At 39.7% G+C, this 72,089-nt stretch overlaps 1 protein-coding gene across 4 annotated transcripts; it reads left to right on the top strand.

The window, feature by feature from the left end:
- The first annotated feature begins 23,653 nt into the window (after positions 1 to 23,653).
- On the top strand, positions 23,654 to 47,341 carry N4BP2L2 (NEDD4 binding protein 2 like 2). Of its 4 annotated transcripts, XM_037037235.1 has the most exons (6): positions 23,655 to 23,856; positions 25,123 to 26,369; positions 32,783 to 32,907; positions 41,003 to 41,091; positions 41,457 to 41,533; positions 44,583 to 47,341. In XM_037037235.1, the coding sequence occupies exons 2-6, from the start codon at positions 25,123 to 25,125 to the stop codon at positions 44,782 to 44,784; spliced, it is 1,740 nt and encodes a 579-aa protein (XP_036893130.1). In that variant the 5' UTR covers positions 23,655 to 23,856; the 3' UTR covers positions 44,785 to 47,341. The 4 variants fall into 4 exon arrangements, with proteins under 4 accessions (XP_036893131.1, XP_036893132.1, XP_036893130.1 ...); XM_037037236.1 differs by lacking the exon at positions 41,457 to 41,533 and having other exon boundaries at positions 23,654 to 23,856; positions 44,583 to 44,672; XM_037037237.1 differs by lacking the exons at positions 41,003 to 41,091; positions 41,457 to 41,533 and having other exon boundaries at positions 23,654 to 23,856.
- Positions 47,342 to 72,089: the final 24,748 nt, after the last annotated feature.

The raw sequence follows: 72,089 nt of genomic DNA, 5'->3' as shown, positions 1-72,089 counted from the left end.
TGCCTAGGGTCCTTGGTACCAGCGGGGCAAAAATGGCCAGCAGGACAGAGGTCACCAAAGGGGAGCCCCTCCTGGAGAAAGAGGGGCCTGTCAAGGCTTAAAAGTCTAGAGCAAGGGGTTCTCTTCACTGGTTTCCTCCCAACATGCCCTGATCCCCTCCCTGAGGAAGCCTGCCTGGCTCAGCATGGCCACCCCTGCTCACTAAAGTGCACTGATCTGCACTTACAACTCCCTTTGGGAACAGTTCTGGGAATTTAACTTTTCAGAAAAATAAAACAAATGTTAATGTTAAGTAGCCAAAACAATCCCAACACTCTGTCTATTTGCCAAAAGTACTGATATACAGCTTCAATTGTAATAAGATACATTTGCTGTCTATCTATCTATCTACCTATCTATCTATCTATCATCTATCTTTTTATCCACCCATCCATCCATAACCTATCATCCATCCTTATATCATCTATCTATTCATCCATCCACCTATAAATATGTACATATCCATCTGTAATATGTAGATATTTACACCTACCATAACCTATGTACCTATCATCTACCTTCTCTCCTATCTCTCTGTCATCTCTTGATAATCTATGTATCAGTACAGTGTATGCATATCTATTTGTCATTAACAGTTACCTAGTATCCCACTGGGTCAACATGACATATTTTCTGCCTAGATATTTTTCTATTATTGGGCCTTTGTGGTGTTTTGTGTTTGTTTTGTTTTTGTTCTGCTATTAAAATTTGTGGTGTTTTGGCCCTGGCTGGTGTAGCTCAGTGGATTGAGCCTGCCAACCAGACGATCACGGTTCGATTCCCAGTCAGGGCACATGCCTGGGTTGCAGGCCGGTTCCCTGCAGGCCAACTCCCAGCAGGGGACGCACAAAAGGCAACCATACATTGATGTTTCCCTCTCTCCTTCCCCTCTAAAGATAAATAAATAAATAAATAAAATCTTTTTTAAAAAAGCTTAACTTTAAAAAAAATTTGTGATGTTTTGAACATCTTTACATAAGTGACTTTTTTCCAAATTTGGAATTATTGGGTCAAAGAGCTTGAACTACCTAAGGCTCCTGCCACAGACGGCACAATGAGAACAGACTCTCACCCTGCAGTGCCTTCTCAGGGCTTTGGCAGTTGTGTTTACTCTTGATGGCAATTAGATGAATGGTGTAACAAAAATGACTTTGCGTCATGTGTCCTTAATTGTCTTCCCAGCTGCACCTTTTCCTAACTGATAAATTGCATTTAGTCCCTTTCCAGTGGAAGCTGGAAAGTGACATTAGACACTGGCCCTTTCTTTACTTGTTCATGCTTTTATTGGTCATGTTTAAGGTTGAGGTTCTACTGGCTCCGTCTCTTCAGTATAGCTCAGAACATCTTTGCTGGGAGTTCTCCGTCACCCCACTAGGCAGTAGTCCCACAGAGCAGACTCTGGGCCTTGGCACTGCTATGTTCCCCTGACCTGGCCCAGGCTTCTGCGCTCAGGCCAGCCTTGCCTCTGGGAGGCTCCGTGGGACCTACACTCACTGGGGAGGAGGTGTTAGAACCAGGCCCACAGTGATATCCAGCGCGGCACAGTCCCTGGGGCTTGGGCAGGCCTTCTCTGCCACAGAAGGTCCCAGGGCGGCACAGCTGGCAGTCCTCCACACGGGCAGCCCCTGGGACCTCTCGAAAAGTTCCCTGGACAGAAAGAAGCACATTGTCAAGGTCAAAGTCCTAGAGGCCAGAGTAGAGACTTGTCAGGAGGGGAACACAGCAGAGTCCCTCTACCCTCACCCTAAACAGACAGGCTGGGGAGAAGGAGATAGATGACTTGCTCAAGAGCTGAGACTCCAAGAAGTGTGAGTGGGTTTACTTGACAGGCCCAAAGCATTTGACTATAGAACACCCACCCAATAAGGAATGTTGAAACTAGAACTCATTCATAGCAGATTTTGACAGTAGGTAGGGAGAGAGCATTGAGGCCTCTAGGTCACCCAGAGAGGTGTGTGTATCTTGGGGAGAGGAAGCCATGGCTGGGGAATGGGGGAATGTGGAGAGAGGGGCTTCTGGAGGTTGGAAAAAAAGGCTGCACTCTAGCCTTGCCCCCACCTGGAGCTCCCTCTGAGCCTAGGTTCCATGGCTCTCCTCTTTTCCTTTCCCCTACTTCCCTCCCATCTCTGTAAGCCTGGGATACTTTATTCCTTGTGGCTTTCTGGTCTAGCACCACTATTGGAAACCAGCTGCAGGGAAGTGAGTAGTCCAGACCCCATCTGAGAGGGGTGGGAGGTGCAGGCCTGGCGTGTGGCCATGTCCTCATGAAGAGATCTCATCCATCCCAACCACCAGCAAGGGACTGATGCCCAGAGCTTTCCTTTGCAAAAGTGGAATATGTCAAAAGGCCCAAGAGAGCTTCTCACCACAGGACAGGGGATGGACGACAGACCCTGGGCTGGGCAGTAGTGCCCAGGGGGACATGCTGTGAGTCCAGCCAGCTTTGTCTGGTTGCAGAGATTTCTTCTGGGGCACTCCTGGCACCAGAGATGGCCAGGACCCTGGAAAGAAGGTTGATGGTAAGTTTGGTGTCTTTCCATACCCCTAACATTTGGGTGGGCCTGGTGCACAGCAAGCACTCAGGAAATGTGTTAAATGGAATTGAGAAAGCTGCTGGCCAGGCCCAGGCTCTGTATGTACCTCCGTTCCTCCTTAGAAAGGGCCAAGCACATGAGGGGCTCAGACAGGGCCTAGGCCAGTGCGACCAGGGTGTTCTCTAGGCCTCTGGCTTGGTCCACAGATTGTCAAAACCTGGAGGAAGGGGCTCTCCACCCCATGACTTTAGGGTCCTCGCACTTCTGGGCCCTCTGAGGAATGAAGTCTGCTCTGAGAACACTTACTGAGAAGCTGCCCGAGGCACATGGCTGCAGAATGGTGGTACCCAGTTCAGAGCAGTGGTGACCAGCAGGGCACAGCACACAATTCACACCCAGTCTTGCACTTGGACTCTGGTGGGAGGTCCCCCTGAAAAAGAAGCAGAGAGATCTGAGGGTGTGGGTACCTACAGCCTTCCAAGGGAGGAGCTGGGACAGCCACATGGAGCCACGATTGCTCCCAGCTTCCTCACAGGGTTCAAGAGCCAGTCTCAGCCAGGCAGCAGACCCCTGGGGCAGGTTGAGGATGTGGCTGGTGTGGCCAAATGTGAGCTACAGTGGGCAGTGCATTAAGGGAGATTTCAAACGCAGTCATCCTCCAATCCACACGGGTCCTCCCAGGAAAGGCCTCCCTTGAGCTGTCACCACTCATTTTCCACTGCTCATTTGTTTTCCTCCATGTCTTCAGCAGTGGTGATTCCTAGACACATTTCCCCTCTGTAATTAGCTGTAAGTGAAATAATCTAGCTGCCTTTGAACTTCCTGTGCAGATCCTGACTTTTCTAGCTAAGCAGAAGACACAGGGCTCCCACAACTAGGGGCCCAAGGGTACTGCTGTACCCCGTGTCTACATCTTTACAGTCAGCCTGTTAGCCTTTAGATAAGCACCTAATTAGGAAAGTCATTCTTCCCACAGAGTTCAGAACTGAACTGCCCAACAAAAGCTGGTAGTAGGGTGTGGTGTTGCCTTCTCGCCCTCTAAGCTCCAGGCCGGGCATGGCACAGTGGCAGCACCATCTGGGCAGAGTGGCCTATGAGGGGAAGCCTCCTGATGCTTCTTGCCAGGATGTGGGCTTCATCTTGGAGAGCCTTGAAGGCTGAGACAGGGTGAGTTGGAAGCTCAGCATCAGGGCTCCCAATGAGGGGGCCTGAACTAACAAGCATGTAGCTGGACTCTACCTAGGACCATGGAGAAGCATGGTGGGACAGGGCAGGGAGAGAAGGTCAGGGCACCAAAGGTTTGGGTCTCTGTTTCTCAAAAAAAAAAAAAGCTGGTTTTTCTGCTTGGAGGCTTCTTTCTCCTCTTCATGCCTGACTGAGAGAATCCTGGTACCTTCTGGGCCCATTTCTCATATATACTCAGAAAATATGTTTTCTGACTACAATGGAGTTAAAATAGAAATCAGTAACACAGTTAGAAAAGCCCCTAAAGTTTTGGAAATTAAACAACAGACTTCTAAACAAACCATGGTCAAAAAACATCAAAAAGGAAATTACAAAACCATTCAGCTTGAACAATACTAAAAACCTGACATCATTAAATTAGTAATGATATAACTAAAGAATGCATAAATTCAAATTTATAGGCTTAAATGCTTATAAATATTAAATACTGATTGATATTAGTAAATAAAAAAGGTATTAAATTTATGATCTGTTTCCACTTTAGGAAGCTAGAAAAAGAAGATAAAATTAAAACCAAAATAAGTAAAAAGAAAGGTTATAATACTACCAGGAATCAATGATATAAAAAATAGACATGGAAAATCAGAGGCACAAGATCCAATATGACAGGGGAGTAGGTGGAAGCTGCACAAACCTCCTCCCAGGACCAAACTGAAATTACAACTAAACTGTACAGAAATCATCCTGAATAACCAACTGAACACCAGCCAGAGAGAAGCCTTATAACCAAGGACAGACAGAAGAAACCACTTCATCACGAGACTGGTAAGAAGTGTGGAGGATGGGCCAGAGGACTGGCTAGGCTCCTAAAGGGTGGCAGCTGAAGTTACAGAGGGATATTTCAGCAGCTTAGGGCTCCCCCTGACAAGTGTAGGGTCTAACTCCCAAGTTGGGCTCCCCAGCCTATAGAACCAGAGCTGGGAAAGGAACCCAGAAAACACTCAGCTGTGAAAAACAGCAGAGTTTTTGTTCAGCAAGGAAAAATGGCTGGAGACACAGAGAAGGTCTTAAAGGGCCATGAACAAAATTCTGTTTGCAGCCACTTAACCTGGACTGTGGAAGAGAAAGGGCAGAAAGGACTAGAGACATGTGAGGAGAGACATGTGAGGCTGGTGGCTGTGGGGAGAGAACTGAAGGAACAGTTTCCAGGATCCCTGTGCTGAGTCATTTCCCATACTGCAGGAGCCATCTCCCTCAGGCAGAACACTCCTCTCCAAATGGCATCAACCTGAGGTGAAACAATAGCCCCACACACAGGAATGCTTACTCTGGCCCACCCTTTAGAGCTTAAGCCATGCTGCTGAGTGCAGCCAAAAGTTATCTCTGGGGACTCTGAGACTTAGTTGATCTTCCCCTGGGTCCAGTTCTGGTAAAAGCCAGCCTTGGTGCACAGCCTGTTTTTTTCTGCACACAAACAGGCTCAGCAGAGGGAGGCACAAGCTGTGGATCACAGATAGCTCCAAACAGGTTGCCCAGGGCCAGTCACAGGGAATATCTGACATGGGCCTGCACCAGAGTCTTTGAAGATCTACCTAATACATAGAAACAAGCACAAAGAGGCAGCCAAAATGGGAAGACAAAGAAACATAGCCCCAAATTAAAGAACAAGAGAATTCTCTAGGAGACAACTAGATGAAACAGAAGCAAGCAATCTATCAGATAAAGAGTTTAAAGTAATGATTATAAGGATACTCAACAGCATGAAGAAAGGCATAGAAACAATAAAAAAGGACCAATGGGAAATAAAGAATATAATATCTGCAATAAATAATACACTGGAAGGATTAAACAGTAGGTGAGACAAAACAGAGGACTGAATCTGATTTGGAAGACAAGGTGAAAAAAAAACATCCAAGCAGAGCAGCAAAAAGAAAAAAATTAAAAAGAATGAGGAGAGCTTAAGAAATCTTTGGGACAACATGAAGTGTAACAACATCGGCATCATGGGAATACCAGAAGGAGAAGAGAGTGAGCAAGGGATCAAGAACCTATCTGAAGAAATAATGACAGAAAATTTCCCTAGTCTGGTGAAAGAAAAAGACACACAAGCGCAGGAAGTGCAAAGAGTACCAAACATGGTGGGCCTAAAGAGGCCTATACCAAGACACATCATAATTAAAATGGCAAGGCTTAAAGACAAGGAAAGAATCCTAAAATCTGCAAGATAAAAGCAGGTAGTTACCTACAAGGCAGCTCCAATTAGACTCTCATCTGATTTCTGAACAGAAATATTTCAGGCTAGAAGGGATTGGCATGAAATATTCAAGTTGATGGAAAGCAAGGACCTACAACTAAGGATTTTACCCAGCAAGGCTATCATTTAAAATTGAAGGAGAAATTGTTTTCCAGTTGAGAAAATGCTGAAGGAATATGTTAATACCAAACCAGCACTGCAACAAATGTTAAAGGGCTTGCTTTAAGAAGAAGAAGAAGAAAAAGAAAAAGAGAGAAAAACAGTTTAAAAATAAAATGGCTACAAATACTTATCCGTTAATAATCACCTTAAATGTAACTGGATTAAATGCCTCAACTAAAAGACATAGGGTAGCTGAATGAGTAAGGAATGGGAACCATATATATGCTGTCTCCAAGGACCCACCTCAAATAGAAAGATATACCTAAAAGTGAAGGGATGGAAAAAGATATTTCATGCAAATGGAAGAGGAAAAAAGCTGGGTGGTAACATTTATATGTGACAAAATAGACTTTAAAACCAAGGCTATAGTAAGAGACAAAGAAGGACACTATATACTGATAAAGGGGACAATCCAACAAGAGGATATAACCCTAGTAAACATGTACGCACCCCAAACAGGTGCACCTAAATGTGTAAAGAAAATCTGGATGGACATAAAAGGAAGAAGTAAAACTGTCTTTATTTGCAAATGACATGACACTATACCTAGCAAACCCTAAAGATTCCATCAAGATACTACTCAAACTGATAAGCAAATTCAATTAAGTAGCAGGATACAAAATTAATATCCAGAAACCAGTTGTATATTTATATGCCAATAACAAATGAACAGAAAGGGAAAATAAGAAAACAATCCCATTCAAAATTGCTTCAAAAATAATAAAATACCTAGTGATAAATCTAACAAAGATGTAAAAGACCTGTACTCAGAAAATTATATGACACTGAAAAAAGAAATTGAAGATAAAAATAAGTGGAAGCATATACCTTGATCATGGATAGGAAGAATTAACATCATTAAAATGTCCATACTACCCATAGAAATCTACAAATTCAATGTAATTCCTATCAAAAATACCAAAAATGTATTTTACAGTACCAGAACAAATATTCCAAAAACTTATGTGGAACCACAAAAGACCCCAAAGCAATAGCAACCTTGAGAAAGAAGACTAAGTTGGAGGAGTCATGCTACCTAATATCAAACTATACTATAAGATTATAGTAATCACAACAGTATGGTACTGGCATAAAAACAGATACACAGATCAATGGAACAGAATAAGGAGCCCAGAAATAAACCAACACCTTTATAGTTAATTAATATTTGACAGAGGAAGCAGGCACATACAATGCATTAAAGATATTCAGTAAGTAGTGTTGGGAAGACTGGACATACATGTGCAGAAAAATAAAACTAGACCACTTTCTTACACCACACACAAGAACATTAAAAATAAATTAAAGAGCCCTGGCTGGTGTAGCTCAGTGGATTGAGCACAGGCCTGCAAATCAAAGGGTCACAGGTTCAATTTCCAGTCAGGGTACATGCCTGGGTTTTGAGCCAGGTCCCCAGTGGGGAGCATGCAAGAGGCAACCATACACTGATGTTTGTCTCCCTCTTTCCTTCCCCTTTCTCTAAAAAAATAAAAATAATAAAAATAGATTAAAGACTTAAATATTAGACCCAAAGCCATAAAAATCCTAGAAGAAAACATAAGCAGTAAAATCTGGGACATTGCTTGTGGGAATATCTTATCTGATATATTCCCCCAGGCAAGGGAAACAAAAGAAAAAATAAACAAATAGGACTACATCAAATTAAAAAGTTTTTACATAGAAAAGGAGACCAGGAGAACATCAACAACATAAAAAGACAACCTGTGGAATGAGAAACCATATTCACCAATACATCTGATATAAGGTTAATACCCAAAGTTTCTTTTTAAAAAAACTTACAAACTCAACACAAAAACAAAAAATCTAATTTAAAAATGGGCAAAGGCCCTGAATAGATACTTCTCCAGAGAGGACATACAGATGGCTAATAGACATATAAATACATATAAATACATATAAAAGATGCTGAATGTCACAAATCATTAAAGAAATGCAAATTAAAACCATAGTGAGATATCACCTCACACCTGTCTGAATGGCTATTATCAATAAATCAACAAACAACGAATGCTGGTGAAGACGTGGAGAAAAGGGAGTCCTTTTGTACTGTTAGTGGGAATGCAGACTGGTGCAACCACAGTGGAAATCAGTATGGAGATACCTCAAAAATTAAAAATGGATCTTCCTTTTAACCCAGAAATCCCACTTCTGCGACTATATCTGAGGAAACCCAAAACACTAATTTGAAATAACCTAAGTACCCCCATGTTCACTGCAGTGTTATTTCCAATCATCAAGATATGGAAGCAGCCCAATTGTCCAAGACTGGGTAAAACAACTATAGGACATTTACAGAATGGAATACTACCTGGCCATACAAAAGAAGAAAGTTTTACCCCTTACAACAGTATAAATGTGGAATCTAACAACCAAAATGAACTAACATGGAAAACAGAGACAGATTCATAAACAGCAGAAGATAGCTAAGGGGTAGGGGATTGCAGTGGGTGGAGGGATCGAGCAAAATGGCAAGAAAACTCATGGACTTGGACAACAGTGTGGTGATTTCAGGGAGCAGGGGGGTAAAATGGATTAAATGATAATGGGGAAAATGCAATAAAACATTTTAAATCAATAAACTCAAAAGCTAGCTCTAACTAGATTGATTGAAAAAAAGAACACAAAATACCAACATCAGGAATGAAAAAGAGGTCACTATAGAAGAGACACTGAAAGGATGGTAAGAGAATAGTATGAACAACTCTATGACATAAATTTTACAACTTAAATGAAATGGCCAAATTTCTTGAAAGAGATAAATTACTAAACTCTCACAAGGAGAAAGAAAAAACATAAATAGCCTATGTTTATTAGGGAAATTGAATTTATAATGAAATACATTCCCACATAGGACACTCTAGGTGCTAAGACTTTACTGAGTTCTACACAGAACTTAAGAAATAACTCACACCAAACAAAGTAGAGGCACAGGGAGTACTCTGCAACTAATTCGATGAGACCAGTACTACTTTTATATCAAAACCAGACAAAGAAACCAGAAAGCAAGACTAATATCTCTCATGAACATGATGCAAAAAGTCTTAAAAATATTAGCAAATCAAATTTAATGATATGCAGAAAGGAGAAAATATCACAACAATGTAGAGTTTATCTCAGCAATGCAAGGTTGATTGAACATTAAAAATAATGATATTTATCATTCTATCAGAACAAAGGAGAAAAACCATATGCTCATTTCAATCAATGCAGGAAAATAGGATAAAATTAAATACCCATCCATGATAACAACTCTCAGAAAACTAAAAATAAAAGTGAACTTCTTCAATCTGATTAAAGGCATCTATAAAAAAACTAGAGCTAGAGCTAACATCATACATAAAGACTGAATGCTTTCCCCTAAGATTTAGAACAAAGCAAGAATGTCCAATGCTATTCAAAATAGTATTTGAGTTAATAGTGTAATTAGGCAAGAAAAGTAATAAAGTTGTATGGGTTGCAAAGATAAGAGCTATAAAGTCTTTATTCACAGATAAGATGATTGTGTGAAGAGAAAATCCTAAGAAATCTATACTCATGCAAAAAGCCATTATAACAGACAAATGAAGCAGGTAAGAGTAAAGGATACAAAATCAATAGAAAAAGTCAATACTGACCAGGGTCTTGAAGAGATCTCTGTATACTCATGTTCAGAACAGCATTATTCACATTAACCAAGAGGTGAATGCAACCCAAGTGTCCATTGTTGCGTGAATGCATAAACAAAATGTGGTCTGCATGTATGATGAAATATTATTCAGTTTTCAAAAGAAGGGAAATTCTGACATATGTTATAGCATGGATGGACCTTGAGGACATCATACTAAGTGAAATCAGCTAGTCACAAAGGGATAAGACCTGTATGATTCCACTTTCATGAGGTACTAAGGGCAATCAAGTTCACAGAGACAGAAAGCAGAGCGGTGGCTTCCAGGGGATGGGGGTACCAGACACGGGGAGGTATTTTTCTTAATGCACATAAAGCTTCAGCTTTGCAAGATTAAAAGAGCTATGAAGATGAAGGGTTGTGATGGTTAACAACATTATGAATATATTGAATATAATTGAACTGTAACTTAAAAATTATTCAAATGGTAACTTTTATGTTACATGTATTTTACCACAACCAAAACAAATGGAAAAAATCAGTATTAGATACAGCCCTGACCGGTGTGGCTCAGTTGCTTGGAGCATTATCCTGTAGCAGAAAAGTTCTGGGTTTGATTCCCAGTCAGAGCACATACCTAGATTTCAGGTTTGATCCCTAGTCTGGACATATATGGGAGGCAACCAATTGATGCTTCTCTCTTATATCTGTTTCTCTCTCTACCTTCCTCCCCCTTTCTCTCTAAAAAAGCAATGAAAAAATGTTTTCAGGTAATGATTTAAAAAATCAATACTAGACACAAACAATTAGAAATTGAAGTAAAAAATATAATTCCACTTAAAGTAGCACTTGAAAACATGAACTACTTGGGGTAAATTTAACAAAATATGTCCAGGTCCTGTACATTAAGTTTTACAGTTCTTAGTAAGAACTACAAGGAGCAGGATGGGTACTTGAACCATCTTCTGACACTTATACTCCTCACTGCTGGGCATATTCCCCTCCTTTTGCAATGTTTTGCTTATTTTATTCACCCTACCATCCTGTGGTTGTGTGTTTGGGACCAGAAGTAGGTAAACTTTGCTCCTCAGAGCCACCTGGGTTTCTGGGTGAGTACAGGTGAATCCAAGCATCATGGACCCAAGCACCCTGTTCCACCACCCTGTGCCTGTCCTTCCCAATGTCATTAGGGTCCCCAACTGACTCTTACCTACCTGTGGGGCAGGGCTGGCAGCCAAGGCTTCTGTCTGTGGAGTAGCCTAAAGGGCAGAAGGCACAGCCCATGCACTGCAAGCTTGGCTCCTGTCCGGGCAGGTACAGCTGAAGAAGACAGGAAAAGACCAGGTGAGCTGGGCAGGTAGATTGTGACTAACATCTGTACCTGGACACTGCTGAGAGTTGGGATCTCAGCTCAGGTGCTTACTTACTTAGAAAAGTGTAGATGCCCTAACCTCTGTCTCTCTGATTTCATCTGTAAAAGAAAATCTCTGGCAACATTGTCTCCAAGTGTCACGGTGAGAAGGAAATAATCTTTGTGATCTAGAAAACTTCGAGATTCAGAGAGGTTGTTCTCCTCTCTTCCGCTAAATCTTGGTGGCACTATGATCTATAGCTGTGGCTACAGCACAACTCTAAAAGATGGCAGGGTCCTGGGAAGCAGAACACTTCCTGACCCAGTCCTCTCTACCCAGCACAGCACACAGTAGGTTCCTGGTGACACATAGTGGTGCTGTGGCTGTTTGCTCCACAGCTCCATGGCTTAATTTTATTGATTATGTTATTACAGTTGTCTCATTTTTTTTCCTTATCTTTATTCCCCTCTACCCTACAACCCTACCCCCACCAGCATACCCACCCTGTCTTAGCTCATGTCCATGGATCATACATATAAGTTCTTTGGCTTCTCCATTTCCTATACTGTTCTTAACCTCCCCCTGTCTATTTTGTACCCACTAATTGTGCTATGTATTCCCTGTACCCTTTCCCCTATTCTCCTCCTCCCCCTCCCCACTGATAACCCTCCATGTGATCTACATTTCTTTGATTCTGTTCCTGTTCTAGCTGATTGCTTACTTGTTTTTTAGGTTCAGTTGTTGATAGTTCTGAATTTTTTGTCATTTCACTGTTCATGATTTTAATCTTCTTCTTTTTCTTAGATAAGTCCCTTTAACATTTCATATAATAAGAGCTTGGTGATGATGAACTCCTCTAACTTGACCTTATCTGGGAAGCAATTTCTCTGCCCTTCCATTCTAAATGATAGCTTTGATGGATAGAGTAATCTTGGATGGAGGTCCTTGCCTTTCATGACTTGGAATACTTCTTTCCACCCTCCTCTTGCCTGCAAGGTTTGTTTTAAGAAATTGGCTGATAGCCTTATGGGAACTCCTTTGTAGGTTACTGTCTCCTTTTCTCTTGCTGCTTTTAAGATTCTCTCCTGGACTTCCGGCCAAGATGGAGGCATAGGTGGAAACACTGTGCCTCCTCCCACAACTAAATGTGTTGTGGAAGGAGGCACAACTTTCTAAAGCTTAACTTTCTAAAGCTAAGTTTTAGAAACAAAAACGCAACCAAAACAGTGAAAATTGAACTGTACGGAAGTCCGACAACAACGAACCACTCTGCCAGACCGGTAAGAGGGGCAGAATCAGTGGCGGAGCTGGGTTGGGCAGGATAGATCATTCTGTCCACCCGACCCAGGAGCGGAGGTGGAGGCGGTTGGTGGATCCGCGATAGGCGGACCAAGTGAGGGCACAGGGCTGCTGGCTGACTGCGGTCACACATTTGCGCTCAGATAAACCAAGCAAAGGAGCAAACAGTGAGACAAACCGCTCAGGCCAGGGCCCCAGCGATGGGAATTAGAGCCTGAAAGCACCAACTGGAAAGACTTTTGCAGGGTCAAGGGGCTGGGAGAGGATCCCAGGCTCACAGAGAGTTCACTGGAGAGACTCACAGGGTCCTGGCAGTACACGGGCTCACACACCCGAGAACCAGCACCAGAGAAGCCCAATCTGCTTGTGGGAAGCCACAGAGGGGACAGAAATCTGAGAGAGAGCGGAGCAAAGTGCCATTTTTTTCCCCTCTCTGACCCCGCCCCGACATACAGCATCACAACCTAGCAACTGGGTCGCCTGCCCCTGGTGAACACCTAAGGCTCCACCCCTCATACATAACAGATGCGAACAGACCAAACATTATGACTCAAGAACAGCTCAAAGCCCCAGAGCCTATAATTCTAAGTGACCGAGAAATAACCAACCTTTCAGTTGCACAGTTCAAAACAATGGTGGTCAGGATGCTCACAGAATTGGTTGATTTTAGCCACAAATTAGAGGAACATGTGAAGGCTAAACTGATTGAAATGAAGGGAAATGCACAGAAACCAATAGTGATGGGAAGGAAATTGGGACTCTAATCAATTGAGTGGACCAGAAGGAAGAAAAAAATGACCAAACAGAAGAGAAGGAAGAAACAAGAATTCAAAAAAATGAGGAGAGGCTTAGGAACCTCCAGGACATCTTTAGACGTTCCAACATCCAAATTATAGGGGTAACAGAAGGGGGAGAGGAACAGCCATGAGTGGAAAATTTATTTGAACAAATAATAAAGGAGAACGTCCCCAATCTGGCAAAGGAAATAGACTTCCAGGAAATCCAGGAAGCTCAGAGAGTCCCAAAGAAGTTGGACCCAAGAAGGAACACACCAAGGCACATCATAATTACATTAGCCAAGATGAAAATGAAGGAGAGAATTCTAGAAGCAGCAAGAGATAAGGGGACAGTCACCTACAAAGGAGTACCCATCAGACTGTCAGCGGACTTCTGTAAAGAGACTTTACAGGCAAGAAGGGGCTGGAAAGAACTATTCCAAGCCATGAAATCCAAAGACCTACATCCAAGATTGCTCTATCCAGCAAAGCTTTCATTTAGAATGGAAGGACAGATAAAGTGCTTCTCAGAGAAGGTCAAGTTCAAGGAGTTCATCATCACCAAGCCCTTATTATATGAAATGTTAAAGGGGCTTATCTAAGAAAAAGAAGGTAAAAATATGAACAGTGAAAAAAACAGCAAACTCACAGTTATTAACAACCACACCTAAAACAAAAGCAAACTAAGAGGACAGCTAGATCAGTAGCAGAACCATAGAGATGGAGATCACCTGGAGGGTTAGCAACAGGGGAGTGGGAGGAGGAGAAGGGGGGAGAAGATACAGAGAATAAGTAGCATAGGTGGTCGGTAGAAAATAGACAGGGGGGAGGGCAGGAATACTATGGGAAATACAGAATCTAAAGAACTTGAGACACAAATTATAAACTAAAGGGGGGAATGGTGGGGGAGGAGTGTGCAGAGTAGAGGGGAGTGAAGGGGGGAATGGGACAAGTGTAATGGCATAATCAGTAAAATATATTTCAAAACCAAAAAACAACAGCAACAAAAAAGATTCTCTTCTTATCTTTAATCTTGGGTAATGTAATTATGACATGCCTTGGTCTGTGCTTCCTTGGGTCCAACTTCTTTGGGAGTGTGTGAGCTTGCTGGACTTCCTGGAAGTCTATTTCCTCTGCCAGATTGGGGAAGTTCTCCTACATTTAAAAATTTTTTTTATTTATTTCACTTTGTGACAGAAGGGAAGTGAGAAAGAGGGAACGAAACATCAATGTGTGGTTGTCTCTCATGCACCACCTACTGGGGTACACCCACAACCCAGGCATGTGCCCTGACTGGGAATATAACCAGTGACCCTGTGACCAGCACTCAGTTCACTGAGCCAGACCAGCCAGGACTATTTTTTCAAATAAATTTTTGATTTCTTGCTCTTCCTCTTCTCCTTCTGGCACCCCTATGATTTGGATGTTGGAATTTTTAAAGTTGTCCAGGAGGTTCTTAGGCCTCTCGTAATTTTTCTGAATTCTTATTTCTTCATTCTGTTCTGCTTGAATGTTTACTTCTTCCTTTCGTTCCAAATCATTGATTTGAGTCCTGGTTTCCTTCCCTTCACTGTGGGTTTCCTATATATTTTTCTTTATTTAACTTTGCATAGCCTTCACTTTTTCCTCTATTTTGTGGCCATACTCAACCATGTCTGTGAGCATTGTGATTGCCAGTGTTTTGAACCCTGAATCTGATGTTGGTTATCTCTTCATTACTTAGTTATATTTTTGAATATTTGATCTGTTCTTTCATTTGGGCCATATTTTTTGTCTTGATGCACCTGTTACATTTTAAGAGGCAGAACCTTATGTATTTGCCAGGGTGGGGCAACCCACATCACTGTGTTGTGGCACTGTATGTGGAGGAGGGGTCTGAGAGGGAACAATGGTGCTTTTTCGGCTCCCCACTAGCTTTCAATCACTTCCCCTACTTCCCATAAGTAAATTGGGCCCTTCTGGTGCCGATTTCCAGTTGTGTGGGCTTGTGTATGTTCTAGGACCCTGTGGGTCTCCCCAATAAAGTCTCCTATGAGGCTGAGAGTTTCTCCTGCTGCCACAATTCCCATAAGTTTTTACAGCTAGAGGTTTTGAGGCTTTGTTTTACCATGCTGAGACCCTGGGTTGCACAGTCTGTCTCCCTCCCCAGTTGTTCCTCCTGATTTATTCACATGTAAATGTGGGACTGCCCAGTCCTCCAGCTGCACAACCTCCCCACCCCAGCTGCCCATTGCCAACCCTCCTACTGGTCTGAATGAATGTTTCTTCTTTAACTCCTTGGTTGTTGGACTTCCACACAGTTTGATTTTCTGGCAGTTCTGGTCATTTTTTGTTTTTGAATTTGTTGTTGTCCTTCTTTTGGCTATACGAGAAGGAAAATACCTATGCCTTCATAGGTATTTGGCCAGGAGTTCATCTGTGACTTCTATCTTAACTGCCTGTCAAGTGGGAACAGTGGCTCAGAACCTCCCAACATATCAGGTGCATCATTTTATATGATGCCCACAGCAGCCTAGAGGTGAGTTACACTTGTTTCCAGGCTTAGCCGGCTACACAAGTCCCTGGGTGCAGGGTCAGAGGTTGGTGGAGGAATTTTTTTCCACCTATTTCAGCAAGGATGAGGCTTGTTCCTGACCCTGAGAGATTTAGCCTCCTCTGGAGATTTCCTGATAAACTTCATAACACCCCCCACAGGAATGGTGGAGAAAAGGTTCGGTCCTCCCCTGTGGTCATCTGGCAATCTTTGCTGTCTGTGAGACTGATACAGGGTGCAGCCAAAGGGGGGTGCCCAGGAAAGATTTGGAATGGTGTCCAGAACTCAAAGTGTACAGGAATATTGGAGGAAATATTAAGATATCCTCACCCCACCCCCAAGGTGTGAGTTGGGGGAAGGGACACATAGACCAGGAACATGCAGGGCTGTTTTGTAAAGCCACAGCCCTGCAGCTAATCCATGGCCTGGTCATTTAACATATCTATAGCCTTTGGCGGGTCACTTGGATGTGTTAAATGGCTATGACCATGCTTGGAGCTAGGGGAATGAAGTCACTTCCCCCCAAGATATGACTGGGGGGCAGATCCCCTGAGTTACAGCGCCTGCGTGGGGGCTTGGAGGAGATTGGCTCTAGGACATGGGACCATACCTGCCCAGACTAACAATGGCAGCCCAGTAAACTTATAATAATACAGAAATACTGGCAGGTGTAACTGATCGTGGGAGGAGTCGGAAATAGGGGTACAGAGGAAGATGGGCACTGGGGGATTTAAACCCAGACACGGCAGCCATTAGGGAGAGAGACACGAGGTTTCAGCAGAGTGAGGACCTTCTGTAGCCATTAGGAGAGAGAGAGCCACACGGGTCTCAGCAGGGTGCAGACCCCCTCTTGGCCAGGTGAGGGGGAGAGCCACGCAGCTTTGCCAGAATGGAGATCCCTGCGGCCAGGTGAAGAAGAAAGACGCGCTTTGGGTGGAGTGCAGCTTTGGTAGAAGAGGCCCACACGGCTTTGGCGTGCTCCCTTTGGCTGAGTGGCCTGGAAACCAGGAGAGATTTTGACTAGGACTTGGTACAAAGAACTCTTGCCAGTGAAAGGTGCCACATGACTTTGGATTAATTGGAGATCCTGCCTGGACAGGCAGGCGACACAGCTCACGTGCCAGCGACCTGAAAAACGGACGTGTGCTCTTTTCCTGATTTACGGTACCCGGAGTTGGGACAGTGGGAGAAGGGAGCGCTGTGTGTGTGTGTGTGTAGGTGTATACCCTTAAAGACTTTAATATTTTAAGGAAGGCATTAGGCCTGAATAGCATTAAATAAACATTTTGTTTCCTTTTCACAAATCTCTGGCATTGAGAGATGTGTTTCCAATTGGCGGCGGACAGAAGAGCCCTATAGATATTAGTGTATCGTCCTTGGGAGGGGCCCCTGTTTTCTGTAGCAGTTTTTGGCATCCCTCGGTGGGCCAAGTATTGCCCCCCCTCGGACCCCTTGTTCGGAAACAAGACCTGGGAACATATTGCAGGGTCCAGTGGGGCCTAGCTGCAGAGCTGTCCTGATACCCAAGTGGCTGCACATGCCAAAGGAAGCTGAACAATTGAGGGCAATCCCTAGGTGCCAGGGAGGCTGCCCAGTCAGGACAGCTGAACCTCAGTGGCAGCAGAGATAGCTCAGAGGCCTTTCACATTTGTCCTGGGAAGCCCTCAGCCTACACCCAACATTGCCCTTCCAGGCCTTTCCCCTTCTCTTCCCAGGGTGCAGGGGTGTCTTCTCCTCACTAAAAGCCTGTGGGGCACTGCAGGCAGTTTCCAGCCACACAGTGCTGGCCTGGCATGCAGGTAATATGGCACAGAATGGAGCAGCAGGGCCCACTGCAGAGAGACAGGGTGGTTGTCCCTGCAGAGCACAACAAAGAAGAGGGTGGGGTGGGCATGAGAATGTTCCCCTGCAGTCTCTAGAAAGACTTCCTGAGCTGGGCCTTCTAGGTATGTGGGCCTTCTTGTGCAATGATGTCACTTCAGCAAAAGCCTACAGTTACTGACAAACTCATGACAAACTGTCATTACAAATGGATCTTCACTGAAAACTGTGGGTGCAGCAGCTGGCACTGAGGATGATGGCTTTTCTGGACACAGCCAATATGAGACATGGAAAGAGGAAAAGCACAAAAATTCTGTACTGGGCTGTGGGTTGCTGAGAGTCCCATCCCAACCTCACTGACCACAGAAATCTGATCCTGTGAAGAAGCCTCATGACTCTGGTTACTCTCACCTCCTAGAATTTCCAGGGACTCAGAGTGCCCTGCCATCAGCAGCATAGAACAGTAGGGCTGACATTTCATCTGGTCAGCCCTCTCGTTTTACATGTGGGGAAAGAAGCTGGGACTCGAGGAAGTTGCAAGACTGACCATGACGAAGACTGGGGAAAACTGGCGTACGCTGGGGCATGCGTGGCAGGCTTGGGTCCCACTTGCAGTTCCAGAGGTTCCTCTCTGTGCTTGCAACCCCACCTTCCCCCACCAAGAAAACTCAGCTGGGCTGAAGACCCAAGGAAGAACTGTGAGAGTTTTACCTCAAAACTGCTCAGCAAATCCTTATGGGGACTCCAAGAGACTCCAGTGGGGAAGCCACTGGTCTTGGGGACAAACAGACCTGGTTCAGAAGCCAGCTCTTCCACCCACTACCAGTTAGCAATATCTCTATACCTCAGTTTTACCATGTCTTATTGGGACATGAGACCTGCCTCAGAGAATTTTGGACAATAAATGAAAAAGTTTTGATGTATGTGATTTATATACTAAATAAATAAGTATATATTTTTAAATGTTATATATAAGAATTACATTTTAAATAAATATATAAAAGATATAGGAATATATATACCTTTTACCTGATACAGCCAACTACAAGTATAGGTTTTACATGAGGCTCAGAGAGGCAGACAATTCACCAAGAAAACTAATAGTCATTAGGGCCTACAGAACCACTGGGCTGCATGTGAATCCAGGGACAGAGAGAAGATGCAAAGTAAAAGGACGAGGGGACCAGAGAGGGAATGTGAGTCCTGAGAATCCGGTAGGGGAAGGCTGTGCAAAAAATGGCCTCACTTGGGTGGCAGAGAGAGTGGGGGTCCAAAGACAAGGGAAGCACAAAAAACCACTAGAGGGAGGCCAGGGGTGCCCACTCCCTCCTACCTTTCCCTCGGGGCACTGCCCCAACAGTGATGAAGGCCATTGACTGGGTTCATACCAGGACCTGTTACTGACGACATGCTCTTGGACAAGTCATTGACCCTCTCTGAGCCCCAGTGTTCTTATATGAAAAACAAGTGGTACTTGTATATGTGCAGGGTTGATGAAAGATCTAAAAAGTAGAGGCCAGGGGTCCCAGCACACAGCATGCATCCCAATGTCATGGCCGCTATTTCACCAATCTTGTTGTTGACTCACCTGCAATGAGGGCGGCCAGAAGAGGGGTGAGGGTCACCAAGTGCCCAGGCTGCAGCATGCTGCAGCATTGAACAGGAACACCTGGGCCAGAGAATGTGCTGAAGCCTTGTCCTGCCCAAGCTGGAGCTGGTAACACACGCTGCTGTAACCAGACCCTTTGCAGCTGCTTGGGCCACCCCCACCAACGTCCCCTGGGAAATACAGACTCCCTGAAACCATCAGGTGAAGACAGGTGGGACATGCCCTTTGTCCAGCTCTCCCACACTGCCCTTCCAGGTGGCAGTGAGAAGAGCCAGATTTCCATGCTCTGATGCCCTCGTCAGACTTACCAGCTCTGTGATACTGGAATGTATTCTTCTTCTGTCTCACTTTCCATCTGTAAAACGGGGGTGACAAGAGTACCTATCCCCCGGGGATGCAGTAGGGCTAAGGAGACTCAAGGCATCCTCAGAGCGGTGCCTGTATTTGTTGAGCATTAACTGTTCTCTGGCAGTATACAAGGGGCAGAGAAGTGTGAATGCTGACTCATGTTCCCAGGGCTCCTATTAAAGGCTATGGATGGGTGCTGTCCTGCAAACCAAAAGATTGCAGTTTAATTCCTGGTCAAGGCACATGCTCGGGTTGTGGGTTTGACCCCTGCTCAAGGAACGTATGATGAGAGGCAACTGATCCATGTTACTCTCTCACATCAATGTTTCTCTCCCTCTCTTTCTCTCTCCCTTCCCCTTTCTCTAAAAATAAATAAATAAAACATTTAAAAAAATAAATCAATCTAGAGGGGGGAATGTGGGTGTGAGGGGGTGCACAGGGCAGAGGGGAATAAAGGAGGGAAATGGTCAACTGTAATAGCATAATCAATAAAATATATTTAAAAAATAAAGATAAATAAAGGCTATGGGACTAGCCCACAGGAAGCTATCACAAACACAATTATTATAAACCAGTTAGCATCATGTGACCTCACCATGAGCCAGGTTTCATTCACTTTTCTCAGGAACCCTGCCAGTCAGTGGAATCTTTATGGCTGCGGTGGGAACAGTGACTTGCTGGAGGCAGCCCACTCCAGAAACATGTGCTGCACAGTGCTTTCCTTCCAAGGAGTGCAGTATGGAAAGCAAGGAAAGAGTAACTTTACAGTGGAACAGCGAACAGTTCAGCAGGTGATCAAGTTCACTATAAACAATGATAAATTATGTTGGTAGTATTTACTCTTGCAGTGATGACATGAAAATGACTTTATCCCTGTGGTTTTCCTCTCAAAAACCCATAACCCCAGTCTATTCATGAGAAAAGCATCTGATAAATTCTAATAGGATGGCATTCTACAAGATACCTGACCAGTTTTCCTCAAAACTGTCAAGGTCATCAAAAACAAGTAGAGTCTGAGAAACTGTAACAGCCAAGAAGCGCCTAAGGAGAAATGATGACTACCTGTAATTTGGGATCCTGGACCAGAAAGGACATTAGATAAAAACTAAGGAAATCTTAGGGACTGTAGTCCACATTAACAACTAATATTTGTTCATCAATTATAACAATGTATCATAATGTAAGAGGTTTGTAGTGTGTGTGTGTTGGTGGGTTACATGGGAATTCTCTGTATTATCTGCTCAATTTTTTTGTGAATCTAAGGCTGTCTTTAAAAGTCTAAAATAGATACAGATGGACAGCAATGTATCTTGCTGAATAGGAAGATATTGTAACTTCCTGAATAGGAAAAATACACAAATTTATACTGATAGTAAAGAAACAAATAAGGAAGAGTCGTTTTTAAATATTTCACTTATTTATTTTTAGAGAGAGGGGAAGGGAGGGAGAGAGGGAGAGAAACATCAATGTGTGGGTATGTCCCATGTGCCCCCCTACTGGGGACCTGGCCTGCAAACCAGGCATGTGCCCTGACTGGGAATCGAACCTGCAACCGTTTGGTTCACAGGCCAGCACTCAATTCACTGAGCCTCACCAGTCAGGGCCAGGAAGAGTCTTTTATTTATAGCAGCATCAGGACTAATAAATGTGAAGGGCTTGAATGAGTTAGAAAAAAATCAACATTTTGTAACCAACCTGGTAAATATTGGTTGCAGCAAGAATCATCTACGGAGGCTGAAGGACCAAGATAAATGCTTGGTCTCAAAATAACCCCTCTCAGAGTGCTCATTAGTTCCAAGGAGGAACATACACAGTGGAGAAAGTGGATAACACCTTGGTCAGGTGATAAAGATTAATATCACATTATAGTGGACAGATATCCTGTGCCTCCAGATGTAATATCCTGAGGACACACTTCATTTATGTGGCTGTTTTGAGGGAGGATGCATAACTTGAATCTAATTAGGAGGAAATACATGCTGATGTGGGAATTTGTATTTGAGGAAGATTCTTTGTAAGAGAATGCATTGCTTTGCTGAGCTCTCTTAGTCATAGGGCTGTTAAATAATCAAATGCAAACATTCCATACTGTGATTTTAAGTATTACATTTATAAATTAAAATGCTACATCAACAAAGATTTATTTAACTATGAAGAGATTAGCAGTTTCCCTGGCAGGGACAAGAAAGAATGTGGAGAGGAAACGGGTCTAGGGAGAGGGGACCTTAAGCTGAGCATTGCCCGTTGTTCTTTTCGTACTTTTTTCCTTTAAAAAAAAATTACGATTGAGCGCGGGCCTTTGAACCAGACAATTGCGGTTCCATTCCCAGTCGGCACATGCCTGGGTTGCAGGCCAGTTCCCGGCAGGGGCCAGTTCCCAGCAGGGGATGCACAAGAAGCAACCATACATTGATGTTTCTCTTCCTCTCTCCTTCCCTTCCCCTCTAAAGATAAACAAATAAAATATTTTTTAAAAATTATGTATTTTTATTAGTTGACTTTAGACGGGAGGGGGGAAGGGGGAGCGAGATAGATAGATAGATAGATAGATTTGTTGCTCATCTTATTTGCGCATTAATTGGTTGATTCTTGTGTGTGCCCTGACCAGGGATGAGACAGGACAATAAGAAACTAGCAAAATTCCTCGGCAAATGGAACAGGGAAACTAAGACAGTTAAACAAAAATGGCCAGATGCAACACCACCCTAAAGATAACATCAAGGCCTCAGTTTTATTTCAGCTCCAGGCCCAGAAAAGCAACAAAACCAGGTGGGCAACGCTAGGATCAGCTTCAATGACTAACACCCCCTGGCCCTGGCCAATCAGTAGAGACCACAACCCTGAAAGGCCACAGTGGAAAACTGATGTTTATTCTGCTGAAACCTTCCCGTGGCACCTCCCCTAAGATTCCCCCCGAGAGAGAGGTAAAAGCATCAAGACAAATGATCCAGGGCATGCGCTCTTCCTCTGGAAGCAGCCAGCTCCATTCCCTTTCTTTCTCTTCCCCCACTTCTTTTCACACAGGCATGTGTCTCCTAAAGTCTAAGGCAATGGGCAATGGGCAGCTGGCAGTATGTCTCAGGCTAATCCCCTGAACCTGTCCCATAGACCCCCTTTTCTCCAACTTTCCAGTGAGCTAAGGCAGCCCAGCCTAAGTTCTCTTGTTGCTTCTTCTATGCTAAGCTCTTTCTTGTTTTAACTGTCCTCAGGTTTTCTAATAAATGTATCCTCATTGTCACCGGGACTGTGAGGTGACTGCCACATGAAGTCAAGAACCCACACACTACAGGCCGGCCCTAGGCAGACCCACTCAGGGCCAGGCCAAGCCTGGCCTCCAGTCTGGTAACACTAGAACCTGCAACCTTGGCTTATCTGAGTGATCTTCTGACTAAATAAGCTACCCTCTGCCTGGACCGTATTTATTTCTAATTTAACCAACATTTACCCACCCCTTATTTCTACTAGGCACTGTTCTAAGCGGCTTTTACATACTGAATTTTTAATGGAAAAGCTGTCTGACAATAAAATAAAATAAACAATAAAATGAAATAAAATGTAGATTTAAAAACGCTCAGCAACTGGTCTTTATCTCCTAAAACAAAACACAGATATGACACGATTTTCTCATAAGCATTTTTTAATCTGTTAAGGCTCTGCTGCAGCGATCCTGTCCTTCGGTGGAAGAACGCGACCCTACAATTATTGAGGGTTTTTTTTTTTTTGCTTGCTTATTTGTTTTGTAAAAATGTGGGCAGCCCTACTTTGCAATTATCACCCGTTAACTTCCATTTGAAAAACCTAATTCTTTATTAAAACGCCTTAAAACCTTAGAAGCACTGAAAACCGTTTTGGGGATGTAGGCATTCACATTCTCCTTTCCTTTACGGGTGAACCCCACAAAACGACAGTGTCTTTTTTTTTTTTTCTCGCCAAAATTGGAGGTTCTAAGCAACTTTCCCACGCCACTTCCAGGAAGCAACTCCGGGTTAAGTTTGTCGTCAAATCTACGCGTCTGTGACGCAGTGGATTCTGGGAGACCAGTCGCCGTCTGCAGAGACCTGCAGACAAGTATGACACCAGACTTCAATTCCCACAATGCCCAGAGAAAGTCCGCGATTTTTTCCGGGTTACAATGAAATGGCCGCCATCTTGCGCGCTGAGGTGTGGCTTGTTGCTGGGGTCCTTAGGACTGGCCTTTCGGTTTCTCCAAGTCTCTTGTTTTGGGGTTGTGTTTCCTCGTTTCAGCGTCTCAGGGGACCGTATCTCTCCATAATACGATTTTATTGAGAAGTAAAGGTCAATGCGGAGCTGCGAATAAGGTAAGTAGACACCTCTTTTCAAGTGTGCGTGTGTCGGGAGGAGTGGTGGTGACGTTTTCGATTTTTTCCTTCTTCCGTCTGCGACGTGTATACTTGCCAGCACTTGGTCGTACCTTTCTGATACCTATAAATGAATTCTTGGCAGAACCCAAACCTGTTTCCATTGAAACAGGAAGCGATAATTCACTTTTGCCCTGGCCGCCCACTTCGGAGGCTGTGGGTCGCAGGTTTTGCGCACACTGCGCTCGGCTGCCTCACCCCGCCCCGCCCCGCCCCCTGTTTTCTTGGGACTTCTCTGACGTTTCGATTGTGGAAACGAGAAGCCGAGAGGTGGCAGAGTTGAAGCTGTTTCCTGGAGTTCGGCATTCTTTACAATTTTGTCTTCCTTGACCCTCTGACCTATCGATACCGTTCTGTTTGCTTTTTTGCCCTTTCCTTTTTTTTCGTGTTGGAGCAGTACCAGGGAGCGGACAGAACGAAGGTGACTAACCAAAGCAAGTTTTCGGATTGTATTCTTGAGCGCCCCTTAGAAATGTCTAGGGAAGCAGAGTTTAATCTTTAAGATTGACCAACCATCTAGAAGAGAGGAGCGCTCTGAACTGGGGGAGTTGCCAGAAGTTCTTCTCTAAACAAATGACACATTTGCGTCATTTCTAGTGCAGCTGAAGTACTTTTTTTCTTTAAATGAATGCAGTACACCTGTTTGGAAACCACTTTTACACTGCTAGCAGGAATGGAGCCCACAAAGACTGGCATTTCCGTTAACCTGGCGTTTGATAGCTCCGGAAATGTGTTTGTCTGAGTTTGGGGAGCCGGGTTCATTAACTCCTGAGTACATAGTGGTTTTAAATAGAAGACGTTTGTTTATGAAGCAGTTTATTGCAGCCAGTTTGGATTTGTGCAGATTATTCTCCTTGGTACACTGTTGTGTATCTATAGCATATTATTGATTCAGTTTTCCAAACTTAATAAGCTTTTTAAGTTCTCTAAGTTTAAAAATGAATCAATTAGATTAAAGGTGAGGTGTATCTTTAAAGAAAATGTATTCGGTGAGACCTCTCAAGTTATTACAGTATAACAAAAATAGTAAGTGGCTATAAAATTACTGTTTTGTATTTTACTAAGATTTCCCCAAATCTTTGCATTTTGGGAAAATGTTACTGTTTACTGTCACAAATTTAAATGTCTTTCTATTGTTCCTGAGAAACTTTTGTTTAGACTTTTAAAAATATTGGCTATTAAATGTGTGATTTATGTGCTCCTCAGATGCCTTATGGTGAAATTGAAGCTAAATCCTTGGGACATGGGGAAGACCTAACAAGTGAACCATGCTACAAAAAACTGAAGTCAACTGAAGAGTCTTTTATTTTTCCCCGTCATGGTATTTCTAATTTTCACAGAGTACAAGAGAAAACTGGAAATGATTGGGTCCCTGTGACCATTATTGATTTCAGAGGATGTAGTTCTCAGGAAGACAAAACCCAAAGTACAGATATGCTGAAACCAGTGCATGATAAGATGCTTAGTAATAGACCAACTGTTACTGAGTCTATTAATTCACAAGTTTTACAGGCCACAAGTCCTCCGTTGGTACCCACAGATGATGAGATATACAGCACAAGTAAAGCATTTATAGGACCCATTTACAAACCCCCTGAGAAAAAGAAATGTAATGAAAGGAGGAAGCAGGTAGACAATATCAAGGGTATAGATGGTGAAGGAGGACAAGGTGAGAAACAAAAATTTAACTGGAAAAAATCAGAGATTGATAATGAATTATTCCAGTTTTACAAAGAAATTGAAGAGCTTGAAAATGAAAAAAATGATTCAGAAGACAGTTGTAAGGAACCCAGACTCTCTGAGGAACAATTTATTTCGTATGATCAGGGACATAATGATCTGATGAAATGCGCAGAAGAAAAGAAAAGAGATCTTAGTAGTGCTCTTCAGTTGCATTGTGGTTATCAACAGGACGTGGGGAATGAGCCAGGCAGATATCCTTGTCATGGACAAGTAATACCTACATTTTGTGACGGGTCCTTTACTTCCTTCAGGCATGAATGGCAATCAGTGCATTCTTTTATAATACCCAGATGTCCTCCTTTTCCCAGCTCTAACTATCATTTAAATATTCAAAGATTCAGTGTTCCACCAAGTCCACCATCAAATATTTTCCATGCCCAAGATGGCTCTCAGATTCAAAAAGGTTATGTGAATAACTGTCATGGTAATTGGAATTCTTTGACTTTTGATCAGAACAATGAATATACTGACTTTAGTGAAAATATCAGAAGTGATCATCCCTTTGGAAACGGCTATACTGTACGAGATGCATATGTGAGTAGTGGTTGCTGTGAACCTAGTGAAGGATGCTGGAAAGATCCTATAGACAAACATAATAGCCCAAACAGGTTTATGAACCAGCAGTTTCAAGAGGAGAAGTTAGGTAAATTGCAGAAGTTACTTATTCTTTTAAGAGGCTTGCCTGGTTCTGGGAAAACAACGTTATCTCGGTAAGTAAAGGATACCAGGTGAACACTTGGTAATTCATTACTTTAAAATCACAAGTGATAGTAGTAGTCAATGACAACTGCTTTCCTGTTTCTAGTAGAAAATGTTGTGTTCTGAGAGTAGTACCTGATGTTTTCTGATAGAGGAAGGGCAAATTGGTATCTGTATTAGGAATTTGCTTAGGCCTTTAAATAGATACACTGTATAATTATGACAATGGTGAAAGCAAATGCTATTTGAAAACTGCCCTGGCCTTCAGTTTTTAAGTCAGAAATTTAGGAAGAGTTGGGCTTTGACTTAGTTATTTCACTTTTTAAAATGTGACAATGGACACATTTTATTGTCTAATGAGTAATATGTGAGAAGCAAATGAAATAACCCAAGGAAAAGAATTTGAGCGTGTTTTAAGCGCTTTACCCTGTTTATACCATTGACTGGCAGAGGGAACCCTTTTTTGGTTTCTTTAAGGAGTTTTAGGTGAGCAATATACAGGGGTGGGTGAAGTTAAGTTTACAGTTGTTCATATGTAAAGTAATGCAGTAAATAATAACTCAAGAATAAATTGCTTTGTGTAACTGTAAACCTACTTTTGCCCACTCTTGTATGAATTATAAAGGAGTTAGAGCTTGTGATGTTTTATCTAAGACAAAATACATCAAATTCATGTTTCTGTTTACATTTTTTAAAAAGAATATCATGTACTTAAGTACATTTGTACAGTTGTGGAAAATAGCACAAAGAAGGACACACAAATTCTTTGCTGTTTATGTAGGATGATTGAAGGATAAGGAGAAAAGGAAAATTTATATGGTATCTTTGGGTGAGAATAAAAAATTCCAAGAAACCATTTCGTAAATGTTTTATATTTACTTGTAAGACAACGTAAACAATCTAACAAAAGTTTCTTTAAAAGCAAGAAATGAGACAAAGATTTATGATACAGACATTTCAAGTAGAATGTAAGCTGTGATCATTTTACATTAAGTTTAGGTCTTTGCATTTTGATTCCTCTCACTTCAGTGAAGATTTTGTAAAGATAAAATTTTCAGCTCTTTAAAGGATAGAAATTAAGATGAAGTCTCAAACCTGGGCAATCTTCTAGATTTAGAATATAATATCAGAAAAGTATTAGTTGAAATTTGGAAATTTGTTCAAGGGATCTTGCTAGGGACAGCTGACTAAATTTTAGAATAAAGGAAAAAAGATTAGGTTTGGGACAACATTGGGGTATGTTGAAACTGAAGGTGAATAAGCTAGTGATAATTCAATATAATTTCAGGGAGATAGCTATAGTGTGAGATGATAGAAGTGATGGTATGTGATATATTTCTTTATTTGAGGTATTAGGTGTATGTTATAAGAATAGAAGCTATGGTAGCAATTACCATTTGTATCACAGTTTACAAGAGTACTTCCACATATATAAAATCTTGTGATACAGGTTGTATTCTTTTCATTTTATAGAAGCTGAAGAATTTAAATTCAATTTATTCTCTTTATAATAAGAGAATAATAAGTTTAAGGGACTTGGAGAGTTTCCTAAAACTGGAAAAAAGAACAAACTAGGGATATAAATGAGTGTGTTTCTTCCCTGCTCCTTCACTTGAGTATCTAATGCATGAGTAGCCATGTGTGTGACTCCTGACTTGGAGGAGCTTGGTTAAAGAAGCAGGAGTATCACTGTAGGTCAACAGTGTTTGAATGAAGTAGGTTTCTTTGGGATTCGATATAAAGCCACATACTCTCTGGTAAGGATGTCTTCACATAGGAGTTAGCTTTCAAAATGAGCGTTGAAGAAAGAAAGGAGCAAAGATTTGGTAGATCAGAGTTGAGCTAATATGGGGTACTAAATTAAAAGTATTGTTTCGTATTGATATGTGGTAATAAGGGGGTTAGAAAGTTCAAATTCCTTGGGGTATTATTCAAGCCCCCTTCTTCCTTTAGTCTTTACCCATCTGTCCATTTTTATGTCTGTCTGCATTTGGACTGGTACCTCCCTTCCACTGCAGGAGACATAATACTTGTCCATTCTTTGTTCTCAGGACTTTGCTTATTCAGAGATTCTCTTAAATGCCTCCACTTTTCAAGGTTTTGGCTTGTATCAGCCCTCAGTAACTCCTCAGTAACCCTTTTGAACTCAGTATTTGCCTTTCTCCTTCTTTGCCTTTAGCATAAGCTGCACAATTCCTTACCTTTGTATTTGTTGAAAATTGACCTAGGACACTTGGTTAAAGTGGCTGAGACTTAGTTATTTATTTACAGCTTGACTAATACATTTTAATAAAATCAGTCTCATTAAATTCTAACACAAGTACAGACTTAAAATATTTATGAGTAAGCTAGTGCAAAATAGTATGTACAACCTTTGTAGATATGATAAAGTGCAAACTGACGGCACTTTGATGAAAGGTTCATTTGAGGCAATTTCAACAATATTCTAGAGGTAGAATTTTTGTCACCATTACAATTGGCAACAGCCAAACAGAATCCTTTGATTCAGTGGATAGACACGGCCATTTAGGGATCAGGCATTGAGTATCATTCCCAGGAGTGTGGGCTATAGATTTTTGTTAGCTTCTTATACTCTGTTCATGCAAAGAGGTTGATTCTAAAATATTTTCGTTAACCAACATTTTTAATACTCTACTGACTTCACCAGTGAGAGAGAGTAAATTCTTATAAACAAGCCACTGATTTAATTATATTAGCAAAATGTCTAATATTGATAAGAGATTAAAAGGATAGGAGAAGCACTTGTCAGAGAGGAGGGAAGATGTTACACTGCTGAAGATGAAAGACAGGACTGTGATCCAAGATATGTAAGGTGGCCTTTAGAAACTGGAAAGGGCAAGGAAATTTTCTCCATTAGGGCCTCCAGGAGAAATGCCAGCCTGCCACACTTTTATTTTAGCCCAGTGAAACTGATTTTGGATGTCTGACCTTTGGAACTATAAGATAATCTGTGTTGTTTTAAGGCACTAAGTATGTGGTGATTTGTTATAGCAGTGTGGGAAACTACAACAGTTTATCATAATTTAAAGAGAGATGGGAACAGATTTTTCTCCCTTTCTCCTTTTGGGGGGATCTTCATTTAAACTCCAGAGAAAAGATTTACCTTTCCCTATGTAGGTCTCTATTCTTCATTTACAGAGTGTGCAGAATAAAGTGCCCACATAAAGGGGTTTGGGGCTAGAGGTAAGCAAGGCCACGCAGTACATAATGAGGTAAAGGGTTCATGAAGTGTCAGATTTGGGGGGGAAAATCACTTGTATTTTAAATGCACGTGGTTGTATTTACGAAGATAATGTACAGTTCTTAGAAATTTCAGAAATAAACCATGAAAATTAGCTATCATAGTAGGCCATTTTGGGGAATAGGGTTCCCAAAGCAGGATTTTCCTTAAGTGAAAAAGTATAAGCATATAGTGTATTAGTTACCTTGTGGCTGGGTAATGAATTACCCTAAAAGTGAGCTGTTAAAAGCAACAAACATTGCCTCACAGTTTCTGAAAAGACAGGAATCTGGGTGCCTCTGGTTAAAAGTTTCTTTTTATTATTATTATTATTTTTATTATTTTTTAAAATTTTAATTGTTCAAGTACAGTTTTCTGCCTTTTTTACTAAAGATGTTGTCTAGGGCTGTGTTCTGGTCTGAAGGCTTGTATTGGGAGAGGATCTGCTTGGAAGGTCTCTTGTGAGGTTATTGACAAGACTCAGTAGTAAACTTTTGGACTGAGGGGCTCACTTCCTTGCTGGCAGCAGGCTGGGTACTCCCTCAGTTCTTTGTTACTTGAACCTCTTTCCATTCGTAGTTTGATGAGAGAAAGTGAGCTAGCCCTAAGCCTAAGAGCTAGCCCTAAGTCTCAGCGAGGTAACCCCCAGCCTAAGACAGAAAGCTACTTTTTAAAGTAACCTAATCTCAGAAGCAACATTTCATTATCTCTTCCATTCTGTTAGAAGCTCTAGTCACTGACTGAAAACCCACACCCAAGGAGGGCATTATACAGGGGTACCAGGAGTCAGGGATCATTGTGGACCAAATGGTTTTGGCTCTCCCATCACTGTTTATTTAACTCTAGTGCCCTGATTTCTGAATTATTTTCTTTTCTGATTTGTTTAATGTCAAATTACCAAGGTGGTTGTGAGAATTAAATACGATCATAAATACTTACAAAATGTTCGGCACATAGTAGATTTTCAAAAAGAGCAGTTTGAAAATATGCAAACCCAGTGGCCATTGGGCGCACATCTGATTTTTTTACTAGATACTTGATTTTTTAGAGTTCTAAATTTTGACATTCTGAGCATCTATTTTAGTGTCTGACTTACAAGAATTCTGACAGGGCCCTGGCTGTGTGGCTCAATTGGTTGGAGCATTGTTCCCATGCACCAAATGGGTTGCAGTTTCTGTTCCCAGTTAGGGCACATACCTAGGTCAGAGTAAGCACAGGAGGCAACAGGGTGATGATGTGTGTCTGTCTATCTGTCTCTCTCTTTCCCCCATTCCCCGCTCCCTCTTCCTCTCTCCCTCCTCCCCCGCCCCTTCCTCTCTCTAAAATCAATAAACATATCCTCTGGAGAAGGTAAAAAAAAAGAATTCTGGTGGAATCTATAAGAATGTTGAAAAAAAATACTAACATTCTTAAAATATTTTTTGTTCAAGTGGTTAATATGACATCAGATATATTCAGATTGATACAGGCATTTTAAATATAAATCCCCCAAATAAACCTTCATAATTTGAGATAATTCAGAGAATTTTCAAAGGATGCATAAGCAGTCTATGCCGTCTGGGAAGAAAAAGTCTCTCTAAGCTAAAATTATTTGTTATAATTATGATTTATAGATTTAAAATGTTCTTTATAAAGATTTATTCATGTTTGATGTTGACTTGGTCTAATGATACAAGTTAATTTACTGTTCACCCCCCCTTTTTTTAATTTGGGAGAGTTTAAAACATTTCTTGAACACAAAAGCCACTTTATTCTTGTAGTATGGTGTAATTAATATCTGAAAAGTCATCTGCTAATCGAGTAATAGAAATTAATCTGGGAGAGATGGTGTCAGTCTTCTAGCACTGTTAAATATTAGGTATTGTATTGTATGGTTTCTCAAAATCTTTTTAGAAGATTGAATTCTGGTTTGGAATGCTAATATTGTAGCATTTTATATTCTAGGCTATCTGTATAAGCAAATAAGATGCCAAATACATTATATGGAAATATTTTGGGAAATTATGGCTGCTTAAAAAGCATACAAAACCAACTTCCCAAACAAATTTAAACCATTTATTTTCATTTGGTTTGTTTGAAGTAATTTTAACTGTAATTCTGAGTGAAAATATTTAAAAAATTTTATTTCAGTGTATGCAATTCTATTTTTATTATAAATATACACGATTTTATTATACACTGAGAACAGGAGAGAAATATGTTTATCATAATAGCTGAAATCCTTTTGTTACTTTTTAATTAGGACGTACATATTCTTGAAACATCCCAAGATAATATTCTTTTACTTTCAATCCCTTCTACCACCTTCTGCTCCCCTCCATCTCTCACAAAATTATAGAACCATATCCAGTTGCCTAGTGATTTAGGGAGAGAATAGAAATAACAAAACACTTTTGTTATTGTTGGATGCAAATCATTCTTTTACCTTTGTTTTCCCTTTCTTAGCATACCCAGTCTTTTTCATGAGTCACTACTTATGGGAATTCTCTGACACTAGAATGCTTATTCATCTCACTGCTTAGGCATTTAAGATGATCATATTTTGAGAACAAATCTTGATTGCCATTGACTTTTTCCAAGAGTGTGCTCTTTATTTAGTGTTGTTATTTCATTTAGTAATTTAATCTCTCAAAAATCTAAAGTTTAAGTATACTGTGGAGGATCACAGGTTGATTCACAACCTTAAGCCTCAGGCTGTTTCTGACTCCTACTTGCTGGTTTTATGTTTGTGCTTCATGGAAATGGGTTTATCAAAGCTGTCTTGGATTAAATACAGTCTTCCCACAGATGAATTGCTTGCTTAGTCTTATTTGCCTTTTAGGTTACCTGCTACATTAAATTTAGGCAATTTTGAACACTCAATACACATTCACCTAAGTTAAAATATGGACAAGTGGTTGACATAATTTTGTGATTGGTTGAAAGACTGTTTTTGAAGTTTTAATATAAGTGTCGCTTTAAAAAAGTTTTTGATACTGGCTATGTAACTATGTAGATTTAAGTGTAAATTGAATTTGAGATTTGAAAACTTAAAAATTTTAAGATTCAACTCCTCTCCTATTCTGTTTGCAGTATACTTACAGGTATATACCCAAAATTCATAATAAACTTTGCTGTGTGGCTTATTTCCAATGGCTATAGATTTTACAAATGGCATTTTTTAATGATTTTTTTTATTAACAGAATTCTGCTTGGTCAGAGTCGTGATGGCATTGTGTTCAGCACTGATGACTATTTTCACCATCAAGATGGGTACAGGTATAATGTTAATCAGCTTGGTGATGCCCATGACTGGAACCAGAACAGAGGTTTGTTTGGGGCCAAGACTCCCGGTATAAAATATTTGAGTAGGAGTCAGAGGACCTGGGTTTTTATTCTCAACTTGACTTTTATCAGCTGAATGACTTTCACAGACTGAACAGCTTTGAGACCCAACTTTTTCACCTATTAGAAACAGTGATACTTGCAAGGTCGTTGTGAAAATCAGAGAATTTAGGTAGAATATTTTGTAGTGTACCAATACAACCTGGTAAAGTAGAGGGGTGGGATATTTTCGTAGGCTTTATATCCCGAATAAATTCAAAGAACTCTGATGCTATAGTTATGCATTCCCAAAAGTTATTTTTCTAAGAGTAATGCTAATGTTTTCTAAGACTCAGTATAATGCTTTGTGGATATTAAAAGTTTTCTTTATTGATACTACTCTGAAAACTCGATTAATACATTTTTTAGAGACACATTAGTCACTTTCTTTGCACCTTGGAATAGTGGGTCTTAATCTTGGCTGCACATTTGAATTGCTTGGCACCTTTTTCGAAAACCTGTGTCTGAGTCAGCCTCAGAGATTCTGATTTAGTTGGTGTGGAGTGGATCTAAGCATTGGTATTTTTTTTAAGTTATTCAGATATTCACATGTTGCAGTCAGATTGAAAACTTTATCTACAACTATGTAAGTAAATGCAGATAGTATAAGTGAATTTCTTTTTCAATAGATGAAGAATGCACTATGATTCAACAAATTGATTTATTAAATAAAAATTTAAACCTAGAGTTGAGAGATTACAATGAATTCTATATACCCATCACTTAGAATTGTCAGTTACCAAGAGTTTGCTATATTGGCTTTATTCTTTCTGTTTTCACTACTTTCCTTTTCTAATTACTGAAGTATTTTAAAACAATTCTAGACATTATACTATAGGCATTTCAAATTAACCACCTTCTTACTTAGTATGTTCTTTAACTATAGTGCCATCATCACACCTAAAAAAAAAATTCCTTGACGTCATGTAATACTGTCTGTAATCAAATTTCCCCAATCATTTTAACTATTTGTATACAATTGTTTTGTTTGAATCAGGATCCAAACAAGGGCCTTACAGTACATTTGGTTTTATGTTTAATTATTTACTTGTTGCAATTTCCCCTCTTTCACCCTTATAGCATTAAATTGTTGAAGAAACTTAGTTGTTTTTCCTGTAGAATATCCCATATCCTGTAATTCTCTATTTGCTTTGTTGTATGAACATCAGAAATGTCCAAACCTGTTAAGAATTTTCATGAGTTTATTTAAGCGAAACAGACTGCAATTACTGGAAAGTAAAATCCCAACAAATTGAGAAAATGCTCCGGAAAATGGTAGTTTTACCCCTTATTTTACATAAGAACCAAAGGGGAAGAGGGTTACATGAAATTCATTGGTAATAGGTTAGGGAGGTAGGAGAAAGCAAAGGAAGAAGATAAGACATCTGAGATTAGATAAAAAGTAAATTCCATAGGTACTTTTTTTTTACATTGATGGGATAGATAGTTAACAATTAATATTTACAGTAGGTAAAGATGGAATGCAGGGGAAAGAGATAACTATGTCTTGTGCTCTGGTGGGAGGTTGTGCCTGAGGGGTCATGGGAGAGGGGGTTACTCTGATTCTAAAGGCTTGTTATTGTAGATGGAAAAAGCAGTAGTTAAGCTCAGTTAAGGTAAAGATTGATCTCAAGGAAGATACTGACCTAGGATATGACTTTCCACCGTGACTCACTTTTTGTTCGGAGGTTTTCATTTCAGACCATCTTACGAGGTTACTTTGGGTCTCTGAGTTTGTAAGGCCTTCATGCAGGCTTCCCCTGAGCTTGTCGGGTTTAGTATGTGGCCCCCTTTTGTCCACATTTGTGGTAACCATTTAACTCTTTCTCCTCTATTGACTTAAATGGAACTTACCAGTAACTCTAGATTGGAGTATTCATTAGGTTCTATTTTTTTTGCAGGGGTTAAGGAGAGTCTGGTTATCCCATTTTTAATGATGCTGAGAATGATCAGTCACTCTGTAATGAGAACATGCTCTCATCTAGAACTAGCAGCTAGCATCACCCTAAAGTACAGTATGTACAGGGAAAACAGGATCAATGCCTTTCTTTTTGATTGTCATTTTTCAGAATAAGAAATTTCAGGGAGGATATTTTTGAGTAAAAATTTTACTCTATTATAGTCCATGGTTTCACAGGCAAGTTTAAATGTCAGATAAGTTTGACTATAATGCTACTTTCTAGTATTGGTTCTATGACATTCTGGGATTTCTCCAAATATATTGGAGAAGGAAGCATAAAAATCCCCAAAATGCAAATTTTTCTGATTTTTAGAAAATGCCATAGGACGTTATTGCCAAAATAATGTTGATATTGCAGTTCCAAGAAAATGTTTCGTGTTGTGGGCCTAATGTTAGCGGAATAAGAGTAGATGACAAGTGGAATGAACAAAGTACTGGGCAGAGTTAGTATACCTTTGGTGGACTGGGAAGCTTGTTTATGTGGGACAATTTTTCTCTTTGGAGAACTAGTCCAGAATTTTCATTAAAAGGTTCATGCTATCTAAATTATATTGCAAAACAGTGGTTTCTAGATAAAATACTGGCTTTATTAGTATAAAGTATATTGGCTTTTTAAAAAAGTAATATTTACCTTTTTCAGGTGATCACTAGTAATAATTAGACATTTTGAAATTAAAGCATGACTTTATTTAGGGCAGAATTGCTCTTTTCAACAAGTATTTACTGCATACTTTAAATGCTGGCCACCATTCTGGGAATATCTGTCTGTCTCATTTTTTATTAGAAGAATGTACTGTATTTTGCCATGTATAATGTGCACTTTTTTGTCCAAACTTTTGGACAAATAAGGATGCACATTATACCTGGTTAGTACTAATTCCATGTCTCTCTAAATGTTTTTTAATTCTTTTATTTATGCTTATGCATTAAAAGTGTAACTCTAGAAAGTAATAACGAATTTGATAATCGGCTTTGTAATACCAAATTTCTTGTACCTTGTATCTAGTGTTTTGTAATTATTTGTTAAAATTTCTTGTACAATAATATGTTCAAAAATAAATGCTAGAATTCCTTTATAATACAAAAAAGTATATCTAAATATAAATAAATAAGTAAATAATTGGATTAAAAATTAAAGTAAAAGGTTTTTTTCCTGAATGTTTAGGCCAAAAATGTGAGTGCATATTATACATAGCAAAATACAATAAATTCATTTTAGGCTGCTTTAAATTGAAAACGTCTCCAAGGTGTCATTATTCTCCTTCTTAGAACACGGTGGTTAATTTGTCTAAGAAAATGACATTCATTATTCGTGTATTTAACCATCGTTTCCTTAGGAGTTCTGTTCTCTTCGAGGTCTCTGGAATGTGGTATTTAATGATGATGATTCAGGAAAGAGGGTGATCTCCCCATTATTTGGTTGATAAACTGTTCTTTTGGAACATCACTCCTAGGATGTGTAGGCCTGTCAGACATTAGGAGAATTACTTTACTTTTTTTTTTTTTTAATGAAAGACTATCATTTTATGATTGGGGATAGAGCAGTGGGAAAAGGATAGCATCTTGGTAACCTGTTTTATGACCCAAATTCTAAATTTCTTCTGGTATTTAGAGACATTCTCCAAATACGTGCTCAACCATAGTCATTACTCCTTAGCTAACTAACCTTTATAATTCTGTTTGCCCTGGACCGCTATATAAAGGTATTCATTATGTAGAACTTACTGCTTTGACTTCTAAGTCCCAAGAAAACTTCCATATCATTGCATTTTACCTCAGCATTTTCAGTTTTATTTGAGATCTTAGTTACATTTTTTTCTGTTTACACTTAAGGTGTACAAACTCCTGTCATCACAGTGGCTCACTGTGGCAGTGATTCTTATGGGGAAAGATATGGTATGGGGGTAGGGGGATAGAGTTTTTGTAAGTTCCATTCTATCTCAGCTCTCAGTTTAAGAGACATAGTCCTGAGAAATAATGAGCTTTTACGAGTAAAGTAATCCTGGTTGTAGGTTCATGCTTTTCTTTTTTAAAAGTTTTTATTACAGTAGTCCCAATTTTTCACCCTTTGTCCCCCTTTCCATCCAGTATCCTCCACTCCCTCAGGCAGTCCCCATACCTTTGTCCATTTTCATGGGTCATGTGTATACATTCCTTGGCTACTCCATTTTCTATACTTTACATCCACATGGCTGTTCTTTAACTACCAATTTGTACTTCTTAGTCCTCTCACCCCTTTATCCATTCCACCAAATCCCTCTCCCATCCGGCAACCATCAGAACACTCTCCGAATCCATGATTCTATCTCTGTTCTTGTTTGCTTAGTTTGTTTTTTAGATTCAGTTGTTGGTAGATATATATTTATTGCCGTTTTGTGGTTCATACTTTTGATTTTCTTTTTCTTAAATAAGTCCCTTTAACATTTCATAAAATAATGGCTTGGTGATGATGAACTCCCTTAGTTTTTTCTTATCTGGGCAGTACTTTATCTGCCCTTCAATTCTAAATGATAGCTTTGCTGGGTACAGCAATCTTGGCTGTAGATTCCCGCTTTTTATGACTTGAGTATTTCTTGCCAATCCCTTCTAGCCTGTAAAGTTTCTTTTGAGAAATCAGCTGACAGCCTTACGGGAACTCCCTTGTAGGTAATTAACTGCTTTTCTCTTTCTGTTTTTAATAATCCTCTTGTTATCTTTAACCTTTGGCATTTTAATTACAGTGTGTCTTGGAGTGGACCTCTTTGCATCTGTCTTGCTTGGGACTCTGTGTTTCCTGGACTTGCATGTCTTTTTCCTCCACCAAATTAGGGAAGTTTTCTTTCATTATTTTTCAAATAGATTTCCAATTTCTTGCTCTTTCTTTTCTCCTTCTGGCACCCCTATGATGTGAATGTTGGACATCTTGAAGTTGTTCCAGAGTCTGCTTACACTTTTCTTGTTGTTGTTTAATTTTTTCCTATTGATTGTTTTTTTTTCTTATATTGCAGATCATTGATTTGATTCTTGGCTTCATCCACTCTACTATTGATTCCTTATAAATTGTTCTTTATTTCAATTAGTGTATCCTTCATTTCTGACTGGATTTTTTTTTATGCTGTTGAGGTCCTCACTGAGCATCCTTATAACCAGTGTTTTGAACTTTGCATCTGATAGATTGCTTATCTCCATTTTGTTAATTTTTTTCTGGAGTTTTGACTGTTCTTTCATTATGGACCATGTTTCTTTGTCTCCTCATTTTGGCAGCCTCCGTGTGTGTGTGTGTGTGTGTGTGTGTGTGTGTGTGTGTGTTTTCTATGTATTAGGGAGAGTTATTACTACCTGTCTTGGTAGCCTGGCCTAATGTAGTAGGTGTCCTTGTAGGATCCAGTGGGAGAACCTCCCCTATCACTCAAGCAATATACTTGAGGTGCACCCTCCATGTTGGCTGAATTATAACCTCCCCATGTGGTTGAGGCTTGATTGCAGTTGACAGATCAGTGAGGGAGATTTCCCTAGGCCAGACAGCTGCAAGGACCATTGACCACTGACATCTAACCTGTGGAAGATCGGCTATGCAGGGTCAGGGTGGTGGTCTCCCTATGTGATTTTTAGCTAGGTACACAGGTTCTGGGGTTTCTTGGGTGTTGCAGGCAAAGGTCAGCCCCCAGCTGTGTTCTGCCCTTGGCCACTCTGCAAGAGCTACAGAGCAGTCTGCAAATGGCTAGTGCTTGTGCTGGGCTTGGAGGTCCCCAGGTGAAGTCAAGCTTTCAACCTAGGCTGGCTGTTGCTAGTACCAGGCCTGGGGCCCCTTGGCAAGAAGTATGTGGGCTGAGGGCTTGCTGGGCCAGCTGTTGCTTGTTTGAGAGAGTTTAGGAAATTGTGAAGCATGAGCCAAGACTAGCCATTCATTGTGGAAAAGCCACTATTAACAGCTTAGGTGGGTCTGTAAGTTGGGTGGGACAGAGCCTCAGGGAATCACCAGAACAGGATAAACAGTGTTATCCATGTTGATGGAGTCTCAGATATGGCACCCAACTGCTGGCTCTGGCTTTGTGTAGGCAGGGCTCAAAAAGGAAGAATGACTACTGCCCGCCTTTCTGCCTGGGAGAAAGCTGTCCCCCAGCTCTCACCATAATGCCATACACTTAATTTCCTTCCTATATGCCAGTGGTGCTGTTCAAACTGCTATACCAGTGCTGGAGCTCAGAGGGAGTGAGTCTGATTAATTGCATGTGGGTTCTTTAAGTGGAACTGCTTGGGTAACTAGCAGTTTCTTCCACTGATTCAATCCCTGCTGGTTTTTACAGACAGAAGTTATGGTGAGTTATCTTCCTTGCACTGGAACCCTGGGCTGGGGTCCTGCTGTATGGTGGGACCCCTTGCCCCCAAGATATACCTCCCGAATTTTTATTTACCACACCTGTGTATAACTAGCCCATTTAGCATCTCTGCATCTCTGCCCCTCCTGTTTGTCAGATGGATGTGTTTTCTTCAATTCTGTAGTTCAGACTTCCATTCAACTCGATTTCTGACAGTTCTGATTAATGGTTGTTCCATAATTTAGTTGGAATTTTGATGTGGCTGTATGAGGCGGCAAGCCATGTTTACTTATGCCTCCATCTTGACCAAAGGCCTGGTCCTAGCTTTTCATTACTATAAATATTTCTTGCCACTCCCTCAGGCCTGCAAGTTTCAGCTGAGAAATTAGCTGACAGTCTCTGGGAGCTTTTTTGTAGGGAACTAACTGCTTTTCTCTTCCTGCTTTAAAGATTCTTTGTCTTTAACTTTTTGCATTTTAATTTTGATGTGTCTTGGTGTGGGGTCTTTGAGTTCATCTTATTTGGAAATCAGTGCATCTGGACTTGAATCTAAAACCAAAATAAACAATGAGAGCAGAAATAGACTCATAGATACAGTGAACATTTTGAACAGTTGCCAGATGGGAGGGGTTTGGGGGGATGGGCGAAGAAGTGGAAGGGGTTAAAAGTACAGATTGGTTATTAACAAGATAGTCACAGGTTTATAAAGTACAGCATAGGGGATATAGTCAATAACATTGTCAACTGTCTGGTGTCACATAGGTGTGAGATTTACTGGGATGATCATTTAGTAAGTTTTATAACATCTAAACACTGGGGTGTACACCTGAAACTAATAGAATATTGTATGTCAACTGTAATTGAAAAATAAATTTAACCACACAGTCAGTTGAACTGTGGTATTTTGCTAGTGTGTGTTTAAAGTTTTGTCAGTAAGTAATGGTAAGTACATAGCACTTTTTTTTTAACATAAGTCTTACCTGCCCTGACAGGTAGCTCAGTTGATAACAGTGTCATCCTGATGCACTGAATGCATTATTTGTAATTGTAAAGCATTGGAAAATACAGATAAGCATAAAATGGCATGTATTTCTCACCACCAACAGATAACTACTATTTTTTAAAAGATTTTATTTATTTATGTTCAGAGAGAGGGGAAGGGAGGGAGAAAGAGACAGACAGAAACAGCGATGTGAGAGAGACAATTGGTTGCCTCTCATATACTCCCTAAAAGTGCAGAACCTGTGACCTTTCTCTTTGTGAGATGGCGCCCAACCAGAGCAATGACCACTTGATTTTTTAGTAACTTCTCAGGTCTTTGTATTTTGACCAAAATGTTAGATCATAATACATGTTGTCTTGCAACCTGCCATTTTCAGTTAATAAAGTTCCAACTTTCCTTGTTAATAAATGTTGATGACCTTTCATATTCAGACCATATTCAAATATAACTTATTCTTGTATTTCCCATAAGTGAAAATTAACTGCAGGCCAAACTCTTCATTAGCTATAAGCACAACAAAATTTTTTCCCAGAACGTACTTTACATTTGGGAAATGTAAAGTATGTAAATGTAAATGTACTCCAGCATTTGGTCTGGAGAATACACATGGTGTGTAGTTATGTCTCCTTATTCACTTTCAATCTGGCGGGGTCCTTTTTTTTCCCATGGCACTGACGCAAGAGATTGCATAGCTTTGGTTTTCTGTACAAAGATGTAAAAATTTCTTATAGTGAAAGTTTAAATTTTATTTGATTTTTAAATTCATTTTTTTATTTCAGCTAAACAAGCTATCAATCAAGGGAGATCTCCAGTTATAATAGACAACACTAATACACAAGCTTGGGAAATGAAACCGTATGTGGAAATGGTAAATACGAGATATGGGAGAGTTTTTATATTTTTGTCAATTTTTAATATTCTAGATTTTTGGTTACTTTGATCTTTATTATTAAAACATTATCCTTGTTTTCTAAAGAGATGTTTGTTTACTTAGTTTTAAAAATATGGGAATGATATTTATCATGTTCATCTTGCCTGGACTTGAGGATAGTAATTGGAAGTTAACAACCAGTTAAGTGTTCTTAAAATTTTTATAAACCATATTATTTTCAAAGTAAAATTCTTGGTGGATCAAATTTAGAAGTATTGTCTAAATGCAATTTATATCTGCCTTCTTTTTACTTTTAAGAAGTGTTCTCTGGGTTTGTGTTTTTTTTCCTTTCGTTTGTGTAGGCCATAGGAAAAGGATACAGAGTAGAGTTTCATGAACCTGACACTTGGTGGAAATTTGATCCTGAAGAATTAGAAAAGTAAGGCACTCAAATTGATTTTGAATCTTTTTCTTTTTTTCTCTTCTTTATGTAGTCAATGTCTTTACTAGCTTTGCTTATTTATCATGTCTTTGATACTTACGATTATGGACTACGTGTTTCTGTTAAGAGGGACATTGGTTTTAATTCAGTGTTATTTTTTTTAGAGGCTCCTTGCTTGTTAAATTTTATGAAATTTTTCTTGTTAATTGTGTTTGAGGGACAATTAGGACCTTTCCACCTTGTTTTTTAGCTAGGCTGCTTCTGTGCATAACCATTCCAGAGTCATTACTTTCCCATTTTAGCTTCCATCACTTTTTTACTTGGTGCTTTCATCTTGCTCCTTCTCTTCCTAAGAACCAGTGTTTTTTGGAATTCAGTTTTGGGGTTTTTGTTGTTGTTAGAAAGGTAATATAATGCATATACCTAATCATAACACCCTTTAGCAGAGTTTGGGCAGATTATCATCATCCAACATCTTACTATTTCTGTAGCAAATCTTGACTAAATAGTCTTAATAGGTAAGAAAGACTCCACATAATCTGTCGTCAGTTCAAGTAGATCATGTTACCAGATGAGCACAGGTCTGGTTAGAGCACAGGTCTGCCATATGAAGGACAGAAAACAGTTCTCAGAGAATTGTAGGTTTCAGAATTTGTGGTAAGGGACTGTGGACTTGTGTTACTTTCAACCCTGCTTTCCTATTTGTGTTTACCTTGATCCTTTCTCCTCACAGCACTGGTTTTTTTACTATGATCTTTTTTCCCCCTCACTTCCACTCCCCTACCCTCTTTTGGTAACAACTTTGAGATACAATTCACATACTTTACAGGTTACCCATTAAAAGTATATATAGTTCAGTGTTTTTCAAGGTCTGTCCCAAAAGGTCCAGCCACTGTTAATACAATGAGAAGTTTGCAAAACTTCGATGCAACCTGGCAGCCAAGGAGAGTGGACTGGAATGTGTGTGTGAACAATGACAGCTTCACTGTAGTCAGTGGGGGGTGGTAGATGCCATTGAGTAAGCATATGTACTCTGTGGCCTCCGTATTCAAAATGACTGAGTAGAGCAACAAATCTGCATCAAATTTTGCATTAAGCTTGAATGTTCCTCTGTGGAAACTGTTCAGATGGTTGAAAAGGCCACTGCTACAGGCAGCTGGTGATTGGCAGCTTCATCACGACATTGCACCTACTCATGTACCACATCCTGCTGAGTTTTTTGTTGAAACATCAAATCACCCAGGTGCCTCAGCTCCCCTACAGCCCAGATTTGGTATCCTGCAACTTCTGGCTTCCCCCCAAACTAAAATCATCTTTGGAGAGGAAGAGATTTCAGACTGTCAATGAGATTCAGGAAAATATAACAGGGCAGCTGATGGTGATTCCAACAAAGGATTATGCAGAGAGATTTCCTTGGGAGAATTGTGTGAGGCCCTGTGGTGCCTGCTTTGTTTTTTGTATCTTCTTCAATAACTATTTTTCATATCACGTAGCTAGATACATTCTGGACAGATCTCATAGAGTTGTGCAACCATCACTTCTTTTTTTAAAAAAACCGTTTTTATTTCTCCCACTTCATTTTGCCCTCTTCCAGCTTAAAGTGTTATTCTGAGGTGTCCTATTAATTTCTTTCTCCTTGGCCTTTTATTCCTTTGGTTACCTTACTTTTTCCCTTTCTGATTAATATGCTATGTGTTCATATATGACTAAATAAACTGATAGACTTACTAATATCTGGTGGTATTTATCTGCTCTGTGCATATTGCACCTCAGGTAGTAGAGACAGAAGTTTAAGCACTAGAGATAATTGGTTATGATGCACAACAAATTGATGAAATATAGTTAACTTTGTTTACATTTGAGGGACTGTTGACTTCACAAAATACAGTTAACTAATGTTTAGTATAGTTTGATTTTTTTGTATAGAATTGATTGAAATCATCAAATTTGGCATCTTGTGGATTTAGTCTCATCTTGCCAATTTTCAGCCTGACATTTCTTTTTTGTTTTTTTTTCTTTCTTTGTGCTTTCTCTTCTCAATTTGAATATAAACATCAATAGTTTCAAAAAGTAAACATTTCTTCTGTGTCCTTTTTCTGGGAAAAATGAATTAATAAATCTATAATATTAGATGTACAGTATGTTTATTTGTGTTTTGCCATGTCCAAGTCAAGTTACAGAAAGCCATGAATTTTAAAAAGTTCTTTGAGGGTCAAGAATAGTTTTTAAACCACTTCTGGTTTTCCTATTTAAACTCATAGAAAATATACAAAATATAAACATGGCTTAACAAATTGCTTATAAGGCAAATATTCATTTAACCATTACACATGTCATTGGAGCTTTATCAACAGCTCAGAAGTTCTTCCAGTTTCTTTTCCCAGTAACAATTCTTTGGTTAATTACTTTCTTGCTTTTCTTTAAAGCTTTTGTTTTTTCCTAAAACATCTTTTGCCATAACACCATAGTTTAATTTTGTTTTTTCCCCCAAGTTTTATGTAAATACAGTCATGTAGTACATATTTATTATGTCTACTTTATTTCGCTTAACATAATGTTTGTGAGATGTGCCCAAATTGTTGATCTAATAATTTGCACTGTTTAACACATTTTAAAAGTGCAACAGGACATGTCCTAAAATAAGTTTTTAAAAAGTAATAAATATTTGATAATTGACTATTGTAAGTCCTACAAGTCTGCTCAATTCTATAATTCTCAAAACAGTTTCTCATTGTCTTTGATTTTGTTATTTAAAAAGAGGAGGATTAGCTCAGTGGTTCAGTGAATCATTAGTTGGTTCTGTGTGATGAAGGTATAAACGGTTAACATTTGCTCTGATTTACAGTATGTTTAAACCTTTTTAAAGTACTGTTAAAGATTTTGAGAGAGCCAGTGTTAATTTTTTTGTTATAAAATGTGGGTAAATGAGATGTATTTTCTAGTATTTATTTGCAAAATATAATTTAGAGTCTGCACTCTATTACACTAAAACAACTTATTCTCTATAAGTTCTTTAAAGAATTAAAATCCTTTTCTTTTTTGTTAGGAGAAATAAACACGGTGTGTCTCGAAAGAAGATTGCTCAGATGTTGGATCATTATGAATATCAAATGTCCATCTCTATTGTAATGAATTCAGTGGAACCAGTGCACAAAAGCGCACAAAGACTTCACCCTTCAGAAGAGAGACAGAGGTGGGGAAGCTCTCTAGGCTCGCACAATCAAGTGTGTGTCACATACAATCATTAAGGTGGCTATTTTCAGCTAACACATTTGTTGCTTGCCTTTGAAAAATATTACTGAGCCTTTCTTGAAGTTTAGGTAGTTTTAAATTAAAAAAAAAAAAGGACTGCATTGCCTCACAGAGGATGTTCCCAGCAGTTGTTTAAAGTATAAATAAAAATTACATAAAATTGTATTTTAAATGTTTTTATAATCTTGTAATACCTTAGGTTAGTATGAAGACAGACACCTGGGTGGTAAGAACCAGAATGTTTTCCACAATTGAATTTTAAACTAATTTTATCTATTTTGTAGAGAATGTTGAATAGTTTTATAGTTTATACTTAAAACTAAATTTTCATAAAATTTTAGTACTTTTTCTTAAGTACTTTAAATGTATAAGAAATACTAATTTGTTACAGGCACCATAGTTGATTCATGTAGGTAAAAGTATGTTTCTGCAAATTCATCTGTGTGACAGAAATATTTCTAAGCTATAATTAATATATCAGTTAGGTGAAACATAATTCTTCATCAGATGCCATATAGTAGGTGTATCAGTCGGCTCAGGAGTTTTCTCCATAATGTACATATTTATAATAGAATATATTTGGATTTATCACCTTCTGAAGCCATCCCTTTCTCCACAGCTCTCTGATTCTGGAACGGACAAATAGTGAAATCGCTATATAATTAGGAAAAGCTCCTCAGGCTAGTCTGATACGTCACTTTTCTCTATTTAGCACATATAATTCTAGTTAAAAAATGTATTGGGCAGTTCCCTTGGGCATTAATTATTGGGCATTAATTATAAGAGGATTAGTCCTGTAGGATTTTTAATTTCTACTGGTTTTAATTTTTCTGTAGAGCCAACCATATATTTCACTGGGTATGTTTCTTTGTTAGATAAAACTGAGACTTAAATTCATTTCAGAGATCTTATAATTCATCCTAATCTTTGCTTTCATTTGCTCTTTTTTAAGGAAGAAAACTCCCAGCTAATAGATACTATTTTAAAATATAATCATTATAATCCTTCATGTTTTACATGCTAATATTTCATACCCTTCACAGCAATTATTGCAGTTTTATATGGTATTCAAATATGAATGCAGTAACTGAGAATTCAGTTAATAGGGTTGAAGGGGGTTTTTTTTGTTGTGTTGTTTTTTAAATTTTATTTATTTATTTTTAGAGAGAGGGGAAGGGAAGGAGACAGATCCATCAGTTGCTTCTTGTACTCACCCCAGCCAGGATGGCAGGCAACCTGGACATCCTGATTGGGAATTGAACCAGTGACCATTTGCTTTGTCAAACGATACCCAACTAACGAAGCCACAATGGTCAGGGCAGAGTTGAAGTTTTTTAATGTGTGTTTTTGTTTTAACATCTGCAACCCATAATAAGGGAAGCTTCTTAATTTAGAATCACAACAAACTATTGTTTAGTTTTGTTACAGTGACCTTTTAGAATATTTGGAGGCAGCAGGAGGAGGAGATTGAGTTTAGTGGTTTTTAGAGTTTTATGGGTTACAATTTGGAATTAATTGTTTTGTTTTTCATTAAAGTTGTTAGCTATAATTGTGTACACATAGGGAAAGGAGTGATTAAGGAATTAATTTTTTGTGATGGTTTCTTTTTCCTTACTAATTAAATAAGATTGCCATCCCAATTTTTATTTTTAAAATTATAGTGCTATTAAACCAGTTAGCCATATTAAATTTGTTGATGTAGATTTTGAAAGAGGAGTAATTAGTGATTGTCTTGTGTCTTTTTTATTCCTTATACTTTGCAAAGCAAATTCAATTAATTCAATTCAGTTGATTTAAATTGCCAAACATATTAAGTATAAAACATTTTCACTGTAGCATGATTTGTAAATTTCATGCCAAACCTTAAAAATTTATAATTAAGATTTTTGCAGTTAAATTCAGACATTTTATAATAGAACAGTTATAATTTATACTATCTTTTGACTATACCAAATGCTATAATTGTAATAGGATACATGTGTGTTAATTTTGGATATATTTCCTATGGAAATTCATAATGTGTTGTCACTGTAATACTATGCACAGAATCAAGGGAAAAGAGTAGTACAGCTAGCTCTTCAGAGGGAGACTCGCAAGAATAAATAGTTATTCTCAAAGCTAAGGTTGTGTCTCTAGGAAAGTTCACTTTTCGATACATTTAAAAGTCTGTTCTAGTCATTTACAGTGGAAATCATCTCTTTTTCTTTCCTTCTTACACATTTAGTTTTTTGAATGATAACCCTGTCACATTCCAGGTGTTATGATTACAGTAATTACATATATAAGACACTTCCCAATATAGAAACCAGAAACTTCAGTAAGCTGTCTTAAATTTAAATATGAGTAAAATAGATTATTTTTATTTTGCCTGGACACAGCCATAGTCTCCCCTAATATTAGAACTATATACAAACGTTATACCTACTTGATGAGTAACTAAAGACTTTGTCTAGGACTGCTGTCCAGTTCATATTTCCACGTTGTACTTCTTGTAAATTAATGGGAAGATTAAGAGCCTTTGATGAGCCATTGGGCTTTTGCCTCTCAACTTTATTACTAAGTGAAAAAAATAAGAATAATTTATTTACTTGTGGTTAAAAGATATTCAAGTTCAGTAGAGTTAATTGAAAAACACTATTTGGATTATTTTCTTGTTTTGCAGTTTTAACTGGTTTCTCAAATAGGGCATATAAAAGTAAAGTTTTACTATGCTTGGAATTGGTTCATCTACAACTTATAATTGTAAGATTTTGTTTCTGTCTCTTTAGTTGTAATTCCGAACTCTTCAGTTTTTTTAGTATAACAAAATGAGAGAAAATCTGATTTGGGAAGGGATTGTGGATTATTCCCTTAATTCTTCTTCGTTTTTCTTTTTTGTCTTAATATTAGAAATCATATTTCTTTCATAATATTTTTCTGTACACGTTTTATTTTTTTATTCTCTGCTCAGCCAATCTTGTGTAACCTCATAATGTTCTTAATGAAGTCGGTGGTTGGTAAGTGACCAACAAAATGGAGATAATTTCTTTTTCCTCCTATGTTCCACTGAATTAATTGTTTCTTATGAACCTTATTTAACCATGTTAAACTTATAGACTACAGCTTTGCAGGTAGTTTCCTGACCCCATTGTTTAGATAGAACTTTGATATGAAAGTACTTGGAAAGATTTATAAAAATCTATCAATGTGTTACTCATTGTTAGGAACCCCCTAAACATGGTGTAGTATTTGGATATATGGATTTAAGAAGATTCTTTTATAGCACTTAAGCATCATGATGAAAGACTAGTTAAGTTGTTTGAAATATACTATCATGGGAATCACTATTTTATCATGATTCTCCAATCTGCCCTTCTTTTTTTTTTTTTTTTTTAAAGATTTCATTTATTTTTAAAGAGAGGGTAAGGGAAGGAGAAAGAAAGAGAGAAATACCTATGTGTGGTTGCCTCTTGCTCTCCCACTACTGGGGATCTGGCCTGCAACCCAGGCACGGTGCCCTGACTGGGTATCAAATCAGCCACTCTTTGGTTCACAGCCTGCACTCAGTCCACTGAGCTGTACCAGCAAGGGCCAGTCTGGCTTTAAAGAACTGAATGATTCTGAAGGAAAACTGATAGCAATTTTGAGTTCAACTTCTACATGTGGGTCTTCATATTCTGCAGTGTTGCCATAACAATCAATAGGAAGTTAATGGTAGCAGGTCTTAATTTAATAATACTCATTTAGGTAGCTGCCATTTATTTATTTAATGTACTTGTTACAATCTGATTTTTCATAACAATCTATAAGGGTTTTATCAAGAGGAAACAACATACAGAGGTTAAGTAACCCATCCAATGTAATTTCTTTAGGGAGAGATGAAAGTGGGATTCAGACCTCCCACATATATTCCTCATTATATCCCATTTTATCTTGTAAACTACAATTTTTTAGTTTTCTGAGGTAGGAGAGAAATTTCAATGAAGAATGCATCTTTACCTTTGATTTACAGGGTTAAAAGGTATGTTGGTTTATCAGTGAAGTTGAGTGAAACTGTAAGTGGCCATTTATTTAGAATATGTTTTTTGAAGTCAAGATTAAAAATAGATTTATACAATTTCATGTCTAAATGTTTTCTACAAAATATTGATATATTTGATAATCATTTCAACATCTTTTGAATTTTTATATATGCTTGTGCTTTAATGTGTAAAATTAGTATTCGTAAATGTATTACATATTTAATATTTTCTGATTTTAAATAGCATTTAAAATGTGTAGTATTCAATAAATGGACAGTCAAATTATATAAACTGTTTTGCTGATTAATTCTGAGAATACTACAGTAATTTTTAAATACTACAGTATTTCCTAAAGTAAATCAACTTTACTTGTAAGTGGTCTTTTTAAATGTCCCCTTTAAGTGTAATAATAGTAGAAGTCATGGAAATAATGTCTGTTTTCTCATTTTCTGAAGAATTGAGAGTTCTTTTTCCCTTTGTTTATGTTGTTCATTTTCCAAAAATAAAAAAACAATAAGGAGCTGGTTACTTTAATTTGTTATATAAATAATACATTGAATTAATTAGGTTTTACAGGGAAAAACCTTTATAGATGAAGAATTCTTACTGTTGAGTATTTTCCTTATTTTGTCCAGTTAACTTTAAAAATAGAAAAATTGGATCTTGTCTGTTTTTTATTATTTCTTGAGAGTAGTTTTTGTTTTGTTTTTTTCTTTGTTTCTAAATGTGAATTCAGATGGAATTTTGTTAGAATAAGGAAGACTTCATGAAAGAAGAAATAGTGTTGGTTTCATGATGGTACTTACCAGTTCAGGAAACTAGAAAGGAGTGTATTATTGGATTGAGTTTATTGGAATATATTGCAATGTAACACTGACAAGATGTAGTTAAAACATTTAATTTCCATTATAAGTAAATTGAAATATTTACAGGAAATGTAATGATAGGACTAGGCAAAACATTTTGAATTAATTAAAAAGTGAAGGAAAACTTAATTCTGGGAAATGATAGGAAAAAAAAGTTAGGGCTAGAAGGTGGTCAGAAGTGGTATTTCTTCCTCCCTGTCCTCTCTTTGCTTTTTAAAGACCTGTAGATCAGGAACAACTAAAAAAGGACACATGGACAAAACCAAGGGTGGGGGGTGGGAAGCAAGGGAGGGAGGTGGGGATGGCTGAGGTGGAGAGCATGGGGGGTGGTAAATGCAGACAACTATGATTGAACAACAATAAAATAATTAAAATAAATAAAGGCTTGTAGAATCATGGTATTGTGTTAAGAATGATTATCTTTTACCTTGAGTGTGTGGAAGAAGGATCTTTCTTGGATACTCCTGTTTTTGGAGGTTTGTCCTTTAATGAGTCAATATTTATTTATTGTTGAAATAGTCAATAACCTTTTGATATTAGGGACACATTAATTTAAGTAGAACAACTTTATGAGGCAGTTTGTAATTCAGGAAACATGGAGATGGAATGTGAATTCGTTTTATTTGATGCTTGCTAGGGGAAAGAGTGTTCAGACCAACAGAAAGAAAGGTTCATTTATTTAACTGATAGGTATCTCTTAACACCACCAGAGGTTTTGTTCCAGATTTTGAACCTCACCACTAGTCTTTAGATTTAGGATTTATGATCAAGAAATTAAATCCTAAAGTACAGGATAAGGAAAGCAACTTTGAGGCGTATAAGTATCTATTTTATTTAGGGTAATTTACAGATTCTTTTTTTTTTTTTTAAACACTGCTTGGAATTTTAACAAATTTCTTGGTGGACAAATCACACCCGTATAAGACCACAAATAATGGATAAATGTGTGTGTTCCTTCTACTCCAACAACCGGCCATTCCCCTGTGTCTTCTTCCTCTCTCTAGGCTTCTCTGTACCCCTCTGGCCAACAGCAGTACTGAAATTAGGCCAAGTGATAATCTTATAATGGCCTCTGAGTATTAAAAGTGAAAGGAAGAGTTGCATACCTCTTGCTTTAAATCACAAGCTAGAAATGGGTTATGAGAATGGCATATTGAAAGCCAATGGAGTTCAAAAGCTGGATCTTTTGCACCAAACAGCCATGTTGTGATTGCAAAGGAAAAGTTTTTGAAGGAAATTAAAAGTGCTACTCCAGTGAACATGCGAATGATGATAAAGCAAAACAGCCTTATTGCTGATACGGAAAAAGTTTCAGTGGGGTACATAGAAGCCAGCCACAGCATTCTCTTCAACCAAAGCCTAATTCAGACAAAATCCTCTTCCATTCTGTGACATCTGAGAGAAGTGAAGAAGCGAGAAGTGAGGAAGAAAAGTTTGAAGCTACCAGAGATTGGTTTATGAGGTTTTGGGAAAGAAGCCATCTCCGTAACAGAAAAGTTTAAAGCCAAGCAGCAAGTGCTGATATAGAATCTACAGCAAGTTATCTTTGAAGATGTAGAAAAAGTAATTAATGAAGGTGGTTATAGTCAACAACAGATTATCTACATAGAAGAACCTCATAGTGAGAGAAGATGTCATCTGGGACTCTTGTAGCTAGAGAGGTGAAGTCAATGTCTGGTTTCAAAGTGTTGAAGTACAGGCTGACTCCTGTTCAGGGTTAATGCAACTGGTGACTAAGTTGAAGCCAGTGCTTATTTAACATTCTGATAACTGTAGGGCCCTTAAGAATTATGGAAAATCTACTCAGCCTGTACTCTATAAACAAAGCCTGGATGACAGCACATTGTTTACAGTATTGTTTACCGAATACTTAAAACAGAGTGTTGAGACTGGCTCAGGATAAAAAATAAAAATTCCTTTCAAAATACTACTGCTCATTGACAATGCACCTGATCACTCAAAAGCTTTGATGGAGATGTACAATGAAATTAATGTTTTCATGCCTGCTAACAATATTCATTCTACAGCTTCTGGATGAAAGAGTAATTATGACTTTCAAGTCTTACTATTTAAGAAATAACATTTTTTTTAGGCTATCACTGCCATAGATAGGGAATTTCTGGATGGATCTGGGCAAATTTGAAAACCTGGAAAGGATTCACCAATTCAGAGGCTATTTAACAACATTCCTGATTCATGGGAAGGATGTCAAAAGATCAATATTTACAGGAATTTGGAAGAAGTTGATTCCAGCCCTCATGGATGACTTTGAGAGTGGTCAGTACTTTAGTTAAAGAAGTAACTGTACATATGGCAGAAGTAATAAGGGAACTAGAATAAGTGATGCCTGAAGGTGTGACTGAATTGCTGCCTTCTCATGCTAAAATTTTAATGGATGAGGAATTGTTTATCATGGATAAGCAAAGAGAGTGGTTTTTTAAATGAAAACTACTGTTCAAAATGCTGTGAAGTTTGTTGAAATGACAACAAAGGGTTTATAATATTTCATCAACTTAGTTGATAAAGCAGCAGCAGGATTTGAGATGACTGACCTCAGTTTTGAAAGAAGTTTTATCAAACAGCATCTCACGCTACAGAAAAACAATTTATGAAAGGAAAGAGTCCATCAACGCAGCAAACTTTATTGTCTTATTGTAAGAAATTGCCACAGCCACCCCAGCCTTCTGCAGCCATCACCCAGATCAGTCAGCAGTCATCAACTGCTGGTGGAGGGTCTTTAGGCAAGAGCCTCCACCAGAAAAAGACTGTGACTCACTGACAGCTCAGATGATAGTGTTTTAAAAAAATAAAATACTTTAAAATTAAGGTATGTACATTGTTTTTTTTTAGATATACTATTGCACACTTCGTAGACTACAATATAATGTAAGCAACTTCCATATAGACTAGGAAATAAAAAAATTTGACTTGATTGATTGTGATATTTGCTTTATTGTAACCCTCTTCAGACTTTCCACTTTATGACACTGGAACTGAATCCACAATATTTCTGAGGTATACCTATGTATATTTTCCCGTGTTTTTAAAACTTTGTGAGTCAGAGATTGTACCTGTTTGGCTCACCATTACGTAATTATTAACTAGCGCAATAGCTGAGACAGGGATACTCAGTATCACACAGTGAATGAGTATGAGTAGTTATCACTTGTACTGGGCTGAATTGTTCCCTCAAAATTTGTGTTGAAGTCCTAAGTCCAGGTTGCTAAACTGGCTATTTTTGGATATAGGGTCTTTAAGGAGATGATTATGATAAAGTGAAGTCATATGGTTACACCCTTATCCAATATGGTTGGCGTCCTTATAACAAAAGGAGATGGACACACACGAAGAACAGACCTTGTAGACAATGGAGGAAGACAGTCATCTACAAACCAAGAGAGAAGCCTTGAAAGAAACCAACCCTGCTGACGCCATGATCCTGGACTTCTAACGCCCCAAATTGTGAGAAAATACATTTCTGTTTAAGCCACCCTATATGTGATATGTACCTTCAACCAATAGATTATGTTACTTGGGATTCTGCCTTAACAAATACCGTAAGATGTAGACATAAGTTTGGTACTGTGTATGATACAGGTTGGAAGTGTTTTTGAGATAGGTGTTAGTAAAACCCAGGTTGCCTTGAGAGGCTGTGGTAGAAAGTAGTATTAAAGGAGATTCTAATGAGGACTCTGAAAGAGAGCTGTTGAGAAGGCTCTGTCATCTTAGAAATACACATATGATCATGAACAGAAGGTTGGTAGAAATATGAATGCTAAAGGTTCTGGTGAAGTACCAAACAAATGAGTAAGAAGTTATGGAAGCTGAAGAAAAGCATATTTCGTTACAAAGTGGCAGAAAACTTGGCTAAATTGTGTTCCAGTGTTTTGTAGAAAATAACACTTATGGAAGTGATAGACTTGAGTAAGTGTATCTGAGATTGTTAAGCACAAAGTGTTATAAAGGTATGGCCTGGTATCTCCTTGCTGTTCATAGTAAGATGCAATAAGAGAGATAAATTGAGGGTGGAATTTCTCAGCAAAATGGAAACAAGACTTGAAGATTTAGAAAATTATCAACCTAATGAATATTGTGAAAAATTAGAAAGTCTGATGGCGCAGGGAGGACGGGGTAAGGGGGAGAAAAAACTGGGACAACTATAATAGCATAATCAATAAAATGTACTTTTTAAAGAAGTGTTCTAGAGACAACATCAACTTTGTTGTTAGACAGTTTTCTGAAAAAGAGATTACAGGCATGTGACATATGTATTCATTAAGTTGTCTCAGCAGGAATAGAGGGATTATGGCAGCAGGAATGCTGCCAGCTTGGACTGAGGAAAGAGGACACAAAATAAAGCAGGGCAAGATATTTGGGATTTTGTAAGACAAGTCAGTAGAGTTATCTGGCTGTGAACATGTGTTGTTTCTTAGAAGAACCACAAAATCAGAAGTACCACAAACTGGGTGCAAAGGGGATGGGGGCTACCACCTCAGGAGTCCTGGAGAACAGAACATGAAGCCAAAAAGGATTCCTCTTCAACCTCAAGATCTAATGGAACTTACCTTGTTAGACTTTGGACTTGCTTGGGACCCCTCCTTCTTTCTCGTTTCTCCCTTTTGTAATGGAAATCTGTCTTGTATGCCTCTTGCAGCATTGTACTTTGGAAGCAGATAACTTGTCTAGGTTCACTGCTGGAGGGAAATTTTGCCTCACGATGACTTACATCTCAAGTCCATCCTATGTGATTTCAGTGGGATTTGTGGACTTAGAAATAATGCTGGAGGGCTTTGGGGACTGTTGGGGTTGGGTGAGTATATTTTGTGTATGAGAAGGATATGAGCTGTGTGAGAGCCAGAAGGCAGTGTTTTATGGAATGAATTATGTCCCAACAAAATTCATATGTTGAGGTTCTAATCCCCAGTACCTCAGAATGCAAGTGTCTTTGGAGATACTACCTTCAAAGATATTTTAAGGTAAAATAAGTTCATATGGATAGGCTTTCATGTGACTAGTGTCAGAAGAAGAAGAGATTGGGATATAAGTACAAAGGAAAGACCATGTGAAGAACGCTGGAGGAAGGCCATCTTCCAGCCAAGAAGAGAGAGAGGTCTTAGTAGAAACCAACGTCACGGATACCTTGATCTCAGACTTCTAACTTCCAGGATTGTGAGACAATAAATTTCTATTAGTTAAGTCTGGTGCTTTGTCCCAGCCCTAGGAGACTAATTCACAGGTATTACATTAGTTAAGAGGCGCTTGTGAGATAGTACCTATCTCTTCCATGGTTTCTTGTGTCAATGAGAATATTTGGGTCAGTGGGTTTTTTTATTATTTTTAGTTTAATTCAGACTTTGTGAAAATGGAATTATTTCATTAAGAAGTGTATAGTGTGTTGCATGGGACTGGAGATGGCCACAGTATAGCGCAGGTCTGTAGTTTAGAATGTTCTTTGGATTGTGAAGGACAGAAACCTCCAATTTTAGGAGAGCATAGAATTTGGAGATAAGTTTCAGTTCTGACTGCAACTCAGGTAAGTCACTTAATTTTCTAAAACTTAATCATAATTAAATGAGCTATTTCAGTTGAAATAGCTCTTGTGTTAGCCTTGAAATTCTGTGCTCTTGTTTGCCTATTGATGATTTCACCTCCTTACTCTTGATATACACTAGGGATTGGCAGGAAACAACAAGCAGTTGATTTTTTTTTTTTTTACGAGTTACAAATGCTGTGAGAGATCTAGAAGAATAAAGTGGGTTTCTTTGTTATTTGTAAAAGATATTCACATTCTTCAACCTAAGCAACAGGAGTTAAGCATCTGTTTCAGATGTACAACTCAGTGATTAGATGTTTATATAACTTGCATAGTGATCACTCAATCTAGTACCCACCTGACACCATACAAAAGATTAGGGTTATTGACTATATTCCCTAAACTGTACTGTACATCCCCGTGACTATTCTGTAACAACTAATTTGTACTTGATCCCATCACCTTTTCCACCCATCTACCAATGCCCCTCATCTGCAACCATCAAAAATGTCCTCTGTATCTATGAGTCTTTTTTTTCTGTGTTTTTTAATTTTCATGTGTAAGTAATCATATGTCATTTGTCTTTCTCTGACTGAATTTCACTTAGCACAATACTCTGTAGGTCTCTCCATGTTGTTACAAATAGCACAATTTATTCTTTTTATAAAAGTACACTACATTTTTTTAATTGTTCAAGTAAACTTGTCTGCATTCTCCCCCCAACACTCACCTCCCACCCCAGCCATCCCCACCTCCCTCTCCTGATCTCATCCCCCTCTTGGTTTTCTCCACGTGCCCATTATAGTTGTTCCTGAAAACCTTTTCCTCCCTACCCCATTATCCCATCCCGCCTCCCCTGTGTTTACTGTCCTTTTCTTCTAAATTTCACTGTCTGTGATTATATTATGCTTGCTTGTTTGTTGTATTGATTAGGTTCCACTTAAAAGTAAGATCATATGGTATTTGTCTTTCACTGCCTGGCTTATTTCACTTAGCATAATGCTCTCCAGAGCTAAACATGCTATTACAAAGGGTAGAAGCCCTTTTTTTTTTCTTTCTGCTGCATAGTATATTCCATTGTGTAAATGTACTGTAGTTTGTTGATCCATTCATTTACTGATGGGCACTTGGGTTATTTCTAGCACTTGGCTGTTGTAAATTGTGCTGCTATGAACATTGGGGTGCATAGGTTCTTTGGGATTGGTGTTTTAGGGTTCTTAGGATATAATCCCAGCAGTGGAATGGCTGGGTCAAAAGGCAGTTTCATTTCTAGTTTTTTGAGGAAATTCCATACTGTTTTCCACAGTGGCTGCACCAGTTTGCATTCCCACCAACAGTGCACTAGGGTTCTTCTTTCTCCACATCCTCTCCAACACTTGTTTGTTAATTTGTTTATGATGGCCATTCTGACCAGTGTGAAGTGGTATCTCATTGTGGTTTTAATTTGCATCTCTCTGATGGCTAGTGATGTTCGGCATCCTTTCATATGTCTCTGGGCCCTCTGTATGTTGAAGTGTGTATTCAAGTCTTTTGCCCATTTTTTTAATTGGGTTTTTTGTCTTCCTGGAGTGGGCTCATGTGAGTTCTTCATATATTTTGAAGATCAAACCCTTGCTTGAGGTATCATTGGCAAATGTGTTTTCCCATTCAGTTGTTCTTTTCATTTTAGTGCTGTTTTCTTTAGCGGTGCAGAGCCTTTTTATTTTGATGAGGTACCATTTCTTCTTTCTTTTATGTCCCTTGCTCTAGGGGACATATCAGTGAAAATATTGCTGTGTTTAATATCTGAGATTTTCCTGCCTAAGTTTCCCTCTAGGACTTTTATGGTGTCACAACTTATTTTTAAGTCTTTTATCCACCTTGAATTTATTTTTGTGTATGGTGTAAGTTGGTGACTGAGTTTCATTTTTTTGCATGTAGCTGTTCAGCTCTACCAACATCATTTGTTGAAGAGGCTATTTTTACTCTATTTTATGCTCCTTCCTCCTTCCTCGAATATTAATTGACCATAGAGAGTTGAGTTTATTTTGTAGTGTCTGTGTTCTGTTCCATTGGTCTGTGTGTCTCTTCTTATTCCAGTAACAGGCTGTTTTGATTACAGTGACCTTGTAATGCAGTTTGACTTCAGGTATTACAATTCCTCCTACTTTGTTCTTATTTCTCACAATTGCTGCAACTATTTGGGGTTGTTAATGGTTCCATATAAAGTTTTGAAATGTTCTTTACCTGTGAAATATGTCATTGGTATTTTAATAGGGATTCCACTGAATCTATCAGTTGTTTTGGGTAGTAGGGACATTTGATGATAATTGTTCTGATCCATGAATAGAGTATACTCTTCAGTTTGTTTGTGTCTTCCTTAATTTCTCTCTTCAGTGTTACGTAGATTTCTGAGTACAGGTCTTTACCTCCTTGGTTAGATTTATACTTAGGTACTTTATTTTTCTTGGTACTATATCAAATGGGATTTTTTTTCTGATTTCTGTTTCTGATATTTTATTGTTGGAGTACAAAAATTATTTTCTGTGTATACTTTATCATGTCATCTGCAGACAATGACAAAGTTTTGCTTCCTCCTTTCTAATTTGGATGCCCTTTATTTCCTTTTCTTACTTGATTGCTATGGCTAGGACTTCAATACAATGTTGAATAGAAGTGGTGAAAACAGACATCCTTGTCTTGTTCCTAATCTTAGTGGGAAAGCTTTAGGTTTTTGCCCATTGAGTAGGATGTTGGCTGTAGTTCTGTCATATATGGCCTTTATTATGTTGAAGCAGTCTCACTCTATTCTCATTTTGCTGAGTGTTTTTATTATAAATGGGTGCTGCACCTTATCAAATGCTTTTTTTTTAAAGATTTTATTTATTTATCTTAGAGGGGAAGGGACGGAGAGAGAGAGAGAAATAATCAATGTATGGTTGCCTCTCATGCGTCCCCTGCCGGGAACTGGGAACTGGCCTGCAACCCAGGCATGTGCCCTGACTGGGAATCGAACCGTGATCATGTGGTTCGCAGGCCCGCGCTCAATCCACTGAGCTACACCAAGCCAGGGCATCAAATGCTTTTTTGCATCTATTGATACGATATGTGGTTTTTGTTTCCTTTTGTTTATTTGATGTATTACGTTTATTGATTTGCGAATATTGTACTATTCGTGCAGCCCTTGGATGAATCCCATTTGGTCATGGTATATGACCTTTTTAATATATTGCTGGATGCAGTTTTCCAACATTTTGTTGAGGATCTTAGCGTCTATGTTCATCAGCAATACTGGCCTGGAGTTTTTTTTTCTTTGTTGTGCCCTTATCTGGTTTTGAGATTAGGATGATGTTGGCTTCATAAAGCAAGTTTGGGAGTCTTCCATATTGAGTTTTTTGGAATAGTCTGAAGAATAGGGGTTAGCTCTTCCTTAAATGTTTTGTAAAATTCTTTGAAACTGTCCATTCCAGGGCTTTGTGTGCCAGGAGTTTTTTTTTTAATTACTGCTTCAATTTCATGAGCTGTTATTGGTCTGTTCAGGCTTCCTGCTGCTGCTTCATTGAATTTTTGAAAGATTACATTTTTCTAGAAATTTTTCCATTTCGCCATTGTTTTGAAATTTCCTTGCATATAGTTCTTCATAGTAATTTCTTACATTCTTTTGTAATTCTGTGGTGCCAGTTGTAATCTCTCCTCTTTCATTTCTGATTGTGTTCCTTTGGGTTCTCTCTCTTTTTCTTGATGAGCCTACTTAATGGCGCATCAATTTTGTTTATCTTTTCAAAGAACCAGCTCCTGGATTTATTGATCTTTAGAATTGTTCCTTTAGTCTCTATGTTGTGTAATTCTGCTCTGATACTGGTTATTTCCTTCCTTCTACTTGCTCTGGGCTATCTTTGTTATTGTTCCTCCAGTTCGTATAGGCCTAGGGTTAGGTAGTTTATTTGAAATGTTTCTCTCTTTTTTAGGTAGGCCTGTATCACTATGGACATCCCTCTCAGGACTGCCTTCTCTGTGTCCCATAAGTTTTGGGTTGTTGTGAATTCATTTTTGTTTGTTTCTGAAAACTTTATGATTTCTTCCTTGATCTCATTATTAGCCCATTCATTGTTTAATAGCATGCTATTCAATTTCCATGAGTTTGACTGTTTTGAGTTTTTTCCTTGAAGTTGGTTTCTAGTTTCAAGCCCTTGTGGTTCTAGAAAATGCTTTATATGATTTCAATTTTCTTGAATTTGTTGAGGCTTGTTTTGTGACCTATCATGTGGTCTATCTTTGAAAATGGTCCATGTGCATTTGAAAAGAATGTACTTTGGTTTTGGGGGATGAAAGATTATATGTATAAAGTGCATTTGATCTAGGATATTGTTCCGTGCCACAGTATCCTTGTTGATATTTTGTTTGGAAGATGTGTCCAATTTTAATAGTGGGGTGTTAAAATTCCCTAGTAAAATTATGTTGTTGGCAGTATCTTTCCTGAAGTCCTCCAAGATTTTCTTTATATATTTAGGTGCTCCTATTATGAGTGCACGTATGATTACAATGTTTATATCTTCTTGATGGATTCCCGTGAATATTATAAAGTGACCTCTTGGGTCTCTTTTTATGGCCCTTTTTTGAAGTCTATTTTGTCTAATATGAGTAATGCTACCCTGGCTTTTTTGTTCTGTCCATTTACCTGAAATATTTTTTCCAACTCAGTTGTTTTTCTCAATTCGGTTGAGAGTCACTCTGCCCTCCACATCTTGTGTACTGTTGTGCAGTTGTAGACAGGTTATGGTTTTGAAGCTGGTTCTTCTGTCTGCATGAGGTTATGAGGCTTCTCTAGATATTGTTCAGTTGTTCTGGATAATTTCTCCACCATTTATTTGTAATTCCAGGTTTGTCCTGGGTGGAGGTTAGTGTGGCCTTCACTCACTCCTCTACCATATTTATTATCTGTTGGTGGTTCCTTTGTTGGTGGGTTCTCTCTTCCAGCAGGTATATTAGTGTTCACAGCTCCCACCTACTCGTTTATGTGATCAGTTGGAGGGGGAAGGCAAAATGAATTAAGACAGTGGGAGTGTATTCCATGGAATTTAAAGTACCAACACATAGAGTAGAGATATGAGATCCTTTTGTTAAGTTCAGTGTTAACCATGATATTTCACCCAACTATCAACTTTTAGAAAGTTTGGAAAAGAGATAAGACTCATGTTAGAGGAGGGAAGGATTGTGAGTTGAATCCAGTAAACAGAATTTGTGGAAGGTCAGATATAGTGATAGAAAAGGATAGAAAATGGGTGTACCGTGTGAGAGAATAGTTAAGCAGAACAGTAATAAAGCTCCAGAAGATAGTGAAATGGGCTAACCTCTGGGAGGGGTGCTGTGTAGTATTTACAATTATATGGAACAACAATATTTATAGTAGTAGTGGAACAACAGGCATATGACATGAACTATGTGACCTGAATAACAGGAATAGAAAGTACACGTCCTAGAGTAGTGTGCTATTGGAACACAAGTGAAGTGAAAGAAGGTAAATTGAAATACAGTATGAAAGAGAGAACAAGGAAAACCAAACAATGCAATTAAACAAATAAAATGAAAAGTAAACAACTAAGAAAAAAATTAAGAAACTAATAATGAAAGAAGTAAAGATAAGAATAATATAATGCAAATAAGTAATGGCATACAAGTTCTCCAGAATAGCAAAGTGAAATTTGTCTCAGTTTCTCAGTTGTTCGTATTAGCTTTGTGTTCCTTTCAGTCATTCTCTGGACCTTTCACACTACAGGTCTTATTTTCTCACTTGGGAAAAAAAAGCTTTAAATAAAAAGAGCCTCCTACTAACTTTATACCTGCCAAGCGAGTTCTGCTTGTCTTCCTGGATGCCACAGGCTGAGAGGGGTTGGGCTTTGTTTTTCTCCCTTCCTGTGGTTTTGCAAGGATGGGGGCCAGGTTTGGGCCGCAATCGTCACAGTTGCCCAGCCTCCAGCCCGGGTCCTTCTTTTGCTGCCGTGCCCCCACTGCCCAGATGTGCCAGACCGTTGCCTTCAAGCCACCCGTTGTGCTGTCCTTGAGGTGCACTAATAGGGTCAACCCACACACCACATTCTCCCTCTTTGCTGTCCTCGGTGCTAGGCATTCTCAAAGTCTCTTCAGGGTAGTTCAGCTCTCCCACTGAGTTAAGTCTTTCTGGGGACTGCCAACTCTCTGAGCCCTGCTGCTCTCCTCTGCAGGAGGCGCCTCCTCCATCTTAGCAAGCCAGCGGGGCCATGATGGGGCAAGGGTGCGGCCTCTGCTGCTGGTGGGGGTAACTTAGGTGAGGCTGTGGCACTGGGGGCAGCAGGGGTGATTGCTGAAGGAGAGTTGCCTAAACAGAAACCAAGAACCTTTTCTGAGTAAAATCCTCCTGTACAAGCCTGCCACTCATTTTAATAAGTGCCTGGCCTCACACACAGCCCAACTTTCCAACCAGACCAGAGACTATCAGGGTCAAGATCCGTCATGTCCCAACTCTTATCCCTTCTCCAGGCATCACCTGGCCCCCCAAATTCTGTGGTAATTACCCAGCCGGCATCCAAAGTGTGAGTGAACACCGTCCCTGTGTGTCTCCCACTTCATCTTTATTCCCCCCAGTGACTTCAACCATCCAGGGCCATCTGGGAATTGCTCTGTCTCTCTGCTTGGCAGGGGAAGGAGCTGTTGATTTGGCTCTTGTCCAAGAATCCTATGGCAGGCGATGGGCTGGGGGCTATAGCAACTCTGGTCCTTGCACTGGTTCCAGGGACCTTACTGTCCCAGTGCAGTCTCCTTATCATCTGATTTTCAATATCCTCTATAATTTTTGCCTCCAACTTTCATGTATGCTGGGATTTTGTTGGCTGTTCACTCTGTTTCTCAGAATAGCTAGGTGCTCCACCTGTGCTTGGGGAAGTGGGCCCACTCCCACCTACCCTGTGCCATCTTGCTATTAAATATACACTTCTTTATTCATTCATCTATTGATGGAAACTTGGATTGTTTGTATATCTTGGCTGTTATAAATAATGCTATACTGAAAATATGAATGATACATCTTTTCAATTGAGTGTTTTGGAATTCTTCACATAAATACCCTGAAGTGAAATTGCTAGGTCTTTCTTTGCCTCTTTTTATATTTGTTTTAGTCCATTTTGTCTAGTGTAAATACTACCTCAGCTTTATTTTTTCATTTTCATTTTCATTAAATATCTTTTCCTATCCCTTTACTTTCAGTCTCTGTGTATCTTCCAATCTGAAGTCTCTTGCAGGTAGCATGTGTAAGTTTTTTTGTTTTATTTTCCATTTAACCACCATATGTCCTTTTATTGGAGCATTTAGTCCATTTGCACTTAAAGCAATTGCTGATAGATATGTATTGATTGCCATTGTATTCATACTTTTATCTTTTTTCTTATAGAAAATCTTTTAATATGTTTTGTAAAAGTGGTTTGGTGGTGATGAATGATCTTTAGTTTTCCTTTTTTCTTCTTTTTTTATTATATATTTTATTAATTATAACATTACAGTTGTTCTATTCCCCCCCTTCATTCCCCTCCACCCGCACACTCCCTCCCCCACTATTCTCCCCCCTTAGTTTATAACCACGTGTCTCAATTTCTTTAGATTCTATATTTCCCCCACTATTCTCACCCTCCCCCCTATCTATTTTCTACCTACCATCTATGCTATTTTCTGTGCCTTCTCCCCTCTTCTCCTCCTCCCACCCCCCTGTTTCTAACCCTCCATGTGTTCATTTCTGTGGTTCCACTCCTGATCTAGCTGTCCTCTTGGTTTGCTTTTGTTTTAGGAGTGGTTGTTAATAACTGAGTTTGCTGCTCTTTCCCTGTTCATATTTTTTATCTTCTTTCTCTTAGATAAGTTCCTTTAACATTTCATAAAATAAGGGCTTGGTGATGGTGAACTCCTTGAACTTGCCCTTATCTGAGAAACACTTTATCTGCCCTTCCATTCTAAATCATAGCTTTCCTGGACAGAGTAATCTTGGATGTAGGTCCTTGCCTTTCATGACTTGGAATACTTCTTTCCAGCCCCTTCTTGCCTGTAAGGTCTCTTTTGAGAAATCAGCTGACAGTCTTATGGGAACTCCTTTGTAGGTGACTGTCCCCTTATCCCTTGCTGCTTCTAGGATTCTCTCCTTCATTTTAGTCTTGGCTAATGTAATTATGATGTGCCTTGGTGTGTTCCTTCTTGGGTCCAACTTCTTTGGGACTCTCTGAGCTTCCTGGATTTCCTGGAAGTCTATTTCCTTTGCCAGACTGGGGAAATTCTCCTTTATTATTTGTTCAAATATGTTTTCCACTCGTGGCTGTTTCTTTCCTCCTTCTGGTACCCCTATAATCTGGATGTTGGAACGTTTAAAGATGTCCTGGAGGTTCCAAAGCCTCTCCTCATTTTTTTGAATTCTCATTTCTTCCTTCCTTTCTGGTCAGATGTTTTGTTCTTCCTTCTGGTCCATTCCATTGATTTGAGTCCCAGTTTCCTTTCCATCGCTATTGGTTTCCTGGACATCTCCCTTCATTTCAATTAGTTTAGCCTTCATATGTTCCTCTAATTTGTGACTGTACTCTACCAATTCTGTGAGCATCCTGATAAATAGTATCTTAAATTGGGCTTCTGAGAGGCTGGCAATCTGTTGGTCCCTTAGAGTTATTGGCTCTGGGACTTCGAGTTCTTGCGCCATCTTTTGGGCTTTTCGTGCCTGTTAAGTAGCAGGATCAGAGCCCTAGGTTTTCACCAGAGCAGGGCAACTAAGTCGCTGGGTTGTGACGTTGTATGTGGGGGCGGGGTCAAAGAGGGACAATGGTTTCCCTCCGCAGCCTGCTGCTGCAACCCCCACTGGCACCGCAGCCACCACCGTCACCAGGCCCACAAGTTTCGTTCCACTGCATGTGAGTGTGCCACCGCTGTCAGCCCTCCACCACTGGGTTCGCCCCCTGGGGCCTGCGTGGTTCGTCTCACTGCGCGCAAATGTGCGACCTTGGTCAGTCTGCCCCGCACCCCGACTAATTCCGGGCTGCCTGCGCTCCTAGGTCTGTTCTGCCCGACCCAGCTCTGCCGCTGGCTCCACCTCTCTTACCGTCCTCATTGAACGGTTCGTAGCTGTCGGACTTCCGTATAATTCCATTTGCTGGTCTCTGGGTGTGTCCTCGTTCTCCAAAACTTTTGTTGTATTCAAACTTGGTTGTGGGAGAAGGCACAGTGTTTCCACCTATGCCTCCATCTTGGCGGAAGTCCTGATCTTTAGTTTTCCTGGTTTGAGAAGCTCTTTATCTGTCCTTCAATTCTAAGTGATAGCTTTGTTGGGTAAAGTAATCTTGGTTGTTGGTACTTTTTTTAAAAATCACTTTGAATATTTCATACCAGTGCATTCTGACCTGCAAAATTTTTGTTGAGAAATCAGCAGACAGTTGTATGGGAGCTGGTTTGTAAGATACTAACTGGTTGTGTCTTGCTGATGTTAAGATTCTCTCTGATGTTAGCTTTTGGCATTTTAATCATGATGTATCTTGGCATGGGCCTCTTTGAATTCATCTTTTTCAGGACTCTCTGCTTTCTGGACTTCTATATTTATTTCCTTCACCAGATTAGGGGAGTTTCTGTCATTTTAAAATTTGTATTACTATTTTTTATCCTCATCTGAGGACATGCTTATTGGTTTGAGAGAGGGGGTGGAAGAGAGAGGGAAACACCAACTCAAGAGAGAAACATTAATTGGTGGCCTCTCATACATACCTCAACTGGAGACTGAACCTCCATGTGCCTTTCCTGGGAATCAAACCCACAACCTTTTGGTGTATGGGATAATGCTCCAACCAACCAAGCCACACTGTCCAGGGCCCATCATTTTTTCACATAGGTTTTCTGTTTTCCTTCTAGGACCCCCGTGATGCAAATATTGGTATTCTTAAAGTTGTCCCAGAGACTCCTTACACTATCCTCATAATTTTGGATTATTTTTTTTCCAGTTCTGATTGGATGTTTTCTGCTTCCTTATATTCTAAATTGCTGATTTAATCCTCTGCTTCATCATCTACTGTTGATTCCCTGTAAATTGTTCCTCATTTTAAATATTGTATCCTTCATTTCTGAATGGTGTTGTAGACCGCTGTGCCTGGTTCTAGGAATTGTATCTCAACAACTTGTGGCTAAGGGCGAGCAACAAGAATACAAGCCGCAGGAGATAAAGCTTGTCTCTGGTAGCAAACGCTGCCTCAGTTTCCTCTCCCTGTCCCCAAAGCTTGGTTGGAAGTCAGTGACGGATAAGACCTTTCACAGTTGGGGGCAACCTAAGCCAGACTCAAATCACTTGGGAGGCTGCAATAGGGAGCAATGGACTCTCGCCCCCTGACTTTGACATAGCCCGAGTCCCCATGTTCTCTGGGAGAAGTGCTTCCTGGCTCTAATCCCCTTAAGCCTGAATACCTGTTGGGGAGAGGTGCAGCTCCTTGCCTTGCTAGAGTGTGTCCTGGGGAAGAATCTGGCATCACAAAGACTTGCTAATAAACCTGTGAAATCTGCTCTGCTGAGTGTTTTCATTCATATGTTAAGGCTTTGAGCAGGAAACCCTAAAACTCTGTTCCTAACAGACTCTAACTCATACTAAGCCCTCAGATTTCTTTGAAATGTTGTCTACTGTTTGATCCTTGCACCCTGTATTCCTGTGTATTAGAACCCAATAAAAGCCCCTGAAGGAGGGAGCTCAATACCTTTTTCCCGTGAGAAACTGGCCACTGCTCACGGCCTTTTTCCTCTGGGAAAATGGCCACTTCTCCTCCCTAAGTAGATCACATTATGTCTCAGTCATGATTACTCTCCACCTGTGGCACATGGAGGGACTTGTGAGGAAAGTCACCCCCACAGACTGGCTCTTTTCCATGTTTTCTATCTTCACTTATATATTTCCTATCTTTTTTGTTGAAGGTCTGACTAAGTTCATCTACTCTTCCCCTACATTCATTGTTTTCAAATCTACAAATGATAGGTCACTTGTCTCCATTTTGTTTAGTTCTTTTTCCAGAGTTTTATTCTGCTTTTCCATTTGGGACATGTTTTCTCCTCTTTATTTAGGAGATTTTTAAAAAAATATTTTGTATTGATTATGCTATTATAGTTGTCTAATGCCCCCCCTTTATTTCCCTCCACCCTGCACACCCCCTCCCACCTGCATTTCCCCCTTTACTTCATGTCCATGGGTCATACATATAAGTTCTTTGACTTCTACATTTCCTATTCTTTTCTTAATCTCCTCATCAGTTTACTACCTACTATTTGTGCTCTTTATTCTCTGTACCTTTGCCCCCTCTCCCTCCCACTCCCCCACTGATAACCCTCCATGTGATCTCCATTTCTGTGATTCTGTTCCTGTTCTATTTCTTTAGTGTTTTAGTTTTTTTGTTGTTCAGTTGTTTATAACTGTGATTTTGTCATTTTACTGTTCATATTTTTTATCTTTTTCTTCGATAAGTCTCTTTAACATTTCATATAATAAGGGCTGGGTGATGATGAACTCCTTTAACTTGACCTTATCTGGGAAGCACTTTATCTGCCCTTCCATTTTAAATGATAGCTTTGCTGGATAGAGCAATCTTGGAAGTAGGTCCTTGCTTTTCATGACTTAAAATACTTCTTTCCAGCCCCTTCTTGCTTGCAAGGTCTCTTTTGAGAAATCAGCTGATAGTCTAATGGGAACTCCTTTGTAGGTAACTGTAGTTTTCTCTTGCTGCTTTTAAGATTCTCTCTTTTTAGTCTTGGATAATATGATTATGATATGCCTTGGTGTGTGCTTCCTTGGGTCCAACTTTGGAACTCTCTGGGCTTCCTGGACTGCTGGATTGAGGAAGTTCTCCATTATTTTTTCAAATAAGTTTTACTTGAAACTTCTCCTTCTGGCACCCCTATGATTTGGATGGTGGAACATTTAATGATGCCCTGGAGGTTCCTAAGCCTCTCCTCATTTTTTTGAATTTTTCTTTCTTCATTGTGCTCTGGTTGAATGTTCCTTTCTTCCTTCTCCAAACCATTGATTTGAGTCCCAGTTTCCTTCCCATCACTGTTGGTTCCCTGTATGTTTTTCTTTATTCCAGTTTTCATGGCCTTCACTTTTTCCTCTATTTTTGTGACCATATTCAACTAATTTTGTGAGCATCCTGATTACCAGTGTTTTGAACTGTGCATCTGATAGGTTGGCTATCTCTTCATCACTTAGTTGTATTTTTTCTGGAGCTTTGATCTGTTTTTTTCTATTGGGCCTTTTTTTTTGGTTTCAGCACACCTTTTATGTACTTAGGGGCAGAGCCTTAGGTATTTGCCAGGGTGGGGCCACCCACATCACTGCTTTGTGATGCTGTATATGGGGGAGGGGTCTGAGAGGGAACAGTGCTGCTTGCTCCGCTCTCTGCCAGTTTTTAGTCACTTCCCCTCCTACCTTGAAGCCGTTTGGGCCCTTCTGGTGTTGATTCTTATGTGGATGGATTTGTGTATGTTGTAGGACCCTGTGGTTCTCTCCTGTGAACTTTCCTGTAAAGCTGGGAGTTTCTCCTGCTGCCACAACGCCCACAAGTTTTTTTCAGTCAGAGGCTTTGAGCCTTTATTGTCCTGCACTAGAACCCTGGGTTGTGCAAACTGTCTCCCCAGTTGTTCCTCCCAGTTTATCTACACATGAATGTGGGATCCCCCTGTCCAGCAGCCACTGCCTTGCTAAGAGTCCTCTCCTGGCTGCCTGTCTCCACCCCTCCTGCTGGTCTGGATGAATGGTTCTTCTTTAACTTCTTGGTACTCAGACTCCATTCAGTTCGATTGTCTGTTAGTTCTGGGGGTTTTTTTTGTTTGTTTTTAAATTTGTTGTCCTTTGGTTGTGCGGGAAGGCACAGTGTATCTGCCTACATCTTGGCTGGAATAGTCTTTCTCCTCATTTTGACTGCCTCTCTCTGTTTGTTCATGTGTATTGGATAGGCTGCTATGTCTCCCTGGCATGGTAGGGTGGCCTTATCTAGTACATGTTTTGTAGGGCCTAGTGGCAGTCTTTTGGGTCGCTGGAGCTGGGTGCTCAGGTGTGCCTTTGTGTGCGCTCTGTGTACCCTCCTTGTAATTCAGCCTCAACTGCTCTTGCCACATCAATGATAGGGATTTACTCCTCAGTCCAGTCAGCTATGAGGACTAGCTGTGACTGCAGTGGAGGATATACTATATAGGGGAGGATATACTATATAGTAACTCCATGGAATCTCTCCTTGAGTGTTACTTGTAGCGGTGGTCAGGTGATGTTTCAGCATGGCCTGAAGCTGCCCAATAGGTGTTCTGGCTCTGAGGCATCCCAGGAAGTACAGGCTAAGGTCAGTCACCATTAGTGCTCTGCCTAGGGCCACAAAGCATGGGCTAAAAACTGATCATCAGATGATTTCACATATGCATGGCTTGGATGTACTCAGGACAAGTTATGAACCAAGGCCAGCTGCCACTGTGCCAGGTCTGGGTCTTCTTAGCAAGATGTACAAGATATGCCAAGGCAAGATGCTACTTGTTTGGGGTTTGTGAAACTCTGAGACATCTTATTAATGTCTACATCATGAGCCAGGACAGGCCATTTGTATAGAAAAGCCACTGGAATCAGCTTGGGCCAGTTGGGTGGAACACAGTCTCAGGGAATCACCAGGGTGTGGCACACAGTATGAACCAGGTTGATGGAGACTCAGATATGGCACCCACCTACCAGCTCTGTGAAGGGAGAGCTCAAAAAAAGAAAAATGGCCTCTGCCAACTTTTGGGAGAAAACTGCCCCTCCAACCCTTGCTGGACAATTTACTTCCTGTGCATCCTTGGCACCTTTCAAATTGATGCCTCAGTGCTAAGGTTCAGAGCAAGTGAATCTGAATAAGTCCAGGCACAGGCCCTTTAAGAGGGGTAGATGGTGTTAGCAAGGTTGATGGACTCTCAGATATGGCACCTGTCTACCACTCCTGGTTCTGTGGGGGAGGGTTCAGAAAAGGAACAATGGCCTCTGTTTGCTGTTCTGCCTGAGAGAAAGATATCCCCCAGCTCTCACCATGGTGCCAGACATTTCATTTCTTTCCTCATTCCAGTGGTGCCTTTCATGCTACTACCTTGGTACTGGAGCTCAGAGGGAGTAAGCCTGAGTAAATATGTGTGTGGGTCCTTTAAGGGTACTGCTTGGGAATGCAAAATTTTTTGCATGCCCTGGTGATCCCCTCTACCTCTACCATGCCCTGGTGATCCCCTTAGAGGCTCCACCTCACCCACTGTACCCAAGCTGTTAACAGTGGCTTTTCCATGTGAATGACTTATCTTGGCTCTGCTTGAGATCTTCCTAATCCTCTCAAGCAACAGCCAGCTTCAGTAAATCCCCAGCTCACATACCGATTGGTAAGTAGCCCCAGGCCTGGCACTAGCAGCAGCCAGTCTAGGTTCATACCCTGGCTTCACCTGGGAACCTCCAACCCTGAAAAAGAAGTAGCCACTCCCAGCTTGCTTTGTAGCTTGTGTTGGATAGCACCTGGCAGAACACAAGTGGTGGCCGACATTGGCCCGGACCACCTGAGAAATCCCAGGGACCTGCAGACTCAGTGGACAGCTGTGGACTACCTTGTAGCACCTCCACCCTGCTCCTGCACAGCAGATCCTCCACAGAGGGCAAAAGTCAGTGGTTGGTGATCAAAGCCAGTCGTTGCAGCTGAATGCCCAGGATAAGCCCCTCCCTTTGACCTACCAACAGCAATCAAGAGGAGTGTATACTCAGCCTGTACAAATGGCACACCCCAAGTACCCAGCTTGGGTGATAGGGGAGGCTGTGGCACTGGACCCTAATAGGACACCTCCTATATCGGGCCACACTACTAAGACAGGAAGTCCTAGCAGGACTACCCAATACATAGAAACAAACAGGGAGACTGCCAAAATGAGGACCCAAAGAGACAATGCAGATGAAAACTCCAGAGAAAAGCAAACTGGAAATAAGCAAACTATTACTTGTAGAGTTCAAAATATTGGTTATAAAGATGCTGAAGGAACTTAGGACCCGAACAGCATGAGAAATTTCAGTCAGAAATGAAAGGTACACGAATTGAAATAACGTTTTACAGGGAATCAACAGTAGATGGACCAAGCCAAGAATCAAATTGATTTGGAACATAAAGGAGAAAATGAAACACTCAATCATAACAAAAAGAAAAAAATCCAAAAAAATGAGGAACCTCATTTTTGCACCTATGTGCAACCTCTTGGACAACTTCAACTATTCAACACTGGCACAATATCAGTGCCAGAAAGAAAAGGGAAAGCACAAAAAATTGGAAACCTATTTGAAAATCAATGAAAGAAAATTTCCCTAATTTGGTGAAGGAAATAGTCATATAAGTCCAGGAAGCACAGAGTCCCAAACCAGATAGATTCAAAGAGGCCCACTCCAAGACACATAATTAAAATGCCAAAGGTTAAAGATAAAGAGAAAACCTTAAAAGTAACAAGAGAAAATCAGTTACCTCCCGGGGAGTTTCCAAAAGACTGTTAGCTGATTTCTCAAGAGAAACTTTGAAGGCTGGAAGGGATTGGCAAGAAATGCTCAAAGTCATGGAAAGCAGGGAGCTAGAGCCAAGTTTCCTCTACCCAGCAAAGCTGTCATTTAGAATCAAAAGGCAGAGGAAGAACTTCCCAGACAAGAAAAAAACTAAAGGAGTTCACCATCACCAAAACATTATGTGAAATGTTTTTTAATTTTTATTTTATTATTTTTTATTTAATTGTTCAAGTACAGTTTTCTGTCTTTTACTCCCATCTCAGCCCACCACTCCAGTGCTCCCCAACTCCCTCCCATTTCCAGCCTCCCCTTAGTTTTTGTCCATGTGTCCTTTACATTAGTTCCTGTAAATCATTTCCCTTTCCCCCTGATTATATGAAATGTTAAAGGGCCTCATTTAAGAAAAGATCTAAAGTATGAACAATAAAATGGTAATAAAGTCATCTCTATCAACAATTGAATCTAAAAACCAAGCTAAGCAAACAAGAACAGAGACAGAATCATGGATACAGAGAGCATACTGACAGTTGCCAGATGGGAGTCTGTTGTGGGGGAATGGGTGAAAGTTGAGAAAATTAAGAAGTACAGATAGGTAGTTACAAAATAGTCATAGGAATGTAAAGTGCAGCATAGGATATGGAGTAACCAAAGAACTTATACACAAGACCCATGGACATGAACAATTGGGTGGGGATTGTCTGAGGGAGTGGAGGGCGCTAGGTTGAGGGGGCCAAAGGGAAAATTGAGACATCTGTAATAGCATAATCACAAAACATAATTTTTAAAAAAGATAGGGAAACCACAGAAGAGGTGAGGATAGGCATCTCTGTGGCCCTGTGATTCCACTCAGGACCCTGTTCACCATGGAGTGATCCCATGCACTGGAGCAGGGACTCCATTCACCAGGGCAGGCCCCAGGACTGAGGGAAGGGAGGCTGAGGAAGAGGACCCTGGAAAGGAAGTCCAATTTTCTTTGCCTGGTAATGAGGTTGCAGTTGAAGGACAAGCCCATCCTTGTACATATCTGTCATCTCTGAGGCAGTGCCAGAGTCACAGACAAGGCTGGACACACATGTGGTCCTTCCAGGTCTTGGCTTCTCTGGTCTGGGTGATTACCTGTGATTGCTGTCCAGTTGGGGCCTAGGTTGGGCATCCTGTGCCTGATGATGCCATGCCTGGCAAGCTGATATGGGGAGGAAGGCTGAATGGAGGCTCGGCCTGGGCCACAGGCCACCCCCTTTTTCTTCACCAGCACCACAGCCATGGTCTCGGGCAGACCATTGTCTTGAAATACATATGTGCCTGGATCTAGGAACTGGTGAGCAAACCTGGGAGTGAAGGCCAGAATATGAGCAGGGGTAGCTGG

The sequence above is a fragment of the Sturnira hondurensis genome, unplaced genomic scaffold, assembly GCF_014824575.4.
Source record: "Sturnira hondurensis isolate 20B ecotype Veracruz unplaced genomic scaffold, ASM1482457v3 Scaffold0022910, whole genome shotgun sequence".
Classification (NCBI taxonomy): domain Eukaryota; kingdom Metazoa; phylum Chordata; class Mammalia; order Chiroptera; family Phyllostomidae; genus Sturnira; species Sturnira hondurensis.
The sequence above is the reverse complement of the archived record's forward strand: the minus strand, read 5'-3'. Positions and strand labels throughout refer to the sequence as shown.

What these genes read in the sequence shown, in the direction of transcription:
- N4BP2L2 (XM_037037235.1), top strand. Translation starts at nt 25,123, where the DNA reads ATGCCTTATGGTGAAATTGAAGCTAAATCCTTGGGACATGGGGAAGAC. An exon ending in TGAAACCGTATGTGGAAATG is followed by an intron (nt 41,092 to 41,456) that starts GTAAATACGAGA and finishes TCGTTTGTGTAG; the next exon opens with GCCATAGGAAAAGGATACAG. An exon ending in GATCCTGAAGAATTAGAAAA is followed by an intron (nt 41,534 to 44,582) that starts GTAAGGCACTCA and finishes CTTTTTTGTTAG; the next exon opens with GAGAAATAAACACGGTGTGT.